At 35.0% G+C, this 72,089-nt stretch overlaps 2 protein-coding genes and 2 long non-coding RNA genes across 4 annotated transcripts; 1 reads left to right on the forward strand and 3 right to left on the reverse strand.

Annotated features, from left to right (window-relative positions):
* Positions 1–20,627: 20,627 nt before the first annotated feature.
* On the reverse strand, positions 20,628–50,174 carry LOC125655361 (beta-1,3-galactosyltransferase brn-like). The gene is made up of 2 exons (XM_048885639.2): positions 50,121–50,174; positions 20,628–25,174 (listed from the first exon to the last, which is right to left on the reverse strand). Exon 2 carries the CDS (start codon positions 25,151–25,153, stop codon positions 24,128–24,130), a length of 1,026 nt encoding a protein of 341 aa, XP_048741596.2. The 5' UTR covers positions 25,154–25,174; positions 50,121–50,174; the 3' UTR covers positions 20,628–24,127.
* On the forward strand, positions 32,587–40,926 carry LOC125652978 (apolipoprotein D-like). The gene is made up of 5 exons (XM_048882442.2): positions 32,587–33,042; positions 36,043–36,173; positions 38,946–39,034; positions 39,118–39,213; positions 39,603–40,926. The coding sequence occupies exons 1-5, from the start codon at positions 32,926–32,928 to the stop codon at positions 39,734–39,736; spliced, it is 567 nt and encodes a 188-aa protein (XP_048738399.2). The 5' UTR covers positions 32,587–32,925; the 3' UTR covers positions 39,737–40,926.
* On the reverse strand, positions 43,732–44,701 carry LOC130050254 (uncharacterized). The gene is made up of 2 exons (XR_008798701.1): positions 44,597–44,701; positions 43,732–44,462 (listed from the first exon to the last, which is right to left on the reverse strand). It is a non-coding gene; the product is annotated as an uncharacterized LOC130050254 (long non-coding RNA).
* Positions 50,175–59,751: 9,577 nt separating the features above from the next.
* Positions 59,752–61,971, reverse strand: LOC125664918 (uncharacterized). The gene is made up of 2 exons (XR_007366105.2): positions 61,742–61,971; positions 59,752–60,225 (listed from the first exon to the last, which is right to left on the reverse strand). It is a non-coding gene; the product is annotated as an uncharacterized LOC125664918 (long non-coding RNA).
* Between the last annotated feature and the right edge of the window lie 10,118 nt (positions 61,972–72,089).

Raw genomic sequence — 72,089 nt, forward strand, 5'->3', positions numbered from 1 at the left:
ATATTTCTACGAAATTGAATTGAAGAGAGCAATAATTGAATTAATGTGCGCATCAAATCTATTATTGCTATCATTAATTCAATTGATGCGCGCATCAATTAAATTGAAGAGGGCAATAATTAAATCAATGCGCGCATTAAATCAATTATTGATCTCATTAATTCAATTGATGAGACCAATAGTTGAATTGAAGCACGTATGAATTCATTTGATGAGAGCAATAATTGATTTAATGCGCGCATTAATTCAATTAAAGAGAGCAATAATTGAATTGATGATATCTTCAAATATTTGAGTTTATGTTAATTTAGCGCTCCATACATGTTTGTTTTTTTAAATTTCAATCCTATTTGAATTATCTCCCTTTCATTATATTTCTCTTCGCTACGGAAATACATACCCGTACATATATTTTTACTGCGACAACCATCTTACAGATCTGGAATCGCATTATACTGTATCAAATAGAGATACGGGTACAGAAACCAATAATTCAATACCGAAACCGCCCCACTGTACAATCAGAACGGAACATATTTAACCACAGTATTTGTAAATAACCTTAATCTATCACGCTAGCCATAGACACGTTCAGCTGTGTTGTTCCTGCTTTGTAAATGGTTTCCACTTCAAATCAAGGAGTAATAACATACCATTACATAGAAAAATAAATATAAGTAGCCTCTTTTAACCTCGGTAGCTCAGTGGTAGTGTTCGTTTCGAAACCGGGAGGTCGTGAGTTCGAGCTCCGCTCGTGCCGCGGCCGCGTCAAACCTAAGGCATGAATGTAGGTATTGATTGCTCCTTCACCCAACGATCAGCAATCCCGGGTTTTTCGGATATTACATTAAAAACAGGTCCCGTGTCACGGCAGCCGTTGGTACGTTTTAGAACCATCACTGCTGCTACGGCCCTGGGGCCCGTTTTACAAAACAACTTACGGCAAAGTCGCAAGTCTTAAATTGTAATACACAGTTATTACTTTAAGTGAATAAAGTAAAACTTTTCCGAGGCTTAATTTTCAACATTTTAAAGAAATAGTTTGCATTTGCAGTGAATGGCCTTACAATAAACCGGAAAATTCCAGTATGTAAAGTTTGTCGTAAGTTCTTTTGTAAAACGCGCCCCGGATCGCTAAACATAGGTCTAAAGTAGTACTTCAAATACAGCTGGTAACGCTAGAGTTAGTGTGTGTATATATATATATATATATATATATATATATATATATATATATATAAAACAGACATTACAAGACCATATTACTCTTTTGGAAAACGATATATCAACATTATTCATACAAAGCTAAGATACAACTGTATACTTAATTATGATCTTCATAAACGAAATATTACAAATTCTCCGTTTTGTACATGTGGACATATTAATGAAGATGTATATCATCTCTTTTTTGCTTGTAAAAATTACTCCAGGGCTAGAAATAATCTTTTTAATCGCCTTTTCATGCTTGACTTGGTTAATATTGATACAAAATTGTTATTATGCGGTAATGTCAATTTACCTCTGCAAACTAATATAAATATTTTTTCAGTTGTAATATTAATAATATCCTTTATTTAATAATAATAATAATATCCTTTATTTATACAGGATTGCACAATTAGTTGTATAAACTAGTTTACATTGTGGTCCTGTCTATAACATATATACATATCAAGAACATAATATATCACAAAGCATGGAAATATCACAATCTATATACATACAGATAAGAACTAAATGAAAAGAGACAATAAACACACGAGTATCATTGAGGGTCAAAATAATGTTTTAGATAGGCTGATTTAAAAGATGTGATAGTTGTGCATTTTCTTATAAAATCTGGTAACGAATTCCTTAAAATTGCTGCTGAAATGATAAAAGATCTTCTAAAATATTCAGTTTTGGCTCTTGTAACATAAATAAAATTTGTAGAGCTCTGTCTTGTATTTCTTGTGTTCACCTCATTCACAAATCTAAAAACATGTAAATACTCTGGAGTCATATGATGTAAAACTTTAAACATAAGAATAATTTTTCGATAAAAAAAAATAGTCAATCAAAGGCATCCATCTCAAATTTGATAGCATGCAAGAAGTTGACACTGAATGAGGTACTTTGATATGTAAAATGATCCTTGCTGCCCTCTTTTGTAATTTAAAAAGCCTATCAATATTTGTCTTGTTCTTTGTATCCTGCCATACTGTACAACAATAATTAAAATGAGGAAAAACAATAGTATTGTAAATTTTGAGTAGTGAGGCATAAAAGTACTCAATCTCCTTAAAACACCTAGTTTCTGACTAAGTTTTTTTTTTTTTACATAAGGCATCTGTGTGATAAGACCACGTAAGACATTCATCGATGTAAACACCTAAAAGTTTGGCACATTTGACATTTTCTATAAAAATTTCACCAACATTAATACAAAGGTTTCTACATTTCGATAATTTCTGTGACGTTCCTATTAAAATACACTGTGTTTTCTTTAAATTTATTGTCAATTTGTTCTTATGCATCCATTCAATAGAATTTATAAGATCATCCTTTAATTTTTTTTCAATTACATCTAAAGATTTATCAGAAACATCTTGCGTGGTATCATCTGCATATATATTGACTGTAGAGTGCTTGAGACATGTTGGGTAGTCATTTAAAAACAGAATAAAAAAACAGAGGACCCAATATAGAACCCTGAGAGACTCCGATGATAACATCTTTTTCCTTTGAGATGGCCCTTTTCCATTTGACACATTGCGATCTTTCATATAGATAAGAATGAAACCATTTAAAAGTTTTTTCACAGATACCATAAGATAAAAGTTTGTGCATCAATACATCATGATTAACTGTCAAATGCTTTGCTTCAATCAATAAAACGTACACCTGTAAGTTTCCCTTTATCAATGTTCTCAGGCCATTTGTCAATGATATTATGTAAAGCAGTTTCGCAATACATAGCGTTTTTTGGATTTATTGATGTGTAAGTTCTCGTTTAGATTTATTTTTGTGCAATCAAAACGATTGTTATAAATAAAATTGGAATTATTAAAAGGTGAACTGTTTCATGGAAGTCGCACGCACCACCAGATATTGTAGAATTGAAATTTAAAGTATTTCACGGTAGCAATTTTTCTTATGAATTCTGGTTTTAAATTGGTATATTTCTCCCCCTTTTTTGTACCATATAAAGACAGGAAATAAAAATATCTTGCATATGTTTTTGTGCAGAGTTGACAAATTAGAAAAACAATTTTGTTGAACATTGTATAACATTTTGAATTATTGCTAAAAAAAAAAAAAAAAATAGTGAAGATACTGCTTTGAATAGAATTTTTCAAGAATTATCCATGTCAACTTTTTTAAAGGAAACAAAGACATAAATGTAATTTTTGCCATTTTTTGTTTGTTTTTGTTTTTGTTTTTTTTTTGCTTGTACATTCTGGATATACCGTCAAAGAAGACAAATAATTTTAAAAACAAGTAAACAAACTTCAAGTGTTACTAGGTTATGCAAATATACTCTGATACAATATAAATCTTGTAATCAATATCCAATTATGAAAACCAAACAGTTACACCTGTCTTCATTTTTTTCTATCAAGAATTCTTTGGTGAACTTCTTTGTTTGAATAATACCTATGCTTAAAATTTCAAAAACATTGTTCGACAATTCTTTTTTTTTCTTTTTACAAGAATCCTTTGGTCAAGGAAACTCAGTGTATAATGTTATTCATCTTTTAATGAATTGTTGACGTTATCATTATGAAAAAGTCAATATTTAAATAGAGAGAAACGTTAACGTATAACCGCTGAATTGTAAATTGTAGGAATCTCTTTATTTCTCTCGTCACTAAACACTAAAAGTAAATATTTTCAATTTCAAAATGATTTTCAAAATAGCTTACTTTCCATTCATTAATGTTTTCTCTGCTTTGATTTAAACCTAGAGACCAAAGTACTCATGTTGGCTTGGAGTCAGTCAAGATCATGTAGGAGAGGTTTTAAATTGGACAGTACAGACACACATCTCCACTAATATTGTTTTTAAACAAGGTGTTATTTTCATTGCGTCATTGAAAATTCTCGTAAACTTATGAGATCCCTTGCGTTTCATATGTTATATCCCTTGAGGACTAAAACACCATGTTAATAAATTCTGTTCGGTATAGCATTTTAGTGTTCCGGTCGGAACCTTAAAATCATACTATGACTTCAATCTGTGAACCGCAAACATTTAATTTTTCATCAAAATGTTATTTCTTTACGTATTTAATACAGTTTTTAATAAAAGATTTTAGCATAAATATTTACAGAATTCTTTCCAGAAGACAAAGTTCATGCATCATTGGATTTCTTTAAGTCTTTGATCACAATAAAATGATGCCAACTTGATGATTCAATCAAAGCAGTGTATTAAATTAATATGCTGACGATTATACACTTAAGAAATATCCCATATAAACGTTTGTTACAAATTCTTCATAATTTGGGTTGAACTTTATTTCAGTCTTTACAATTATTAATACAAATCATTCAAATATGATCTATATATACATGTCAATTCTTCTTTTATTTTGTTAAACTGAGTTCTGTTTCCTCTAAAACTGCCATGTAGACCCGCAAAACAGTGGTATGTATAAGCGCTGTTTAAATTAACGTTACGGTAGATCTACTTTCGGCCTTAAATTGGCTCTATTATGAAAAATGCCAGATGCATATATATTCCAGCAATAGACAGAAATCGAACAATATACATGTTACATGCTATTTTTATTGTTATTGCCTCTCAAAAGTAAATACCCCCTTCCACGTATAATCAATATCAATGAAAAGGTACCTCTCCTTTTTTCTTAAAAATAATTATGTTTCCAAAGAAATTGGTTGAAATAAACAACAAAGATTATATAATATACTTTTTATTAAATGATATATAATCATTTATTTTGATAAATTGAAATAAATATTTTGATATTAACTGAGCCCAAACATGAAAAAAAAACCACAAGAGGCCCCCAGGCCTTATCGGTCACCTGTATACTAGTGAAAAAGTATCACTACTTCCATGGGCTATGAAATGTAGAAAAAATTCCCTGTTCTGAATATCTAAGCTAAATTCTAATGTTCAGCAACAGTATAAAACAAAGATGTGTTCTTAAAACTTCACTGCCTTCAAAAGTGCATACACTGATGAAAGGCTTTAAATAATAGGTGTATTAACATTAAAACATCAAAACATATGACTAATTTGGACTCATCCTAAAGTCATAACCCTGGGTTTTGATTGAAATTCACCATTTTTTGTACATCCTTTTCTGCTATTCCTAAGTATGCATTTAGATTTTATACAGTATCAGCAAACTTACACATGAATACTATATACTAAGTTTGGCCCCACCCTGGGATCAGAACCCTTACTCTGGGGATCATCAAATTTACAATCTTGATAAAAGACTACCTGCTCTATCCATTTAGTTTCAATTTAGTATCAACAGCACTAAAGAAGATGTTATTTAGGTGTTTTACACATAAACACTATATAACAAGTTTGGCCCCGCCCTAGGGTCAAAACTCCTACCCCGGGGATCATGAAATTGACAATTTTGGTAAAGGTTTTCCTGCTCTCCATCACCATGCATTTAGTTTTACTTACACATGTGCGGTTCTTGAGAAGAAGATTTTTGAAAATTGGTCAATTTTGGGCAGTTTTTGCCCCGCCCCGAAGGCCCCAGGGGTGCAGGAATCCTGAAATTTAGAATTTATGTTCCCTTTGTTCCAAAGATGCTTCATACCAAATATGAAAAGAATTGGAATGATAGTTATCAAGGAGTTAAAAATGTCTATTGTTCACACATTTAATAACTGACCAGTTTGGCCCCACTCTGATACCAAAACCCCTACCCCTGGGATCATCAAATTTACAATTTTGGTAAAGGACTACCTGCTCTTTCTAAATATCTATTTAGTTTCAATATAGTATCAACAGCACTAAAGAAGATGTTATTTAAAGACCCAACTTTAAGTTAACGCCCCCAAATTTTACCTGTGTCGCGATCAATGATAAGCCGCTGGTCAATCAAACTTTTAACAATAGAGCTTAGGTTGATTGACGTTTGCAGAGACCGTGGTCTACAGCTACCTGAGAAAGATGTTTTGATAACAATCATGGATAATGATGACCGGCAGTCTTCAGATCTCGAGGAAAGTCCCAGTATACCTGAGTTTTGATAGCATTGACTCGCACCTAGAATATTTTAATTTCTAACGTCCCCTATACAATGCAATTTATCATCGTATTTTCTCTCTCCATCTTTATACATGTATTATAGATTAAACAATCAGAAATCAAACAATAATAATAAAAAAACAACCAAACAAAGTTATTGGAATATTTTCTATTAATGATTTATTGTGGCTTTATATTTATAAAAACATGAACAATTCTTTATTGGCGCAGCACATCAACATGTATAATGGTTATATTGCCCATGCGTAAAACTGTTACAGTAGTTTAAAAAATGCTTCTGTTTGAGATACCACATGGATTATAAATTACACAATCAGAAATCAAACAACAGTAAAAAAGCATAAATAAGTTATTGAGATATTTCTATTCATAATTTATCACGGTTTTATATTGAGAGAGAGAGAGAGAGAGGGGGGGGGGGGGAAGGGGGGAAGACTTCGTGTCAGCTTCTGTTTGGGATACCACCATTACGCAAACACTACAGCTACAGAAACCCTACAGACGGCTCATATTGAGGGGTATCTTGACCATTCTTCATTTGGTTGTACATGTACACAGATCTACTTGGATTTATTCATTCTCTCGAAACATGGATATTTTACCTACTACACCCACGACACCGCGAACTCCCAGGACACCAGGAAGTGTCTGGAAACGCCGGGTAATATTATATTTCGGAAATTATTTATATACGATATATAACAATTTAATTTTTTTTGGTGGTCTTTAAGTGTTTTACACATAAACACTATATACCAAGTTTGGCTCCACCCTGGGGTCAGAACCCCTACCCCGGGGATCATGAAATTGACAATTTTTGTAAAGGCCTTCCTGCTCTCCATCACCATGCATTTAGTTTTTCTTACACATGTGCGGTTCTTGAGAAGAAGATTTTTGAAAATTGGTCAATTTTGGGCATTTTATGCCCCGCCCCTAAGGCCCCAGGAGTGCTGGAGACCTGAAATTTACAATTTATGTCCCCCTTGTCCCAAAGATACTTCATATCAAATTTGAGAAGAATTGGAGTGGTAGTTATCAAGAAGAAGTTAAAAATGTTCAATTGTTAACGTACGACGGACGACAACCGATTACAATAGGTCACCAGGTGACCTAAAAATATCGTTGAAAATACCGCGTTGATGTCAACATTGGTCATTTCCCCAATTTTTATGACTAAACCTTAAATAGATTATTTTTATTTTACAGATCATTATCTTAGAAAAAGGATTTGCGGAAGAGAATCATGTGTTGACGCATTATGCTAGAAGCTATAACCTCTCAACAAGTACAACCCCCCCCCCCCCCCCCCCCCCCCCCATAAAACCTTGAAAAGTTTTACATTGTCAAATGTTTATAAAACATATGAAGTTGGAGTATCAACATTTGATATAATTAAAACTATAATACACTATAACTATTAAAAAAATACATGTGGTTTGCAAAATAATGAATTCTTTTTATTCTAGAGAAGACTATTCACAATGTAAATTTAAAGTAAACCGAAAGTAACAGATTAAATGTTGATCTTGAAAGAACATTAAGCTTCTACAAAGTACATCTAGTTCACTTTATATCGAATAAACATAAAATATATTCTGCCCTAAACTGTTTATATTTCATGAAAAATTACAATTTTAGGTGTGAGAATACACAGTGTTTTCCACTTTTATTTGCTAAGAAACCCAGAGTCTCTCCCAAGTTAACTCGCTTGGACCCACTTGAAGCCATAACCCCCTTCCCACTCCCTCCTTTTGATACAGTTGATTCGAAATGCCATATTAAGGGTGTACTCTACATCGTCATAATGGCTGACTTCCTTTTAAATCATGGATGAAAATATAAATATCAGCAATATTTGCCTGTTAATTTCAAAAAGCATCGCCTACATGTAGCTGAGTAGCTCAGTAGGTTGGCACGTCGACTGGTAATAAGGCTGTCTAAAGTTAATTCTACGTTTAACGTCACCCGCGCGCGTAGGTTTCGGCGAAATTAACAAACAAATCCGGATTTGAAGTAGTCGTTCAGGTTTGGTTTTTTCATTTAGCGACTTAATTCTACATCCAGTGTAAGAGGAAAACGCACTGAAAAATTGAATCAGAGGTCCTTACATGAAGAATATGGAAGTATATGCCACTATTAAAGTAAAGAAAACGTACAAAGATGGTTTGAACCGAACTAATCTCAGCGAGATTCGTCGAGGCTGGATATTTGGACTGACGCCTCTCGAATGTCAGACCAGTGTCACACAAAGTGATTCGGGAAATCTTGCCTGAAATCCAGCCGCTTTTTGCGATTAAAATGGGTTAAACTGAATTCCTTGATCTCTTCAACTTTTCGTCTTAGACATCCTATCAACTCCCTATCACACTTCATATTTACCTTCTCAACACTGAAGAGTTCCGATATACTATTTCATGACAGTTTGTACTACGATTGGAAATACAGAACTTACTGATTGATAATTACTTTGTACAAAGCATTTAATCATAAAAATTAAAAGCACTAAAAGAAAGCTAATTATTTAATCAATTTATTTGAAGGCGTCCTAAACTATCGGAATCCTGCCTTGTATTTGGAGAGGTGAAGGTACAATCCTGATCTTTTAGTTGTGGTACACCAAATTAGCAACTTCCTTTCAAAACTGATTAATAGTACATAGAAAATTGTATAAAAAATCAACACAAAACAAAGTAAAGCATATTTTAAACCAAAGATGTGTCATTATAAAAATGTATGAAATATTGTCATCATAATTTTAATTGTAACTGTGAGTCACAAGTGTCAAGCAACTATTTCCACAAAAGGAAGTTTTCCTTTACTTTGCTATGTTTGTGGTGATGAAAATCTGTTGAATGTACCACCTGATATTATCGCAAGTCACTCCTCTGCTCACCCAATCTGCATGGTGTGTTCGCAGAAGGGATACAAACTCAGATGAAGGAAAAAGTCTGGGAAAACGCAAACATTGACTTGGACTTGAAAATCAAATCCTACAATGTGTTTAATTTGATATATTACTTTTTTGGTCACTAAATTGGGTGATGTCTATTATTTGAAATTGTTGATTTTTGGGTCACTGAATAGGTGATTTTCAATAAATACACATTTGTTTAAAATTTTTGTTCTTTATTTTTTTCCTCCCTCCCTCGTAGGTTTTGACGTTTTCATGTGACGTTAAACGTAGAATTAATTTTGAACAGCCTAAAAGAGAGAAAAGCACGTCGACTGCTAATAAAAGAGAGAAAAGCACGTCGACTGCTAATAAAAGAGAGAAAAGCACGTCGACTGCTAATAAAAGAGAGAGAAAAGCACGTCGACTGCTGAACTGTAGATTGCGGATTACAGTCCAGCAGGGGTTTTAATTTTTTCTTCTTCGTCATATTGCTTTGTACTAAAACTGGATTTCTTTTACTAAATGAAGTAAATTTGAAAGTTTTTAATTTAAAAATATTGTTGCACATATCCTCCACTTTTCAGCCATATCAAATTTTCCTTGTGTAGCATACCGTGCACAGGACCTGGATACATCATATCTTTGGAAGGGTGGGATAATCAGCCTGGGATAATGGCCTGTATCCGCACTATATGAGAATTTATTAAGAATAAACCTATCAATCCGGATCTGGTTTTAGTCTTTACAAAAACTTCACTGATAATCGTTCTAGATTGTCACCTATAAGCCAAGGCTGAGGAGAGATGTAAACTTTCATAGACCTCTTACAATGATGTACATGTACTAGTACCTCCGGTATATCAAGGGGTCCGTGTTTGTCCTCTTACAATGATGTACATATACTAGTACCTCTGGTGTGTCCAGGGGTCCGTGTTTGTCCTCTTACAATGATGTACTAGTACCTCTGGTGTGTCCAGGGGCCCGTGTTTGTCCTCTTACAATGATGTACATATACTAGTGCCTCTGGTGTGTCCAGGGGCCCGTGTTTGTCCTCTTACAATGATGTACATGTACTAGTACCTCTGGTGTGTCCAGGGGTCCGTGTTTGTCCTCTTACAATGATGTACTAGTACCTCTGGTGTGTCCAGGGGCCCGTGTTTGTCCTCTTACAATGATGTACTAGTACCTCTGGCGTGTCCAGGGGTCCGTGTTTGTCCTCTTACAATGATGTACTAGTACCTCTGGCGTGTCCAGGGGTCCGTGTTTGTCCTCTTACAATGATGTACTAGTACCTCTGGTGTGTCCAGGGGTCCGTGTTTGTCCTCTTACAATTGATCAAAGTCTCTAATAGTGTCCAACTAGTACTATCAACAACAGCATATACTTCGATAAAATTGCTAAAATATATACGTCTAGTTTAGAAATAAATTCCATTTTTGAAAACACATGACGGAATGAACTGTGACGCTTCACTCCGGCCTACTTCCGGGGTTACATTTAGTATAGATACGACAAATGTTCATTTCATTATCAAGGGAGGTCTTAGATTGTATACGTTTTTTGGATCCGGAGTCGGGGGGGGGGGGGGGGGCATAAGGTGGGAATATAGTACTTATGATTATACTTGTGTACTGTACTTGAATCTTGTTCTTCATTTTAGCCTTTATCCCCCGAGCAACAGGTCATCCACACCATTCCCTTTGTTTGTTACCACTCAGGGTATTCGTTTAACCATGATTTTATTGACAGGTATCACACCCCAAGTCAATTTGTCATCCATCATCGCTAGCCAAGGGGGAATTGGCTACTCTAGCGAATCAAAGTAAAACGATCTGACATAGACTTGATGGCTTGTTAGCGACATAAACATTTAATGTTTATTTGTCGACATGACATTGTGGTTCCATCTTTTGTCCTGTATGTCGAATTCATTCAGATGTTACATAGATTAAATTCCTGATTACCAATGTGGTACCTATTGGAAGAAATAAAAATTACGCACGGCAATGAAACGTCAATGGTACTATTTATATTGGATCATGATACATAAAGGTTCAAAAAGTTCTACCTATAACAAAGTCACGTGTTGTACCATATATTTTGTGATTGATTTAGGATCATGAATACTAATAGATGTTATCAACACTTGCTGTACTTTTGATATGAAAATCCTCATTTTCATTTTCACATACTGTCATACTATACTTATAAGACAACCTTTTAGATACATGTACTATATTCTGGACAATGTTAAGATACAATATATACAAAGGTCAATGTCAATGTTTAGGATATACTGTATACAAAGGTTGATATCAATGGGCTTTATTTAGGATACTATACAAAGGTTGATATCAATGGGCTTTATTTAGTATACTATACAAAGGTGGATATCAATGGGCATTATTTAGGATACAATACAAAGGTGGATATCAACAGGCATTATTTAGGATACTATACAAGGGTTGATATCAACAGGCGATGTTTAGGATACTATACAAAGTTTTAGATCAATAGGCATTATTTAGGATATTTTACAAAGGTGGATATCAATGGGCATTATTTATAATATACAAAAGTGGATATGAATGGGCATTATGTGGGATACTATACAAAGGTTGATATCAACTGGCATTATTTAGGATACTATACAAAGGTTTATATCAATAGGCGTTATCTAGGATAATATACAAAGGTTGATATCAATGGGCATTATTTAAGATAATATACAAAGTTTTATATCAATGGGCATTATTTAGGATACTATACAAAGGTTGATATCAATGAGTATTATTTAGGATACTATACAAAGATGGATATCAATGAGTATTATTTAGGATACTATACAAAGGTTGATATCAACAGGCATTATCTAGGATACTCTATAAAGGTTGATATCAATAGGCATTATTTAGGATACTATACAAAGGTTGATATCAACTGGCATTATTTAGGATACTATATAAATTTGATATCAACAGGCATTATCTAGGATACTCTAGAAAAGTTGATATCAATAGGCATTATTTAAGATATTATACAAAGGTTGATATGAATGGGCATTATTTGGGATACTATACAAAGGTTGATATCAACTGCCATTATTTAGGATACTATACAAAATTTTATATCAATGGACATTATTTAGGATACTATACAAAGATGGATATCAACAGGCATTATTTAGGATACTATACAAAGGTTGATATCAAAAGGCATTATTTAGGATATTAATATAAAGGTGGATATCAACATGCATTATTTATAGTATACAAAGGTGGATATGAATGGGCATTTTTTGGGATACTATATAAAAGTGGATTGGTTGATTGTATCTTGCTTAACGTCTCGCTCAAGAATTTTTCACTCATATGGAGACGTCACCAAGACCGGTGAAGGGCTTCAAATTTAGGCCTATGCTCGGCGTTTACAGCCATTGAGCAGTGAGGGTTCTTTAGCGTGCCACACCTACTGTGACACGGGTCATCCGTTTTTAAGGTCATCTCCGAGGACTCGTGACATTGACACCTGATGCCGAGCGTTTGGCGATGGGACTGTCACTACCTGTTTTAAGGACTTAGTTCTGTCGCGGTCGGGATTCGAACCCTGCCCTCCCGCATGCGGGGCGAACGCTCTAACCTCTCGGCCACCGCGGATATCAATGGGCATTATTTAGGATACTATACAAAGGTGGATATCAATGAGTATTATTTAGTATACTGTACCAAGATGGATATCAATGAGTATTATTTAGGATACTAGGCAAAGGTTGATATCAACAGGCATTATCTATGATACTATACAAAGGTAGATATCAATAGGCATTATTTAGGATACTATACAAAGGTGGATATCAATGAGTATTATTTAGGATACTATACAAAGGTGGATATCAACAGGCATTATTTAGGATACTATACAAAGGTTGATATTAACTGGCATTATTTAGGATATATCCAAAGGTTGATGTCAATAGGCATTATTTAGGATATATCCAAAGGTTGATATCAATAGGCATTATTTAGGATATATACAGAGATTGATATCAATGAGTTTTATTCAGGATACTATACACAGGTTGATATCAATGAGTAATGTTTAGGATACAGTATATACAAAGGTGGGTATCAACAGGCATTATTTATGTTATTATACAAAGGTGGATATCAATGGGCAATGTTTAAGATAGATTGGATACATAAGGATGATATCCATGGAATGTTTTGGATAGAATGTATTGATAGGATTAATATCCCTGGCCAATATTTAGAATATATAAATGGTTGAAATCCCTGAACAATGTTTAGAATATATAAATGGTTGATACCTATGGACAATATTCCGGATACAGGGGCTACATATACATATATTCTAGAGTTGATAACTATGGGGAATGTGTAGGATATAATACATGTATATACTTTGGGTTAGTTAAATTAAAGTGAAGGTTATTTTATGGAAATGGCAGCTTATACATAGTATACAATGCAAACTAAGAATAGCCTATCTCGAGTGTATATGTGAGCTTTGCTAAGTATATTCTCAACAAAATTCAACAAATATGGTTATGAAAATTCTGATTTCCTTCATCGCATTTCCTGACATGAAATAGTTTAAATCTGCCATTTTCCCAAAAATCATAATATTTTTCAGTGCTTCCCTTACAAAACTCCTTAGAAGGTTCGGTAATGTAGGGTATTTAACTAATCATACATGTAACAGCTTATAAGGTTGGTAATAGCGGTTTAGGGTATTTAACTAAATGTACATGTTGTCAATATGTAAATTGTTGAATGTTGCTTATTATTTTAAAGCTTTTAAAGAAAAGCCAACAGCTTCCTATGCTTATGGGTTTTTTATATTAAAAATATATTCTTTCTCCTGGGGAAGAGAGGGTAAGAAAAGAAAGGGGGAAGGAAACAAAAGAGAGGCCTCTACTGGTGGACTGTTAGTCCCCGAGGGTCTCTACAGCCCAGTAGCTAAGTACTTCGTTACTAGCTTGAAAATACGGATGTATATTTAATTGCTGTTATAAAATTTAGAAATTCATTTCAAAATTAAGGATTATCTCCCTCATGCATAGCTCTTATCCTTGGACGAATTTGGCTCCATTATTTGGCACGCTGTTTTTGGCTAAATTTAGCTCTAAAACTTCATAGTTATTTCGGATTTCAAACATTTCGGTTGAGCATCACTGAAGAGACATTATTTGTCGAAATGCGCATCTGGTGCATCAAAATTGGTACCGTATAAGTTTTACATTATGACCCCTGGGTCGAGGCCTCTGCTGGTGGACTGTTAGTCCCCGAGGGTCTCTACAGCCCAGTAGCTAAGTACTTCGTTACTAGCTTGAAAATACGGATGTATATTTAATTATAAGTTTTACATAGAGAAGGTGAAAACAGAATGGAATAGATTTTCTGTGTGTTTCAATCTCGGCACATCCATTCAATATAATGTTGGCATACAGTGTATGTATTACATGTAAACTGAACAAAATACCTAGTATTTGTTACTAGTCTGACTAGTAGTTGGCCAGCTGTGTTTCGTAGATACGGCGATTACTAATAAAAGTCGTAATTCTACCGAGCGTTGGGTTTCGAGTTGCACTCCCTAGGGGTTCCTAAAGATGCACGTCGGTTTATCATCGTTGAGGGAAGCAGCCAGACATTTTGGTCCTTTGAAACTGTGTATTTAAAGCGATTGATATAATCCATTAACATCAAATTTTTGAAAATTGTCATTTATTACTTACCAAATGACGAAAGAAATCCTCAACAGAAGATTCTGGGGGAAATCAGCTTAAACAATTCAACATCAAAGTACCTGCAAAGCTAAATTACTCAAAGTCTGATTTCCCCCAAAGAAGACAAAATGAAAATAATGCTAAACTATCAGATGAAAATCAAAATGCATCAAAACAAACCCAGAGCAAAAGGATGGCGAACAAAAAATATAACTTTATAAGATGACAAATAACAAAAATTATCTAAAATCATCTCTTTATCATGAGAAAGTATTAAAAAACATGTAAAATCAACAACTACACACACTGCATAGCATCACTAACCCACATTATATAGAAGATTGCATAGCACCGGAGTATTCTTTAAGACTGAAGACGGAAAGTTGGGGTGGTGGAGAGTTGAACAAATTGAAAGAACTTGGATCCACTTCTAAAAATTGTGTTAACAAAATCCCATGTATATAGAAAGGCTAACACGTGCAAAACACAAGCTATCGCGTGCCTAACCAAGCCAGTTGAACACCAAGAGGAAAAGACGTAGATTACTATGGCCATACAGTGTATGTGACGCAACTGTTTGTTGTACCATGCTGGTACATCCCTTATAAAGCGAAAGTTAAGAATAGACCAGCTGAATCCGTCAAAACAAGACAGTGTTTGTGAGTGTTCATGCACCAAATAGGAAAAGATAAAGGTCCTGAGGACAGCGACTGCAAAGTTTGACACTAAGCAGAATATCATGGTCGATTAATCACTATATTCCATCAAGCATCTCTGATAGCGACTGTTCCTAAACACGTGGCTGAGATGTGCTCAACAATGTTTGTAAATTTCTTACCACATATGAGAAAAAATTGTGGAGGAGAGTAAGGAAAAGTTTATATTTTGGTAATAAAACATATTTCTATATCATGGACGTTAGAAGGAATTTTCGAGATACCTTGCGGAGGTCCCCCTGCTGTAATAGTATTGTATTGAATGAAGGAAGAATATGAGGGAATACGTTGACATCTTGAGTGTAGATGAAGTTCTTTGAAAGTAACCATCTCGTAGATAGAATAAGAGGTGTTGTGGAGGTTATACTTGAAGAGTAAAGCGATGACATCGTGGATAAAATAGAAATGTTTGAGTTCGGGAGACTGCTTGTAAGGAAGAAGTCGGTGTAGAAATATCTTCTTGGTAAGGATTTTGATGTCCGACTCACACAACAGGCCAACAAAACTGCCTAATTCTGATGTAGAAGTTCCAAGTCCAAGAAAAGTTTTACACTTGTCGGATCAAGTGTATTTTGGCAGGTCCTTGCATGTTTGCAAATAGTTTTGAAGCGTACTTAGGACTTGGAAATCTCGTTGACGTAAATTGCACCAGAGTTCACACCCGTATTGGGTGGAAGGGTTAACAATTCTGTTGTATAACCGCGATACAGATTGTCCGTTAAGGTGTTCTTGTATTTTGATAGAAAAAGTAAGCTTTTAGACCTTTCCTGTACGCGTTGGCAATTTTCTCAGTATTAACAAGTTTGGATTGAAGAAGAATTCCTAGATGCTTTAGATAAATAAATATGTTCGGTGCCGAGAAACCATGTGGATTGTATTCAAACATATTTTAAGTTCAAGTACATATCCTGTATTTCCTACAAATATACTTCTACTGTTGCATCCAAACTTTTCAATTACAAACATACTTTGCAGTGCCTAGATATAGACCATACTTCTTCCACCTGCGTGTTCTTGTACTTCGTCTTCTTTCAACTATAGTCCAGCTGGACATGTCATTACTGGTGATGTTCATATAGTTGAAAATGAGGACCTGGAATCACTTATTTTAATAGGTCCTAAATTCAGAGAACCTCGGTCTTTCAATTGGCGATCAAACTTCATCTCTATTATGAATTATGTCAAAGATTGTGCCAGACGATGGGCTAAATATGAATAGGAACATGATACCTTGTCAGGATGGATTAAAAGTATAAGAGAAATAGTAAAATTTCGTATCAAATATATAACAAAATAAATATGTACATCTATCTTTCTGTGTGTAGTAAACCAGAAGTGATAAAACAATTAAATAGGTTACATGAGGAATATGTTTTCGTTCCAGCTAACAAAGCTTGTGACAGCATTGACTTTCTTTGCAAGCCTCATTTTCACAACTGTATTTCAAACGAACTTGGCATTGATTCCACATTTAGTAATCGTAATTATACTTCAAATGCCCTTTCAAAGTATGAGATTCTTCAAAACCATGCTTCAGGTTTAGATACATCTAGTATGGAATGGATGAATATGAGTTACCGTACCTACAATGTATCTGAACTCATAAACTTCACAAAAACCCTTACAAAGATACATTGCTGGATCAAGTAAATGTTCCATCAAGTCCCTATCATTGCTTCCCACGAAAATATTAATAGCTGTGAAGGAGAAACTTTAAACGTACGGTGCACAACATATGCCAAAACTGATGAAAATCAAATGTGGATTCTAAAAAACTTTTCTCAAATCAACAATATCAAAACCAATACCAATTGTTATGCCGTTCTTCGAACGCTGATACTTGCTACGGATTACTCCGTTTACCTGATCAAGATATAGGGCTCACAGTGAATGTGACCGGTCGACAGGGGATGCTTACTCCTCCTAGGCACCGACCCCACCTCTAGTATATCCAGGGATCCATGTTTGCCGAACTCTCTGATTTGTATTCCTTATAGGAGTTATGAGATTTCTCACTGTTCGTTATCTTTACCATTTCATTTGTATAGATATTGTTAAAATACACAAATTAACAAAAGCTAGAACAGATTACTAGTATTTAATCATGATTATGGCCCTGAAGCTCCCAGTCTTTATCAGCGTAGACTGCATCGCCGGAGCGTGCGATTTCTTCTGCCATTGTCGCTTAGCCAGGGCCTGCACAACATGCCTCTTGGTCAGAATCCGATCGACTCTTATGTACATGCATCGCACAAAGCCATATTAATTTTAGCGTTACGTCAAGCACCTTCCCGTTTATTGTTTGACAAATACAAATAGAGAAACGGATATCCCTCTGTCTTTAAGGACGTTTGTCATAGCGAGCTGTGTAGACCACGGGCCTATTACGGATATATGAAAGAGTGCGTTCCGTTGATAGGTAACGCCCTCAAAAATGTTCTCGTCCATTTGAACGTCCGTGTATCTGGAGGAGGCGTTGTTTCATCGAACACGGTAAAAGGGGGCGTTGTTGAGGTGTGAGTATCATGGGACTGTTTGGATGACTGTAGGTTTTGCGTATCGAATGGGGCATCTATAGATCCGTTTCTTCGAGGTATTGGTTAGTAAAGGTGTTGAATGGGAATTTATTTTTCGACTCTGCATCTGCTGATGCTGCAACTACTAGCAGAATCATTAAAATGGGCATGTTTTTTTTATCTGCGGCACATGTACCAAATTAGATTGTTTTTGTAGATTCACCTTCAGACGAGTCACGGTCATTCAGCTGAGACGAACTGTTACAGGTTGATTGCCCAAGATATGCCAGTAGTTGGAGAGGCACGCGAAGGGGTTCTAGATTTGTTGTTCTTGATATCATTAATTTGTTTCTGAACACTGTTGCAGAGTTTTGTGATCTTAGAGATGAAAATTGAAGATAACGAACAGTGATCAATCTCATAACTCCTATGAGCAATACAGAATAGAGAGCTGGGCAAACACAGACCCCTGGATATACCAGAGGTGGGATCAAGTGCCTAGGAGGGGTAAACTTCCCTTGTCGACCGGTCACACCCGCCGTGAGCTCTATATCTTGATCAGGTAAACGGAGTTATCCGTAGTCAAAATTAGTGTGCCAAGAACAATATCGGATAAAACCTGACTCAGATGCACGGACTTTTTCATGGTTAGTGAACACATGTTGTTTATTGAAGTGTTCGTATGCACGAGTTTTACTGGCCAATACTGTTTGGAGTAAGAAGTGTAAAAGGTTTGTTTGGACACTATTCTCTAAGGAAAGCACTTTAGTTTAGACAAAATTTACCCTTCTGTCATGCCACGACTCAGCGAAAACCAACTCAGCGAAAACCAACGTAATCGTGCTGGTGGGATGCTTCAAGCTGGAATGGCACAAAATATCGTAGCAAAACACTTTGGAGTTCATCGGAACACCATCCAGTCGTTATGGAGACGTTTCCAACAATATGGTAACACTTGGGATCGACCACGTTCTGGGCGTCCTTGTGTGACGTCGAGTCGACAGGACAACCACATTAGACTTGTGCACCTGAGAAATTGTTTCCAGACAGCAAGTTTGACTACTCGTAGCATTCCTGGACTTCGACCAATCAGTCCAAGAACTGTGCGTAATCGTCTGCGCGAGCACAAGACGTCCAGCGGTGCGCCCAACACTGCTTCAACGTCATCGTATCGCTAGACTAGCGTGGTGCAGACGACATCTGCGATTCAGAATACAGGACTGGGCCAATATTCTGTTCACTGATGAATCCGGATTTCATTTGGATAGCAGTGACGACCGTTGTAGAGTGTATCGTCGCGTTGGGGAGCGGTACCAGGACGCCTGTGTTGTGCAACGTCGACAATTCGGTGGAGGTAGCGTTATGGTGTGAGGTGGAATAACAGCACGTGGAAGGACCCCTCTACAATCTCACCGGCGTACGCTATCGAGATGAAATTATTCAGCGCCATATGATACCCTTCATACAGAGACAGCAAAATCACATCACTCTGCAGCAATACAACGCAAGGCCTCATGTTGCATGTGTAGTCAGGGACTTTTTTGTTCAACAGAATGTCGGTGTCTTGCCTTGGCCAGCTGTTTCCCCCGATTTATCGCCGATCGAGCATGTCTGGGATGAAATGGAACGACGTTTACGCCGTTTACCAAATCGGCCAGTAACATTGGCTGATTTAGGCCAGGCCAGTGTCTTTCGAGTTGCTGAAATTGACGTCATTCGACGTTAACATTAATGGATTATGAAATGTTGTAACAAATACATTTGTTAACAGCATTACAAAAAGTAAAAAATGTTCATTGTTATTTTTTTTTAAATTATTTTTTCATATATTAAGTAATGCACAGTTTCTCTTTTCCGCTAGTATATATCCTATATTTTATTTTATTTTTATTTAAAGAAACTCGTACATCTATTTAGTTAGATTACTGATTTTGTATTTGATGATTTGCTAAAAACTGCTACAAAAATAATTATACTATTCATTTTGAACAAATCGAATATTTAAATTACAAACTGCACGTCAGAGTCTTGTATTTTCGGCAATCTAAATCAAAACACGAATACCTGTTGAAGCAATTAATGAATAAAAAAAAGTTCATATGCCCATATGGATCACGAAAATTTCAATGAACGTATGTAGAGATGGTCTCTTCTCCTTTTGCTGATATTGACTTGTTCCTTTTACATACGTGTTTACCTTTAGAGCCCTGGACCCGTCCGAGCTTCGCTCGGTACATGTATAATTATTCAAGCCAACGTCGGGGCATTGATCATTTGTATACTTTAAAAACTTACTACATGAACGTGCACATTTATTTCACTTCAATCAGGAGTATAAAATCCAGAACCTAGTATAATACACACTCCTCTGATTTGAATAAGCCGATATCAATTTACGAATGAATACGCTGTCATAGAATACATGTAGGTGTCGCAGTTCAATAAAATAGATTTAATATTACGGTATGGTGTTTAATTTATTACTAGGCTATTAATCAAGATTGTAAAATATTATGGTACAGATTTATTTACAAAATTCAACATGCAATACAGAATTGACAATACAATGTTTCGATCGGCACGTGCTGTCTACCTGATACACCATCAGGTGTTGACGGTACAGGTAATCGCTTCCATCAGACAGTGTGGCTTACGTTTTCTTTATAATTTACGCCTTGCTAAAATTGTCTGAGACAGACCCCCACCCCCAAATATTTCATTGCATTTTAAGGTAGCTCATTACACTAAAATTTTATTTAATAACTCGTTAAAGCACCTTATGAAGTATGATTTCACCATGGAAAGAGTGAGACAAGCTCTCAATTATTTTAATTTTTTGTGATTTTTCCTGGAATGATAAAAATGGTGTTTTGCTTGCAAATAAGGGATTCTAGAGTAAATAAAGCATGCCTAAAATATTCAGATATAAACGTTCTAATTTTTAAAAAAAATATTTATGAAAATCGAAAACGTTATTTGTTAATATTATTAGATTTATAGATAAAATCTTCAAAAAGATGTCGGTTAGAAAAGAGATATATTGAAGAAATATATTATAAAAAGAAATTGAAACGATATGACCAAATTTCAGATATAATCACTATATTCAAACAAGAGAAAAAAGTACCGATCCCGATTAAAATTGATAGAAATTACTAAATGAATCATATTGTTGCTAATTGTACGCAATGTTCATCATGAAATTAGTTTCCTTTATAAATTTGGTTAATTTGTGAACCATTTTACATCAAGGGAATGTAGTTTTCTGATTACAATGTTTTCTATGACTACTTTTTTATAATTCCGATTGGGCTTGGTTCAAATTTGAAAAATCGTTATATTTCTGAATTACGGCCATTTCATTTCAATTTCTTTATAAAAAATATTTCTCTGGTATTTCTTTTTTCTAACTGACATGTGTTTTTATCCGTAGATTTAAAAAATATTATCAAATAACGTTTTCAATATTCATAAATATATTTTTGATTAAAATATTAGGACATCTATCTGAGTTGTGTAGGTAGGTTTTCTTAGATATTCATAATATGCATCAAATCACAGCGAAATTTGTACTCTAGAGTATCTTAATTGCAAACAAAGTACCTTTTTTTATCATTCCGAGATAAATCACCAAAAAAAAATCATATAAAATAATTGAGAGCTTGGAAATCATACTTCATGAGGTGCTTTAACGAGCCATTAAATAAAAATTTAGATTAATGAGCTACCTTAAGGTTTGTAGTAAATAGTTACCATTCGGATGCGAATTTCTGGATTAACGATGCAAAATTACGTGCAAAAGTTTCGTTCCCCAGTAAAATCGTCCGTGGATTAACTAGGCTCCACTGCATATTTTTGATATTTGGGTGCATCACATTTCGGGGGGAAATTCGTTTCTAACGCATGTGATGTTAAGAAAGATTTTTGGCGTTTCGTGAACATATACCCCGACTTATTAAATATAGGGCTTTAGCTCTTCAACTTTCAGATCAAAAGTAATGATTGCCAGTTCTGAAATGTTTTATTGATCATAGGGATTCTATGGGTACTAATTATAAGGTATTATTCCTTATCAAATTTATTCATTAAGCTTTTATACTACATCATACATCACATTGTTATCACAGTTAATTACACGTAAAGTAGACCGCCAAAAATAGACGGGTGAGATTCACGACGCCCGCTTTGTTGTTATCCACAAAAAATAGAGAAACATGTCCTGCTCTTATTTATCCGGAAACGGTAGAGATTTCCAAGAGATATGGATAGAAAACTAAATATTTAAAAATTAGAATGAACACAAGAAATATCACAATTTCAACAAATTCATATAATTCTGGCATCAGGTTTAGACATAGTTTTAGAATATAAAACGTGAATATTTTTATTAAGTAAAAATATGCTATTTTTATGAAACAAAGTGTTCGCATGATTAAAATTGTATAGAGCTTAATACGGAATTCATATATATATATATATATATATATATATATATATATATATATATGAACAATAATAGCTGCCGTATTTGAATCATCTCGGACGCCTTTTTAGACGCATACTATCCTAGACATCATACCAACTCTCAGAACTAAGAAGTCATCAGAGATACATGTATTTCCACCACGCAAAAATTTCCACATTTACAATATCCATTGTCAACAACGCCCGAATCGACCGGACACAAGTGTCGATTTGATCATTCGTGTATTCTTGCGATAACAGGTATGCATCCCTCATCCCTGCTCTTTTAAAATTATGTTAATTTCTTGCTTAAAGAGGTTCGAACCTGAGATTTGGAGTAATGTCAATTTTTTGGAAAGTGTATTTTTGATTTCTACATTGAAGGAGAATTAGAAAATTAAAAAGGAAAACTGGGGGGGGGGGGGTAGCAGTTGAGCTACGGTGTTCTAAACATGACCTTTTTGCACTTAACATTAACTCAAGGTTGTTTCAACGCAACATAAGCAACACAAATCAATCATTACATGTACATAAAATAGACACATAATCATGTCTTCTAACAATATAGATAAAAAAAATTAAGTAACATACAAGTATAAAAGCAAACATCCACTGTGAACTTGCTCGATCAATAGCGGTCGAGTATGTTAGTTTTGTAACACGTTACTGAACATCATAGAATGTTACCAAATACTGAGTCTTCGTGTTGTCTCGAAAATGTTTGCCTATTGGTAATACGCAATTTCCTAGATGTCATAGTTGTTTCCCTTTGTTGAGCTTTTACGTATGTTCGTAAAGCAAGACATTAAACGTGAGTACAAATACTTATCGCTGTATTCACACATTGCCTAAAGGATGATTATGTAAAGTGCAGGAAAGTTTAGTAAGTTTTTGAGTATTTGAGAATTTACCATCTTTCTTAATTAAAAGTATCGGTCGTGTCAAAGAGAAAACAGATGATAATTAATTTACATATTTGATTTAACTATTTCTTCTTGATATGGTCAGTTTAATATATACCACCTACTAATATAAATAAAATGCACGCTTTCTTAACTTTTATTGTCATCTAAATAACCAGTCTATATTATATGTATAATCCCTATACCCATGCACCTAAGCGTTTAATAGAATACTGAATGTATCTCTATCACAGAAGAGTTTATCTTGGAAATTGTGTATTAGGCATACTTTCATTATGATTTTTAATTGGTGTACATAAAGCTGCGAGGTTTGCTTACATTGTTATATAACTGTGTTGATATTGCACGTTTAGGGTAAATTGAAGAAATAAAAATCACTGGTTATGTCCCTTTCATGCTAATTTCACTTTTACAGTGTGTATCACTCACCAGTGAACAATATATCTATTAATCCTAAGATATGTAGCCTTGGACTATATCATGTAAGTGGAGCATTGGACAAACATTATACAGAATGTACTTCTTAGTACATGTACATATATACCTGTAAATATCTATTGCACTGATATGAAAAAATATCTACAGTAGTTTTTGAATTGCAATAATATGATTCAAGATAGGTTCAAGTCCTTGTTTGTTGAAGGTCATCGACAGTGACGGCCCTCCATGCTTCCAGCACCTCTTGAGGTCTTGAAAACTCTCGACACGCCATAATGGTGGAAAACTTATCACAGTTTTTAAATGCAAATAACTTTGAATGAGTTAAATTAACACCCACTTTTTGTGCAACAAGTCCGATATAAACATCATCTATGGGTAACCATTTCACTAGATGAAAATTCGAAGACAAATTTCTAGCGATACTTGTGCTCACCAAATAAGCGCCACCTGGGAAATATGGTGGAAGAACACTTTTAGGATAGTCTGTTTTGGATAGGTACCATTTATGCTTCGGGTCACGATAAATCGTTCGACCTTTATTGATGAGAAGTCCCATAAACATGGACTGTGGGTTTTTATGACTCTTGATCTGCTGTATGAGGTTAACAAAATTGACTTTAAAATCGTCATCTCTAAACACAACAAATTCGGAGTCTGCGCAGTGCTCGCTTAACCATCTGTATCCCATTACTGTTTTGTAAGTAAGATTTCTGTAAGCATCAATAAAACTTCCTTGAATAATATCTCCGTTCTTTTCACATTCTTTGAGTATGTCCTCGTCCCACTTGTCAGATTTCCCTAGTAGAAAAATCGTTTTAACAGAGTCTTTGAAATCCTTGTAACTTTTTGTTTTGTAGCGAATCCATTTCCGCAGATGGAAATTTCCTGGAGACGACTTCACCAACATCAGGATTTTGGTTCCGTTGTATGTTTTGAAAGAATCACAAATTGTGGTAGGATTTGATATGTAAGTGATATGTGAAAAGAATGGCACAGGTGTTGACACTTGTAACGATGTTTGGTTTGCTGTGTTATTCTGTGGAGGATAATGCCTTTCAGTAATAGCTAACACAGAGCTGGGCTGATTTTCAGTGTTCGGAGACTGGACGAGTAGTGGGTTGTTTTTCACTGTATTTGTAATAACGATGATGGTCATACATGTTAGAAACATGCACGTAAGGAACACGTTCAGAAGAAAACGCTGCATTGTTAGTACCCAAGAAACAGTCTGAAAAAAAAATATAAAAATGCATGTTAATTGTTGCAAATCAAATTCAACAGGTATGTCGTTTGAGTAAACGTAGGCTACAAAATACATGTTTGTAAAAATGGAATTGCTTTTCAGATTTATCATACCTTGGCTAATTTTTCACAGTATAGCTACTTATTAAATACCATAACAAAATACTAATTCTCAGTTAAGCTACCTTGTACATTTTACTTCAAATACATTCCAAGTCACGTGATGATTAATCTCATCATGATTTTACCAATGAAAACGTTCAAATTTGTGGAGCATTCCATGTTTTTGCTCATTTACCACTCCCTAAGAGGTTGGTCATGTTATACAAAAGAAAGGGGTTACACTGCCTACGTAATATTTGGAAACATGGATGTTGTTTTCACGCCTCAATCGAAAATTTCTCATTTTTGAGCAATGCATGACGCTTACAGTCGTAGCCGTGAGAGTTCTTTTTCACCTACGGTGATACAGAGCCACCGTTCTTAAGGTCATATCCGGAAGACCAGTGATTTTCACTTCCAATATCGCGGGCGCTAATACAAACATTTAATATGGATAATAACATACCTGTATATTTTGATGAATATTAAAAGCAATTTGTTTCGGTATAATAGATTTATGATATGTGTAGTCGGAAAATTAGTTGTACTGTTGATAGAAATAAAATTGTAATTTTTCGGGTTCAAACCAAGAAAAATCACATAGAAACTTGTAGACCAATTTAAAGACGAAGGACTAACGATATTTTCATTTACATCTTATTTTATTTTGGTACTTCAAACTCGGATAAATTCCACAATTCCGAGTCTGTACAAATTCCACTATTCTGAACCCATAAAAATGCATGAACCCATACAAATTCCTGAAACCATTCCACTACTTAGAACCCATATAACAACCACTATTCTGAACCCACATATACATATTTCTATCTAAATAAGATTCGTACTTCCTATTCATGTAAATGTTAGAAGAGAAACAGTGATTTGATTCTATATGTATGCTGATTTTATTCGAAATCGTCCAGAAATAGGTATAATACTCTTCCCTGGAGGAAGCGAACAAATACATAAACTGTGGTTCATATTGATTCATATATAAAAATTCTATCAACATATGGAAATGTTCGCCAAATATATGTCAGAATTAGCATTTTTCAAAACCTAGAGTATCATGGGGACCCGGGTTAGAATAGGTCCTCCGTACCCCCTTGCTTGTCGTAAGAGGCGATTAAATAGGGCAATCCTTCGGATGAGACCGCAAAACCGAGGTCCCGTGTCACAGCAGGTGTGGTATGATAAAGATCCCTCCCTGCTCAAAGGCCGTAAGCGGCGAGCATAGGCCTAAATTTTGCAGGCCTTCACCGACAATGGTGACGTCTCAATATGAGTGAAAAATTATCGAGAGGAACGATAAACAACATACAATCAACCAACAATTAAAGAAATCATTTCTGAAATGCCCCATAACTAAAGGAGTGATAAATTATTTCCACGGCTTTCTTCCTCATTATTTAACTTTAACTGGTCAGATGCAATTTAGCTCTTGTCAAAATTATATTTGCATGTCCAGCTTAGATCAGTACTCCCAAGGGGCAAATGGAATTCCAAAGACAAAATTTTGCATTGCTTCTGATCAAAACGTCCCGCTGAACTCCTTGAAACACAATGCCTTAGTTAGATTATTGCCCCCATGAGACAATTCCTTTGTCTGTTGTGCTTTGTAAGTCTTTACAAAATTTCTAGTAAAATACTGCATATATTTCTATCATTAATGTTAGAAACAAAATGATTATTCACATTAGTTGTTGTGTACAGTGTAGCTACAATTTAAAAACAAATATATGTATTCTTGATGTAATAATCATTGAATAGGGTTGCAGCATTACTCTCTTGCATATGTAGGGATTACCTCCCATAAAACAGTTTTTTTTTTAAATACTTACCATTTTAAAAGTTTTAATGACTTGATTTTAAGCTGAAATTTACATTTTTCAACAGAAGCACAAATTGACAAAGTTTGTTGATTATAGGACTTAACTCTACTGTCTACATGAGCCCAAAAGGGATTATTCCATATATGGCCATATCATCAAAATTATAGGTCACAGTGACCTTCATTTAGAGTGCGACACACCCTCTACTTACGATGCATTACCTGACCAAGATTGATGATTCTAGACCAAATAATTGTCCAGTTACGAGTCGGACAGGACTTTGTCATACGTGGCCTTATCGTCTTAATCAATGGTCACAGTCACCTAACTTTAAAGTGCGACCCACCCTCTACCCAAGATCTATCAGTTGACAAATTTTGGTGATTCTAAGGTCTCATACTAGTATTTAAGTTATGATGTAGACACGAAACGGGACAGACGGAATCACCATACCATAATAAGCCCCATCTTGGACTGGCGTATAGAAATCTTATTTATTATGCATTAGTTATTGGTTCGTTGTTTATTGTAGACATTAGTCTGTTGTTTATTGTAGACTGGAACCGGTCCAACACTATCTCTATTCCTATCGTACACAATAGACTTGTCTGCGTTTACTATCCCCTATCAGACCGTGGGCCAATTTAGTAAACAATTAGTTACTAGGAATTAAAAGCAGATAATTCACTCTGTTGAATGTAAGCGAGCACGTATTGTATCAATATTTGAATTAATGAAGAGTTATTATAATGGTACAATTTCATGAAGGAGAATATTTTAAGCATTATTCATATTATCTATATAAACAAAGTATAATGATAATCCCGTTTTCTTTGTAACCATACCGTGAGCTTCAATGAGAGAGAGAGAGAGAGAGAGAGAGAGAGAGAGAGAGAGAGTTTACACATTTACTTTTTAAATGTAGAGGAATTCGGCTACTGGCTTTCAAACAGTTCCATTGAGAATTTTATCAATACAAAAAAAACCCACATGTTTTATACATAATAAATCAGCACACACACGATAAGAATTAGTTATGTAGGTTATATCAGAGAAATTAGAGAAACATATCCCATGCAAAAAGTGATTTTATTAAACACTTGAGGTAGTGTAATAATAAAGCCAATTAATTTTAGATATTTTTATTGGCACCTATTCTATCTGTATCATGTAATATATGATTTTTGTCTAATATAGTCAGTATATTATTTACAATTGTACAATTACAAGAATACAGACCTGTATATCAAACTAAGGAACCTGGCAAGAAACAAACACGTATATTTTATTTTTCTTACCTAATGGCAGATGCATGTATGAAATTTAATTATTTCATCTGAGAGATTAATATTACTCGGAATTTACAATCATAATATGATAAATTGATTTACGAAGATTAAACAGCTCCAAAACTTGGAAATATTTGAGATAATATGAAAAGAACATGAGATAAATGAAAATCAAGATTTTGAAATATTTAAGATGTAAGATCATGAAACATACGGGGCGTATTTGAGAATCATTTTGAAAGAACTTGAGATAACATACCTATAATAATTGTGATGCTCTTGACAGACATGTGAGATAATTTGAAAGCCAATAATTTGAGATATAAACAAAAGCAAAAGTCTCTTGATGTGTAAGAACTTGAGGTATACTTGTAATATTTAAAGACATTATAGATACAAGGGAACTGAGATAGAATTGTAAACAATAACAAATCATATCAACTGGTTAGGACTTATATAAACTTGATATCTATACAAAAAAGTCGTTCATGAGCGCTATACATGATTAGTGATTATTTGATTTTAGAAAGTAGCAGTGAATTGGAAATACTCTATATATTCAGATCTCAGAGATATGCACTTTTCGAAATTTCTGAAGCATTAGAGGCTACTAAAATACACCTCTTAATACAGACTGGAATCCCGTAATACTGGTATCAGATTCATTATTTAAAATACATGTAGAAAAATACATTTGAAGTTTTCTTGAGAAAGTGAAAAAGCATTGTGAGATTAACTGCTTGCTTTTGAAATTTATTTCCATATGGATCGATATTTTATTTAGCTTTGAAGATTGAAATTTGAACATAAATGTGACAATGACGAATATGAACAAGCTTCGTCTCTTCCACTTGCGAGATATCGCGATAACAAGCATGGTGAAGCAGACAAAAGAATTGGGGCATGTTGTACATGATACACATTAAAATACACCTTTTTCTTAGAGATCTCCAAGTATCTGCACCATTACGAAGACCCTAAGGAGTTGTTATAACCCTCTCCTAAAAATGATCACAGAGGCTTACATTATTAAAAAAAAGAATAATTTCAAGTTCATTTTATTTGCTCAAACCACATTAGATATTTCAAGTAATTACGGATTTACTAACAAAGATAAGTGACGACAAACAGTATTTAAAATGATTCCAATTTAAATGTTCTAATGTACCTGAAAATATATATAAATGATAAATTGTAAACCTAAAACATTAATATTATGAACAAAGAATACAAAATCATTCATTTCGGACTGTACATCCGCCTCCCGAACATTGTAAATTCACACAAGTATGGCGTAGCTGAAACGCGCTAGAAAATCCGTTGTTAATCATGTATTAGCACCTTTATTTACATGTGAAGTATGAAATTTTAAAACTCGTGGCCTTGTAGCTGCATACCCGACATCCTTTAAATTATTTGCTCACGTATTATACATGGTATTTCGGTGACGTTAATTGTGTCGTATTGCTTCGTCTAAAGAAGACAGCATATTTGATGAAAATTAACCTGGCTTCATGACCATAAACTGAGACTAGACTTAAGTCGAAACTAAGATTGCATGCTAATATATCCTTAAAAAGGGAAATTGCATAATGTAACATAATAGACCCCCTCGTTAAAAAGTTATCTACACTGATCATATCACATGAAGCTCTTGAATAACACATAAATAATACCACTTTACAAACGGGGAAAATCCCTTAATGTACCTGCAGTGTACAATAAACAACTTCCTAGTGAAAATTTCCTTGTTTCATTATTTCAAAAGAAGAAATACTCGTACATCATAAATAAATGTAACCAACCTTTATTTCATACCCCTTGTATTGTTAAAATCACACACACACACACACACACACACACAAATATCTGGGTATCGATAATTATCAGACAAGACGCACATTCACACAATTTTCCTCCACAGTGTACAGGCATAAGAACGTCATCAAAATGTTTTTGTTTTTGTTTTTTGCTATGGGCAGATGAAATGTAAACAATGACATACCAATAAAGTGTAATTCTGCACACCTCTTAGTTATCAGTTATCTTCAGATCTATCTTTACCACTTCACAAACGGGGAAACATCTATGTGGTGATACTTTTGAAAAATAAAATATCTCATGGTCATAACTTTTTTGTTTGATTATTTCAACAAGGAATAATCGTGCCTAATAGGTAAATGTAACTAACCTTTCTTTCATACATGGATGTTTGAAGTATTGTGTAAATCCCAACTTAACTAAAACGACAACTGGACAACATGTCACAACAAACAATGTGCTTATTTACAGATCAACCACGTCAGGAATACCGAGCTGTCGGTTTAAAACTACTAGAAGAGCGTACGGCAAGTTATTTAAACAAACGTTGTAAAAACTGGCCTGTCGGATTTTGTATATGCAGTGCTTTGTAATGTATGACTGTACATTTCTGAGAATAAAGTATTGATTGATTGATGGATACCGACAATAGCTGGTAATTTAAGTAGATTGTATTTTCCTCTTGGTCGCAAACTGAAGTGTCTTTTGTTACATTGCTCATTCTTTTTGTGATGTGTTGTGATGTATCACGCGCTAAACTTCGGCTTGGTGTAGAATGATGACTCTGGACCCTCCACATTGGAGCTCAAGCCCAAAACTTCACCTCTTGGTACTGAGTGTGACAAGTGGCGTGGTGCCTGGGGTTGTTTGCTTCGGGTACGCGCGCGAAAATATTTCGGACTATGAAATACGGATAATCATGTTAGCATTATGTTAACAGATTTGATTATATAATAAGGAAATATACAATTAATAATGATAACAAAATCATTTCTAAATACATTGAAATCCCGTAACTTTTTTCACATACCACTTGGCCTAGTTTACATGGGTCCATATAGTGCACTTGGTCTTAGCCCTTGATCTACTTTGTTAACTAATTTATAAGAACTAAATAAAATACTTTGCATCATTTAACGTTACATGTATGTTAGTATGGAGACGTTAAAAATAATCCAGGAAAAAATAAATGCATCAGATTCCTTTTAATTTTTATTAAATTGTTTGAGGGTTATTCATCTTGCCAACGCCTAACGTGACACGGGAAGTCCATTTTCAAGGTCATATCCGTGGCTTTCACTTTTAATGCCTGGCGCTGGGCGAGGGAACATACAGTATCCATTTTAAACGCCTTAGGTTTCACGCGACCTGGATCTCCCAGTTATGAAGTGAATGCCCTAGCCGCTAGTCTACCGCAACCATTTGATATGATAAATGAAGGTTCTGCAAAACGGATATCACCTCGCAACGTTGCATATCATAAGATGGTATTCCTTCAAGTGCTTTTCAAATCAGTAACTGAAGGTAGTTTAAGAATTTCTATTCTTGGCATTTTATTCAAACTTGAAAATCACTTGAAAACGTGAAAACTGTATAACATCAAGACTGTTATTTGACATTGTACAATCTGCCATGTTGAGAAGGGATACATGCATGCACCTCAGTTCAAGCTTTTCCAACCATACGTACGCCAAGTGTCGTAGTTGCTACCCACCCTTTTTTGTGGGCAGGCAATATTTTTATGCTAGTCTTTTTACATATGTGTATGCAATAGGGGGTCATCTTGTTAGACCCCCTATCGGATGTTTTTATTTTGTATATATATGTTCTCTTTCTCAATGTTAATTTTATAGATGTATGTAACAGGGGACCATCTAGTCATTTGCAGCATATGATCTTAATTTTTACTTGGTTTTAATGACCCCCTGTACTGTATATATTTTTCGTCATTTACTAAATAAATGACATTTTCTATTTTCAAACTTGTTCTGATTTGCCTGCTTTGAGCAAAAAACGAGTGCAGTCCACTTGGCTGGTGCTTTTGAGCAGAGGATCATAAATTAGCAAATGTGATGGTTCGTGTTGTTTATGTATGTGACAAATAGATAATTACAATTATGATTATTTTTGTTCACATCCTTTGCGGAAAGGGCTAGTCTTGTTCACAATGACTACGCTAAAAAAAATACTTTAATGGGGGGAAAAGAAACATCTTATGAGGTTTTCAAACTATTCGTGGGAAATCCATGAATAATCGTCCATTGTTTATCACCAATCGTCCCAATTTTTGACACCATACATATGCACGTGTCCCTGCATGTGTGTTGAATTAACAATATATTATGATATCAAATAGCCAATGAACGCTTTTGAGTCATCTAATCAAAGCACGATATAGTATCGTTTTATAATGAAGTTTTCTGTTTCTTGATGTTCGTTAGAACCGGTGAATTAATTACGCCGCAGTTTTCAGTTATATAAGTAATATATATATATATATATATATATATATATATATATATATATATATATGGGATGATAAGTAAGTAAATAAATTAGCATAACCGCATAACCTACGTAGGGTATCAGCATGATTGGACTATGCACAGACAAAACTACATGTATATATTAAGGGAGCCCAGGCCTCAGTTCTGTCATAAACCGTGATCTTTTCATTAAGTTCGTTCATCATGAAGACAGGACAATTTGTTTGCCTTCTTTTCTGCCTAGGATATGTATCTGCCCAGGTATTTAAGTTTGGAAGCTGCCCGAATGTACCAGTACAAAGTGACTTTGACTTAGACCGGGTAAGTAACATACGTATGTGCTAGACACTTGCACTAAGCTCGTATATCATGTTTATGGGTACAGCACATGTACTCAAGCGTTCGATGTTGAAATAGGACGATAGAGTTACTCGTCACGATTTTCTTCCTATTTAGTTTATCAAATTACATATCAAATAAAACACATTACGTAAAGTTAAACACACTGGAAACAAATGGACCAGGTGGGTGGAGAAAATAAAAACGATCGATTTTATAATCTTCGATCTTTACTCTATAACATGGTTTCATAGAGAAGTCATGTTCTACGAAGAAATAGACGAAGGATGGTTCTTGTAAAAACAAAACAAAAAAGAATTCAAAGATTTGTCATATAAAAGTATATTCCAATAGAATTATCAAAATCCTAAACCCTTTGTTGTGCCCCAATCCTGACCCCGTGTCAGGTGTTTGAAGATTTGAAGAAACCCAATCTTAATTGTGAATGGAAGCTTTCTAGCTTTGTAACATTTTGGATGGACTTGAATCTTTATTGATAAAGGGAGTTTCGGCTTATCTGTTTGAGCGACCGTTAGGAAACAATTTAAAGATGATTGTTTTCATATTTTTCACAGCTGCCAAAATAAAACCAGGAATAAAGTCTTTGATATACATGCACAAATCCTGACTGTTTATCTTAGTAGATTGAGGTGTCAGGTTGGCTAGCCATAGATCATGCGTTCAACTCATGCAAGGGTTTTATTTTTTCTTAAGGATTTTACACCGAAATTTGCAATTTCTGCTACATGTGGCAATTCTCTAAAATTTCCGAATCCTTATCACTATTACAAATATCCTGTATTTATTTCCCTTTTGTGACGACTCTGATCAATGTGCTATACCTCATTCACGGCCCTCTAGAATGACCTTTGAATTACACAAATCTTGAAACAAATTTTAATCGCATATTTCCGATAATACGTTGAGTCACATTCTCCCAAGTGGTTGTTGAGAAGTAGAAAGTTGATATATTTTTGTTAACAAAAGAAGGACGGAAAAACTTCGAGGAGTTTCAGCTCAGATAAGCTAAAAAGAAAAAAAAATGGGTAGAAAAAAAAAGAGATTGTATCTGAGTAATGGTAAAATCTCTGGCCCGCTTCCTTGTGATCCACTGAATCAGTTATTGTATCTCTATCATCTACAACACATGAACTGTACTTACACAGTTTAAATTTCAAGAGATGTTGAAGTTTTGTTTATACATAAAAGGATTGGGGATGGGGTGGGTGGGTGAATGGACAGGCGGAATGACGCCACAGAAGTTAGATCTGTTCCGCGAGGGCATAGGACGACCCCCCCCCCCCCCCCCCCCCCCCCACTCACTAGTAGGAGAATCAGGTCACTGCACACATTTACTTACCGAAAATACTTCATTCTGCAAAGAGTCGTTGATGGCCTGAAGTGTTTTTTTTAATTGAATTGTTTGCGAACACTTTGATTTTTATAGATCTATTCACGAGAAATTATCGACATTATACTGTTTAAACAGCTCATTTTAAAAAATTGTAATTCAAAAGTACAGTAATCTCTTTTAAAAACTCTACTCGTCATTGGTTTACATGAAATCTACTTGAGTGTGTACTTTTAATGAAAAAAAGTACACGCTACACTGGAATGCTGTCAATAACAGCCCAAACTGTACTTGCGGTAGTCCCGAAACAGCTCAACACTTCCTTTTAGATTGTCCTGACTACGTCACTCCTCGTAGATTGATTTTTGAGCAACTTACCCTTCAAATTTACTTCACGGTGATAAAAAAATTCATCCAATTTGGATAACGAAACCATTTTTCAAGCTGTTCATAAAGTCATTGACGCATCCAAAAGGTTCAAAATCTAACAATCCTCGCACATTCTTCCTTTTCACAATTATTTCACTTAATACTGCTATGACATTTACGTTTATTTCTTATGATACCGTTATTATCATTACTATCTCTACCATTAGTATTACTACCATTAGCAGTTCATTATCATTATCATATTCTTCTTTTGCATTAGATTCTTTCACCATTATTACTCATCTTAATCACAAATATGCACGTACATAATTACTGGCAAAACAATATCTTATACCACCAATTTGGGCAGATCACAATCTACATAAAGGAAACGGATTAATATAAGTTAGTTTCCGAGTCCTGTCGCAATTTATTATACCTCTGTTGTAAATCATCGTCATTGTTCAATGTACTGCATGTACCTGTTTATAATGCAATAAAATAATGTTTACACACATCCACAGTGAACAAAAATACCGAAACAGTAAGAATTTTAACTAAAATTTTCAAGCAAAATGTTTTTTTCCCTTCAAACTATTCATTTACAACCCACCTTATATGAAATATAAATGAACAAACTCTGCATTTTCAGGGTTTTTGTACAATTTATTTCAATGATAACTTTTTAACGCTGCTTGAGTTAATATTAAGTTTATTTCCTTTGATATTTCTAAAGTGTAATAATAGTCATTTCCTCATGAACGCGCTGTAGCTGTAAACAATGCGCGTATGGATCTTGATAAATATAGTATGGCTATTTTAACCTAAGGGAATTCTGGGAAATAAATGATAATAAAATGTATAAGCTCATCATTTTTTAAATGAGGGTATGACCTGGGTACAACGCTTTCATGAAGCTTGTATTCTTGTTGGTTTTGGAAAAAGCATGATATACTAACAGACATTGAAGGGGGGGGTGTTATTTAACTAAACAATACGTAATAATGAGATGATAACCCCCGTAGAAGGGACATTTCCCTCAGACTGCTAATGCCTTTTTTTTTTTTTTTTGTATTTCCGCTGTTCAGTTCTCCTCTGATGTGAAAAATCACAACTAAACGAATTCAAAACAGAATAACAAAGTATACAGTGGTTTTAGTAAAGTTTTATAATCAGACAATTCGTTATACATTTGTATTGTAAAGGTTTACGCAATAATAAAAAAAAAGCTTATCAAAACTTTATTTGTACTTCTGTTTTAGTATTATGGTACATGGTATGAGTTTGAGCGTTATTTCTTCATTGCCGAATCCCTGTTAAAATGTTCGTCAGCTACTTACTCTTCCAAGCCAGATGGAACAATCCAAGTAGTTAACTCCGGGGTCAATTTTATGTGAGTACAACGAAGATGGTAGTGAACAATGCGAGAGTTAGAATTCGTCACATAGTTTTAAAGTAGGTATATTTTCCATAGGTTGTAAATGAACAAATGAACAATTAAATCATTTGAAATATTGGGATTGATTGATTGATGTTTTCCGCCACACTCAACAATTTTCTGGTGGCGCCCAGTTTTTATTGGTGGAAGAGAGAACCCAGATACAATGTACTTGGGAAGAGACCACCGACCTTCCGAAAGTAAACTGGGAAATATTAGGACGTGAAAATGAGGACACAGTGAAAATTGTCAAAGACCATTTTATAGTCAACATGTATGGGTGGACTCTCCAATTCTATTATTATTAATTTTTGGTAATCAAATACTTATAGGAAAACTAAAAATGTACATCTCTGGGTCTTCAAAAAGATGAAGCAATGACCCACTATAGATGAAAGATGTTAGATACAAAATAAAATCGTGTTGGTTTTTTTATATTCCAAGTCCCTTTCATCATGCATGATTTAAATCCTTATGAATATTGTAAGCGTGTGAAATTAGAAGCGCAGTAAATTTACTTAAAAAGATATTTAAAACTAAATTGAAAAACTTTTAAAAGGACATCTTTGCAAAAGAATACTGGCACGTAATAAACCTTACAAATATAAGGAAATCAAATACAAAAAATTCAGTTGAGCAATTATATGAGTTTTTCAAAGAATCAAATACAGAGCAATGACGTACCAGATTATATTTTGTCTTTTGAGCAATTAAACGAAATAAAAAACCGCACTCATTTCACAGGAAGAAGTTAGGAAATCCATTAAATCTCTCAAACGCAATCAATCAAGTGGTGGTGATAATATCATTAACGAATATATTAAAGGATCATTTGCACATATGCTACACTATATAATACATTTTTAAACAAGTTATTTGATTCAGGTATATTTCCTCAAAATTGGCTATGCGGATGGATATTTCCACTGTACAAAACAAAGGAAATATGACCCCTAAAATTACAGAGCTTATGTTATTAATTTGTATTGGAACAAAATTACCTCTAGACATGAAATGAAATATTAAACGAATATGCAAATTCTTGTAATCTAATACTAGAAAACCAGGCGGGATTCTGCAAAGAACATTCTACTACTGATCAAAAATTGATATTCATAGGTTGACCGATATGTGTGTTCAAAGTTTAGTTGAATAAATTGATTGTTCTTCAAAGTGTATTATTTACAAACATGTTATTGGTCTCTTATCTTTACAGTATTACCTTTGTAAACCTATACCTAGTATGTATAAAAGGCACATTTGTCGAATAAAACCATCTTCTCACAATCTTGAAATTGAAACAGGCCGCCATAACAATATAATTAGAGAAAATAGACTATGTAATTTTGTAAAAAAAAAATACATAGAGGACGAATACCACTTTGTATTAATTTGCCCTCATTACAAGGATTATATATTGTTTAACGTCCCTCTCGAGAATATTTCACTCAGATGGAGACGTCACCACTGCCGGTGAAGGGCTGCAAAATTTAGGCATTAATGAGAGTAAAGCATTAATTGATTGATTGATTATGGTCTGAAATTCTGGAGACAGGTGGTTTGTTAGAAGATCATTTTGAATAATGGTTTAGAACCCCCAATATCTCTTTTATTTTTAATTTTTGGTGGCTAATACGTATTAACGTTCTATTTTATCATCGATATTTTAAAAATATATTGTTAAACAATACATTGTCAAATATAAGTTTATCACAAAAAATATATGACAAAAATATGTTTATAGTATATATTTCGACGACGAATAGGCATTTTCTTCGCCTTGTTCACCCATCTTCTTTGGTTAGATTGCAACTTTCAAATTCTGAGATGGTTTTTCAAATTTCCTTTTGTGGGAAAGTTGAGTTATTATTATGATTTTGATTTATAAATACTTACAGCATGGCAAATGTTAATATATTTACAACCCGATAAAAAACTTTTTAAAAAAAATAAACAGGAAAATATGAGTATAAACAGAAATTTACACGTAACTCTCCGACATTCAAATGCATCATATATTTGAAATACAATATCATTGTAACTATAAATTCCCTTTCTGTTGAATAACTTGATATTTTTAAAAATATTCCAGCTATTGCCACCTGTACATGTACCTGTTAGTTTAAAGCACAGGCAATTGCATCGCTTGGGGTCGAATTTACTATTAAAGAGTAAAGGTATAGAACTCGATATATAGGGTACCCAAGTTAGCCGATGTAAAAACAATAAACCAATTGATATAAAATACTACTTTGTATTCTAATATATTCATACATAATCAATCTACATTACTACCAGGGCCGTAAATTAACCTTCAATTTGGAGGAGACAGGAAATTAGGCGGGGGTCTGGGGGCCGCCCAGGCCCCCAGACGCTGAGCACATTTTGTGCACACTGAACACGTTTCGTGCAAAATCCTTGATTCTAGGGCCTTCTAAGATGTTACTTGACTAACTCATTCTAAAAGAAAGATTTGGAATGCTTTTTAAGGGAGGTATCATGTTCTTAGTTATTGGAAACAACATAAATTCTAACGAACTTTAAATTTTATTTTTTTTTTTTGGCTCAAAAGTTGGAGGAGGCAGCTGCCTCCTCCGCCTCCATGTAATTTACGGCCCTGACTACCAAAGTTCATCCCGAAATTCCGTATACTCTTTATATAGTAAATTCGCCCCCAAGCGATGTAATTGCCTGTGGTTTAAAGTAATTCTATTAATGTTATTTCAGTACGGGCCGGGATTCCTCGGTGACGGGCACCGCCTCAGTTGATCCTAAATTCAATAACACAGCCAAACTGACAGTCGGTTTTGGAGGATGTACGTAGATTTAACTTAAACAAATATTGTAAAAGATCATCCATTGTAAACTGGTGATATATGTACTGTATGTTTTATTACAGTTTCCAATGGCCCATACTGGGTTCTGAAAACGGACTACGACCAGTATGTAATAGTATTTTCCTGTACTAATATACTGTTTGGAAGGGCGCACACTGGTAAGATATCCCCCACATTTTAAGATTGGGTTATTCTGTCAACTACCGTACTATATTCATCTAAGTTTTAGAAATTTTTATCCTAATAGAAAATGCATTCCGCTGACAAAAGCTATTTAAATCATTTCAAAACAGAATTCAACCTTTCTATTTGATTAAAAAATTGGTATTTGATTTCATGCAGACGGAATGAACCCCATTTCGAAATAACGATGGTCACACTTAACAAATGATTTAGATTTGACAAGAAAAATTCACATTAATCCAAAATTGCTATATTTCTAGTACCATTTTAATCAATATGTGTCATGATAGTAAAATAAGTCTTTCATGAAGTTTGGGAGAATGTACAGATACAAGATATATTTTTTTAATATATATTTTTCCAGAAATTATGTGGATTCTTACACGTGAAAGAACCGGAATAACTGAAGAAATGAAAAATGACCTCCATCGATACATTAGACAAGTTGGCCTTGACCCCAGTAAACTTTCTCCCACTCAACAGACGAACTGTTCCTAGATGACAATCTACGAAGAATAATCGTAATAATTATTGGTGTGGAAGCAAAATTGACCCCATAAAAATTAATGAATAAATGTAATGATGTATAATGTGATGAAATTATTTGATATGATACTATGTGAATTGGCCAAGTTGTGTATCTTTCTATCAGGTCCATTGGTTGTTATACACTCGTAAGGAATTCACGCGAATTTTAAACAAATGAACACTGTAGCCACCATTCTGTGGAACAAATATGATCTAGAACATCAAACTAAACGCTGTGTCAAATGGGTTTTCCTACCGTACAGACATGTTAGTCGTGTTACATTTTTATACATAATAATAACCCTATGGTACATGACCTACAAAAGGAATAAAAGGTCAATGAACAATTTCCTCACACGCATGTGTATAAAATCCAAAATGATCACATAATAATCATAGTTGAAACATTCAAGACAAACTGCCCGAAGTACTAACAGGAACTGATCGTTGATTATTATGTGATCATTTTGGATTTTATTCTTTTAAATTATTTAACAACTGTGCCGATTTCTTCTTTCATTTATATCTATATCTATATATATATCTATATATATATATATGGACTGTCGGGATTGTATTATTATATCTGCGGGAGTTTAATGTACACACATGCACACGAAAGTATGTACACGCTAATTGAGTTATGACACCGCTTACTGCAACAGAGTTTATAAAAAAAAAATAGATGTATGTACATTTTCAATGGTTTTGCCTTCGATATCTTCAATATGATATCCATTTCCTCATGAATGTAAACGATGGGCGTATGAATCTTAATAAATATAGTGCGACTATTTTAAAGGTTGTGAATATTCCGAGAAAAATGAATGTAAAAATTAAATCTAAAAAATAATTTTTTATTTTTGAAAATACATCAGTACATGAACTGCAACGCTTCACGTTGATATACGCGATACCGTGCTTCATGAAGTATGCTGGCGTAAAACGCCGCAGTTCATGTCCGCATGTATTTTCAAATATGAAATTTATTTCTTAAGTATATCTATCTACCTATTAAGTTTCACAACAGTCAAATTTACTTTTATGTTCCGACACTGTGTCCATAATAAGCATTGATCAAAAATAGTTAACTCATCAATTTCTTAAAACTCATATTGTTTTATGTTTATGGTCAAAAATAAAACTAAAAAACATTTCTAGTGCTGTATCATTCTTATTCTTTGTTGAACCGTGGGCTTTGGTCCAGCAGCACTTTCTGAGGATAGTCTGGATAGTTTGAATATGCTACAATCATCATCTTCTTGCCTACCTTTACCCGATTTGAAGATTGATTGATTGTTTTGATGTTTCCCGCCACACTCAACAATTTTTCAGTTATCTGGTGGCGCCCAGTTTTTATTGGTAGAAGAGAGAACCCAGATACAATGTACCTGGGAAGAGACCACCGACCTTCCGAAAGTAAACTGGGAAACTTTCTCACTTACCGGCGCGAGCGGGATTCGAACCCGCGTTGACCAGAGGTGAGAAGCCATGTGGTTTTGAGCGCGATGCTCTAACCACTCGACCACGGAGGCCCCTTGACCCGATTTGAAGATGCCTCATGTCAGGCTCGTATCCAGTATTTTCATATAAGATGCGGATATAAAGGATTCTTAAGAGGGTTGTGGTATTGGTCTAATTAGAGAGCGCTGATCATTGGATTAGATGTTGGACCAAAGCATCAGAGCAAAACTAAGTACAACATACATGTACTGTAATGGTTAAAATCTTTACTCAAAATTCGACATGGTGTGGCAATTTTAATAAACAAATCATAATATAAATCGTGTGTTTACATCTGGAAATTTCCGTTATGTACTCGTAAATAATTTTTTTTAAGTTCTTAGTTAAGGTTAAATGATTATTATCTTCCATTATTATTGGTAAAGAGTTTTTTAAACTCCATACGGCTGGGGTTTTTTTTTTTAATGAAAGTCGATTAGCATCAAAGAAAACTAAATCTCTTACATTATGTATTTCGGAGATAATTGTTTCGTTATTTCGAGATGTGACCTCATACTTACGATTTATCATATTCTTTGAGGGGGGGGGGTGATTATGAGATAATATTACCCACAAAAGGTGACGTATCGAAATGAGAGAAATTTTTTCGAAGGGACGTAAAACCACGTAGACACACGCACACAAAAAAAACCCCACATTACAGTATAGTACAAATGTATGTCTTCTTTTAGATATAGCGCATTCATTCATTCAGTTCCCATATAATGGCATTCATAACGTTAATTAATTATCTAAAGATATCTTTTTTCATATTCTAGTGGTATGATATGCTTTTTATATTATAGAATGTTTTAAACACGGTTAGGTAATTTTGTCTTGTCCTTTTTCATGATGCATACAATAGTTTCACAAAGTCTCATCCGCGCAGGAACATGGAGAAAAACAATAGATTAACATAAAGCTATGTAATGTATAGATTTATTAATTTACCAGTCATTTGGATTAACTCAAAGTTCTCTTTTAATTTCGAGATAATTATCTCTTTATTTCGAGATTTTGTCCGGTAGATTCGAGATATCTCGTACTATCAAACTCTTCGCTCGTATTTAGGAGATAATATTATGATACATTGTCTTGAAATAATTGATAATTATTACGAAAAATCCTTGCTATAGTGCATAGGATTTGATAATTTTACAACACCAAAATTACCTTGGAATTATTACATGTAACGAACGAAATTAGAGGTTAAAAAAAAAGGTTAATTTTAAAAAAATATATTCAATTACTTCATAAAAATGTATCTATATATATATAGCTAATTACATTTTAATTACCCATCCCTGGTATCATTTGTGTTGGAGATCTCGTTCATTTCTATAACTAAATTTAATCATTAATGGGACCCCTCCCTTCCTGTTGGTGATTTTATGTATAGGATTAGGTAGCAGGGTGTCTTCATTGTGTGGAGTTGTGTTTATTGACAATACAATTATACAATTACCATTGTCCGACTATTTCATCTGTAGAAAATCCAGTTTACTGTTAAAACCCCTTGTACAACTTAACGTTTTGAACAATGATACAATTACCAAGCAGAGAGCTGTCCTCAATTGTATCATCGATAGTAATACAATTAGTGGTTTACTGTTCCAAGTAATTGTTTGTTTTGTTTTTTTAATTTATATTTTCTTCTAACTTGGACGGATGCCGTTATCTGACTACTACATTTATAGGAATTTAACTAATTTTAGTTTTTAAAATAGTGTACAATTTTAACTTTTTAAACATATTTAAACAAATCAAGAGCTCCAAGACTGAACACGAGATATTCTCATCTTTTCTCGTAATTACGAGATAGTGGAATGTGAATTTATTATTTTTTTTATACATGTTACAAAGAGGTTTTCGTACAAGTGTAATCATTGAGTGAAATGCCCATTCAAAAGCTAAATATTGCCACCATTTTATTTTAGATATGGAGATATGTGCTTAATTACCATTCATACCACACATCGTTTTAATTGCATTGTGAACTGAATAATGGTCTTTATAGATGGAAATATTATCGCAAGTCCATTAAAGTAAACGATGCCACCATTATTTTTTCTCCCTTCCAAAATTCGCAGAGGCTAGGAAAGATTTCTTTGATCAGTTTTCAAAACTTGTTAAAATCCATACTGTTAATTACGGGGCGATGATTCACTGACTTGCTGAAAATGAAATACATGCAACTATTTCGTATTGTTCAAAAATATATTTAAAAATCTGTTAGACTCAGCTAAGTTTTAAATTGAAAATGCACTTGAGTAGCAAATAATATGATGATACTGTAATATTTTAAGATAATCTGAATATTGTAACCCATGATGTTTGTATAAAATATATGAAGACAGCGATCTACCTTTTAATCTTGGTCTAAAAGTAGACCTTTGTATGAAGACACGTGAACAGAGTATTGTGTTACAATGATTTCTTGCTGCCATGTCCCCCTTTCTTCCTTTATTTGTGAGTTCTTGCTGTATGGATAGTTTTAGGTTACATACTTTTAAAATACCCCAATATCCTCTGGTTTGGTTGAAATGCAGGGGAATGTAAAAATCTTAACCAAATAAATATCAATATACAACATTTCTGACAATAACAAAAAAAGGTTTTCAGAACTTGTGATAACTTTTTATAGCTCGACTGCTTGTGTTGTTGATTCAAACATAACTTACACATTTAATTAGATCTAACCTTACAAAGATATGTAAAGAAACATGACAAATGTTAGTGTTGGCTTTGGAAACCTGAAATCTCTTTAGGGTTATTTCTCAATATTGTATAATTAAACCATAATCATATCCTAGATTTAGGGTATACACTTTATAAGATCGACTCTAAAGGAATATCTATTTGTTAAACCATTTTGTTTGACAAATATGTTGACTTTGGAACCATTCTTGTACTTCCATTTACCTGTGTACTGTCTGCAGTCAGGAGATCGATTTGATTGGCGAGTAACCCTAATCTGAATGGCATAGAATAAAGAAGGATCTTCAAAACATACAATTCAGCAAACTTACCTTCTATATAACGGAGAGTCTCCTCAAAAGTGCTGAAATCTCTACATAACTCCCAAAATGTGATGAAGTCCGAAGAATAATATCTGGTTTAAAATCAATACGTACAACTGTTCGAGTTCATAGGAGGCGTGAATCTGTCAACCGTGTCAAGCTTCCGTTCAGTTCTGAAACGACCATATGATCATACACTCTGATCGATTTTCACCTTCTGTACTGCCCTTATATACCTCTATAAAGCTCAATTCCTGCAACTGGTGGAAGTAGACATATGCATTATTTACATCAACTTCTAATTTACATGTATTTGGCCTAAAACAGGATGCGGTTAGATGAACACAAGGTATAATAACCTCCGGCAGGCGCGAGCTTTGTTCTATTTTGTCCGTACTAACGTTATTCTCTTTAAATTTACACCGCGTGCGTGGTGTTATCTGTCAGAGCTAAATATAGTCTTAATTTATCACCAAGGTACTATATAATGTAATATTACGTAGAAAATTCAATTGATTGCTGACTTTACAGGAGATGATTGTGAAATAATGAAAATTTCAGCAAGTTAAAGTCTCATTTAATATGGAGGGGTATCAGTGCCACAATTCTACTTTAATACTTGTATTTGTCTTTCTTAATTTCAATTCTAACTTCTTGTTTCTTATTTTGATAAACTTATCATTATTTCTTATTTTCCCAATTTCATTTCAATATTTTTATTTTCATTTCTTGATTTGATTCTACTTCCTGTTATCTCAATTTCATTATAATACTTTTATTTCTAAACGGTACAGTTATGAATAGAATACGAAAGTTAGAAATTTAAAATCAGAATTTTAGAAGATCCCAAGATAGAAGTGGAATACGAAAGCGCCTTCTGACGTCTTAATTTGTTAAAATCTAACTTTTCATTTTAATCTAATGTAGGAGATCCGTGTACTCATTCATAAGGGTAAAGACAGATATTATTTGGTTATTGCACTAAGCCTTGTTTTCATGATTAATGAGGTGCATCCCATGTTTGCGAAAGTGTTCCTTTTTAAAGATTTTGTGGGGGACAAAAATTCTTCTTTCGATGCCCAAAGGCACCAAGACGGCAACCCAAAAAATTTACATGATAAATGATAGGCTTAATTATATGATAAAAATTTGTCATACTATTCTGTTGATATACGGCCTAGATAAGCTTCAGTACTAATTTGAAAACGTTAAAAATTAAAATTCCTGCCATCTATAGAGGCTGCCCTGATGTGGAAATCTTTTGTATTCAAGACCACAAAAATAAATAATTTTGACGTCACGCCGTCTGTTCCGATTTTGATGAGACTCTAAGATCATTAAATATGTGCATGTGGTAGATTTTACGAATACATGTACATGTATATATGTTGATGCCTTCATGTCAAGCTGTTAATTGCACTAATGCGAAGGGGAGATGTGAAAAAAAGATTTTTTTTCTCTCGAAATTCCTGACCCAACCAAGTCATCTAGAAAGAAAAGACTATGTAAACTGTAGATACATCATTTGCGTAATGACAAGTTGAGGTTCGAAACATTTGTATGAAGAAACGTGTACCGTCTCCCTGGTCTGCGACTCGACTGAGCGTCTTCTTTTCTCAATTTCTTCTTGCAAAAGATCGGGCTCAAATCTATACGGCTCCAAAATTAACTGTGTCATGACTTGTCATGTTTACAGTGCTGCTGATGAAATAAACTGGAACCGACGGTGTGACGTCATAATTTGATAAATCAAACTTCAATGGTTGCTCTCTTAGCGGCGGGTAATTTAAAATATATGATAGATTAATATTACACACACACTGTAATAAAAATAGTGCATAGCTACTGCACTAAGAACATTATAAACCAGGGAGAGGATTTGGTCTTTATGTGGTGTGAAATCTGAATTTGTGGTTACCCATATATTGCAGAGGTGTTTGGTGTGAACATGCTTATATAGTGTGAAAAAATCTGTAGATACGAAAAAGGCCATTTCCGATAGCTTATATTTTCTAAACCATGTCTTCACAAAATGAGCACACATCACGCAAGTTACGAAATAATAAACATGTCTATGAAAGAATCGAGTCAGTATCGGTGGTGCAGATCGTTATTCATGTATGTCTACTATTCAAGATAAACGTTTAAAGACAATAACAGGAAAATTAGACGGTATTACTGAACTTCAAAAAATCAATTGACAATATCAATGAGGATTTGTGGGACGAAGATGACATTGATGAACACAGGCCAATAACACGAAGATGGCACGTCAGAACTGGAGAGTCTAAGTCAGGAAAACTAAGTTCTGAAATCCGTTAAGATCGACTAACCCATCAGGAAAAGGAAGTGGTGAATCTAAGAGACAGATCGATGAGGAATAATATTTTACTCCATAACTTACCAGAGGAAGAAAATGAAGATTTATCAAATAAAATTCGCGGAATCATCAAGAGACACTTTCAGTTAGACGTAGCTTTGATACGTATACAGAGAAACGCACCAACAATCCGGGGGAGTACAAGACCCAGAACTATCACAGTGAAACCCTAAAACTCTAGCCATAAGGATCGTATCCTTAGCGCTATCCGGCAGAAGAGAGAGAGAGAGAGAGAGAGAGAGAGAGAGAGAGAGAGAGAGAGAGAGAGAGAGAGCCATTTGGAATAACCCATATGTCCTTCTACATCAAGCCCCAAACGCCGCTGCAGGTCAATGAAAATAATACAAAACTGAAGGAGATGAATAATAAATACAGAGAGGAAAACGTTAAAACAAAGATCATTGGCAACAAGCTTGTGTTTCCTAACGGGAATGTTTACCGGGATCAAGTGCAACTAATCAGAGCGAAAGCCATCTTGAAGATGGACAACACAGAGGTTGAAATGTTGGAAGAAACCAATGGTGTTTTTTATTGAAATGTTTAAGTTTAATTTTCAGAGTTATGGATTAGGATGGACCAGAAATATGTCATAAAGGAGTTTAACATTCTTGGGGGGGGGGGGGGGGGGGGGGGGGGGTTTCCTGTCCTCAATCACATGTGGAAAATACCACGGTAATCAAGGGCGACGAATTCTCACAGGAAGAAAACACCTTCACGGCTTTGACCTCTATGGCAGAAACATATGCGCAAGTACAAAATGTGTGCAAGAATTACAGAATTTTCATTGCGAAAGAAGAATGACAGTCAGCTGGGGAAAAAGACTTTACAAGAATGAATATCGAAAAATAATCCATTCTTCGTAGGCACGCTATCATGAAGGCCTACATACCCACGCTGCTAAACAAATATATTCATACACACGTATAGAATTAAAAAAAAAATCAGGGAAAATTCACAGCTTGGTGTAGCTGCAGAACTGTAGCTCTCTGAAAAAATATTTTGACATAACAGAGAGCTACAGAGCCACCCCTTATAAAAACCTTCGATTTACGGCGCACAAAAAGCTGCGCACGGTTGAGGCCTTATATCGTTGTATTCTTGAGTTACTGTCTCATAAATTTAATATCAAAAAATTCTTAACATATTTTCCTACTATACTTGTGTCTAAACATACCTTCAAATATTCATTAAAGCCCCACACGACCTGAAAACTCCCAGCTTCAAATGATTTCGTTTGTTGACGTAGCCATGTTAGGTAGCCGGGTCAGTTCGTACCCTGTTGTTGTTGGTATATATTCATAAAATTCGTTATATGGTATGTATTCGCTCTTCATTTATTATCAATACGAATAATTTATAGAAATTAAAAAAATAAAGTTTTTCTAAAGGTAAAATAAGCTCTTGATTCATGAAAATGCTACTAAAGTCCTTAACACTCGTGTGGCAGGGACAGAGACCGGACCAGACTAATGAAAGCCGCATTGCCGTGAGTTTAGCTATTTGAATAATTATTATTTAAAGGCACTGGGATGATATATTATTTAAAATATTTAGCTAAAATACTTGTGGGGATATTAGTTCACATCTAGACGTTATTGTGCAAGTATGGAAATTAACCAGGATTCGAATTGACCGGCTACCTAACATGGCTACGTCAACAAACGAAATCATTTGAAGCTGGGAGTTTTCAGGTCGTGTGGGGCTTTAATGAATATTTGAAGGTATGTTTAGACACAAGTTTAGTAGGAAAATATGTTAAGAATTTTTTGATATTAAATTTATGAGACAGTAACTCAAGAATACAACGATATAAGGCCTCAACCGTGCGCAGCTTTTTGTGCGCCGTAAATCGAAGGTTTTTATAAGGGGTGGCTCTGTAGCTCTCTGTTATGTCAAAATATTTTTTCAGAGAGCTACAGTTCTGCAGCTAAGCTTGGTGAAGATGCTTATGAGTTTACTTCTTACCAACACTTATACAGTTTCTTTATATATATATATATATATATATATAAAGCACAAACAAACAATTATAACACCCAACCTTACGTTTACTCATAGGATCTAAACGATACATGTCAAAATCAATTAATTAATATATAAAGCACTAAATAATCACAACTAAGTACTGAAAATTTTCGCCCCAGCCCGGGGTCGAACCAGCGACGTACGGCACCCACCGCCTAGCAAGATTGTCAAACCAGTGCGTAAGTCCACTCGGCCACAACAACTTCCCTAAAAAGGAAGCTTTGTTATGATCCTAAAGCGCTACTTATACACACTGATGCAATCCCACACAGTCGTTGTGTCATTCAGTGGCCGAGTGGACTTACGCACTGGTTTGACAATCTTGCTAGGCGGTGAGTGCCGTACGTCGCTGGTTCGACCCCGGGCTGGGGCGAAAATTTTCAGTACCTAGTTGTGATTATTTAGTGCTTTTAATATATATATATATATATATATATATATAATTCAATAAAAAAGCAGGAAAATCTACAGTTCCAAAATATATTTAAATCACTAGCGCTTTCTGGATTTTAACATCCATCCTCAGGTGAATACAAATTTTAAATTTTGATTTAAAATTTGTATTCACCTGAGGATGGATGTTAAAATCCAGAAAGCGCTAGTGATTTAAATATATTTTGGAACTGTAGATTTTCCTGCTTTTTTTATTGAATTATTTTGACTGTGTGATATCAACTCTTTCTATTTGGATTATATATATATATATATATATATATATATATATATATATATATATATACACACACAGGCAGTACAGTTGATATAAAGATATAATACATACAGGAACAGTATTTGGAGAGTGCATAAAGTGCTTCGACATCAAGATTTCGCCAGTGCTAACCATAATATATTGGCACACCGATTTAAAGATGCGGGGTAAAATTCACGACGGTTACTGTGACAATGGTGGATTTTGGACCGGTCGACGTACATGTATTTTGAAAGCTCTGTCGGACCAAGGGATTCTAAATATCGCAGTTATCTTCTCCAGGAAACTCGGTAAACATTAAGGTCATCTTATAGGTTCAACATCATGAACAAACTGGCATTAAAGTTCCCCAGCTAAACTGTGAATATTACGAATGTGTCTTTGTTGGCACAAGACATTAACCAAAACTCATTGAATTTAATTAAGAACGGATAATTGGATTAATATAATTGATTCCGCATTGTCAACATATACGTTCACAGAAAGTTTGCAAAACACTTGTTAATCATGTACATAATGTTTTTGTACTTGAATATTTTGTATATAATTCGGATTTGTTTTCTCCTTTTCGGGACGCACATGCAGTAATTTTTGTACTTCCGTTTACTGTCTGTAGTCACTATCAATCCTTGAGATCGATTTGATTTGCGAGTAACCCTAATCTAAATGGCATTGAATAAAGAAGTATCTTCAACCAATAAATTTCAGCAAACTTACCTTCCATTCAAAAAAGAGTCTCCTCTCAAAAGTGCTGAAATCTCTCAATAACCCCCGAAATGTGATGAAGTCCGAAGAATAGTGTTTGGTTTAAAATCAATACGTGCAACTGCTGATGAGTTCATATGAGGCGTGGATTTGTCATCCGTGTGCATGTGTTAACGTTCTGTTCAGCTCTGAAACGATCATGCACTCTGATCGATTTTCACCTTCTTTCCTTCCCTTATATACCCTTATAAAGCTCAATTCCTACAACTGGTGGAAAGCAGAAATCTGAATTATTTACATCAACTTCTAACTTATTTGGCCTAAAACAGGATGAGGTCAGATATATCCCCCGGCCTGTGCGAGCATTGTTCCTTTTTGTTTACCATATACTACGTCAGATTTAAAATGTTCGGACGTTTACGGTTACAGTAGCGTGAATGGACAATGCGATGACCCTAATCTTCCTTTATCAACTACACGATATCAAAAGAACTGTTTGGAAATATGATTATTAGCATAAGATACTTTCATTCGGACAACAGCTTGACAGTTCGCTTTACTGAACGTGTGAGATGTTCATACTATGATTACCGTATTAATCATCGATTGGCTGTTTGGTTTCAATGAAATGAATGCTATTTTGCATATCAAATACAGTACCCAAAAATACCACCGGTAGCACTGACCAATTGGATTGAATGACTATTTACGAGAAACAATACGTGCTCCGTAGATGGCTAATTAAATCATAGTAAAATCTTGAATACAAGAAGAAAATATCTGAAGTTTTATATTCATTACAATAATTTGATTTACATTTCTTAAACGGGAGATGGCGAACATCAACTGAAAAAGTGTAAAATACTGCATCGATAAAATCTTAACGTGAATGTCTAAAATTCTGCACAGTTACAGGTATATAACATAGTAGTGATGGCGGGGGCGCAGAGCCCCGTGATTACCGGAACTCTACAACTCAGAAACCCAAAGATTCTGAATTCTGAAATGAGATGTTGATTCTGTAGTAGTTGTTGTTGATTCTGTAGTTGTTGTTGATGATGATGAAGATGATGGTGTTTTGTTGGTTGTGGCTGCACAATAGGGTGACTTGAAGTCCCACGGAAAGCGAACAAGCTCGCCTGAATTTGACCTGCTGTTCATTTTGTATAACATGCATACAGGAACATCAGGGAATGGTAGTGGACAATCGGGACTAACATTAACCACCCTGTGTTTATGGTTGTAGTCGCACCACATGATGATACCAGGTGTTGGGAGCATGTTTTCTGTCCCTCGCACCAGTCTTTCATTGGGCCTGGATGTACCGAGTAGAACTGTAAAAACATCACACTTAAAAAATGGCGGGAAGGCCAGAAGCTTGTATAAACAAGATTGCTACACGTAGCCATGTCCCCCACCGCCGCAAAAAAAAAAAAAAAGAAGAAAAAAAGAAGCACAAAAGTCCCATAACTCCTGTACTAAAATTTGTCGAATCAAAATGACGGCACAATATGATCAACTACATATGGTGACTAACAATCCTACAAAATTTGAACAAAAACCGGTGAGTGTTTTCTGAGGAGTTGCGTCCACAAAGTGTTTCTATAGTGTAGCATGTACAAATTCAACGAAGTTCCATAACTCCTGTAAAATTTATCGAATCAAAATGACGGCGCCATATGATCAACTACATATGGTGACTAACAATCCTACAAAATTTGAATGAAATCCGATGAGCGGTTTCGTCGGAGTTGCGTCCATAAAGTGTTCCTATAGTGTAGCACATATAAATTCAACAAAGTCCCATAACTCCTGTAAAAATTGTCGAATCAAAATGGCGGCATAAGATAATCAACTACACATGGTGACTAACAATCCTACAAAATATGAACAAAATCCGTTGAGCGGTTTCTGAGATGCAAGTTGCGTCCACAAAGTGAAGTGGGACGGACGCACGGACACCAGTAGTTCTATGTCCCCTTCCGCGTTGCGGTGGGGGACAAAAAAATTCACAACTTTTATACCATATGACAAAGCTATTGAGAAGGAAGAATTTATTTCAACTTTAAAGTGCCCATGAATCTATCATCATGGTAAGGTAAAAGACGACCGGGATATCATTTCTAACCTGCAATATGGGATTGTAGTGGTAAGATGTTGTAATGCTCGGAGTTGAGTTCATGTTTCCTGTCCCTCACACTAGTCCTTCCTCGGGTCATTACATGTAATAAATGATCGGTTGTGTAGGGAATTCTCGCAAAAAACAGAGCATACCTGCAGGGGGGAGTGTGTGTGGACTCAAAACCGTGGTTTACGATGATGAAATAGGGTTAATATGTTGTAAACTTCAAACTAAACAGGTTTTTTTTCCAGTATCTAGTGCAACTTCCGGTCAAACGAATAACAAACTCTAGGCGTCTTCCTAAACCTCTGATTTAACGTTGAATTTGACATTGTGGTAGAGCTTGCCACTCCTGATGCAGTGCCTATATCAGTTCATCATCCAATATTTGAATAGGTTGATTGATTGAATATTGTTTAACGTCCCTCTCGAGAATATTTCACTCCTATGGAGACGTCACCATTATCGGTGAAGGCCTGCAAAATTTAGGCCTATGCTCGCCGCTTACGGCCTTTGAGCAGGGAGGGATCTTTATCGTACCACACCTGTTGTGACACGGGGCCTCGGTGTTGTCCCATTTAGTCGCCTCTTACAACAAGCCAGGGAAACTGAGAACCTATTCTAACCCGGATTCCTACGGGAATTGGAAGTGTCCTCTGACAAACTCGGTGACTAATGATATCCCAAATGTGCTCACTAGGGTTAAAATCTGGACTTCGAGCAGGTCATGGTAGTGTCGTACCTGAAATCCTGCACAGCACGAACACGATGTGGTCTGGCATTGTCATCAAAGGACACTGGGTTTGGTCGAAGACGGTGATTGTCAAAATGAGGCAAAACACTTGCAGCAAGAATGTCACTTTGGTATTTTTGTGCATAACTGTGATTGGAGCCAGCTTATAGTTATGGAAACACACCTCCATACCATATCCCATCCACCACCAAACGGAATCGTCTCCACAATTTTGCGTTCAGCATAAGCAAATCTAGGGTGTTGTCTTTTACTCACTCTTCCATCTATGATATGGAGGAAAACGCAGTCCAATGGACTTTCCTCAAAGAGGTTAGGTTCCAAACTTGACACCTCATAGCATATGCGCTGCTTTTGGTGGGTGTAGACAAAGGTCTCTTTATGGGTATCCTTACTCTTATTCTGTATCTATGACGTCCGCTTTAATACATTGACACCTGAAACGTAATGTCTTAATATACGTAAAGTTTGTTTTTATATCTAATAGTTACATGTATTTTACTGATAATATCTGTTCGTCAAACACTGTCCAGAACTTATGTTTTCTCATGCTGTGTACTATCCGCCGACTAGAAATAAAGCCTAGAACAGCCGATAAGCTCCCCGCCAAGATCCAGGGTCCCCTATCTTGCCCTCTTTTGTCAACACTACAAAGACAGAAGGGGATATTCCTTCCAAATAGTCTTCTTTATTCATTCTATATTGCATACAAGATGTATGTCTTGATGACTAGAATCGTCTTCGTTTTATAAAAACTTATCATTCATTATCATTCTTTATCTGTGTATTCTTAGTAGTTTGATTTATGTTTCAGTCGTAGATAATATGTAGATAAATATTCTGATATCGGATAAGGTGAAAATAACATTAGCAGTTATCAATTCCCAATGGAATTTTCTTACGGTTGTCAAAAGCAGTTACTGTCAACTATTCTGCAGAAATATGATATTTCATTTTAAAACGAAAGCTAAAAAGGAATGTTGTGGACAAACGAATAGTTTCACATGAGCGTGTTTAATTTCCCATATTCCTGGTCAAATGCTCAATCTGATTTACATATATATTTGTTTTAAAAAAAGATATTTTTGTCTCTAATAATGGATACGGGTATTTATGGGAGTTTTACCGGTATTTTAAAAATAAAAACCACTAGCATCAATGCATGGAATATACACCATTTGTCAACATGTATAGAAGATGAAGTATTTAAACCATGACAGTTAATGATTTCAAAAAGGCTTCAAAATTGTTAACCAAAGGGTGTTTATTATGCTAAGAAACTTAGATCCGAATTATGTTAATACCATTTTCCGTAATCAAGCGTCACATGACAGTATAATATGTCACAGTTCAGAGGATCAAGGATTCGGTGAAACTAAATCAGAATTTGTACACTGGTAGAAATCGCGCCTGGTGGTTATATAACGTTTTGAATACTCCGTACTCAACGCCATAAACCGTGCTTCGAAACTATACTCATACTCGAAAGTTATACATGAATTTGAGTGGAATATGAGTATGGGTTGGGTCACGGATTCTGGGCTTGAGTAAGGAATACGTTCTCAGAACATTCATTATTGTGGGCTTGAGTAAGGAATACGTTCTCAGAACATTCATTATTGTGGGCTTGAGTAAGGAATACGTTCTCAGAACATTCATTATTTAAAAATCCACTAAAAACTGAAATTTCGATTTCTACTTGGACAAACTGAGTTTAACAGATATACAAAAAACATTTTCTAATTTGTATGAAGAAATAATTGGCTTTGCAATAGCATGGTATTTTATTGATAGAGATCAAAAAGATGTCACCGCTGATATTAAAATGAATGAATACCATCTTTTATATACTTTATTGCAAAATTCTGTAAATCGAAGTTATGAGGATTGTATTTTGAATAAGCATTGTAGGTTTACAACAGCTTGTTTCCCGAGTCTAAGGTGACCCCTTCTAATTAATTTTATTCATGGCCAATGATTGATTTCATCGTGTTAACGTGTGAAGTTAAATCATAAAAGTATATCTTTCTAATGAAATGATAATTTTCTTTTTGAGAAGTTCTGCTTACTATGATTTACAGATCATCAATAAACAAATATGGTATGCATCTATTCTTCACCAATAATTACAAATAGCCAGCGAAGAAACTGTACACCAAAAGGCAAACTTGAAATATAATACAAACTATGACAAAAACCCCAAACAGTGCGTACAAAGAACTGAGGACCCGAGAACATTAGAAAGTTCTGAGTATCACTGTGGTGATGCAATGGATCAGAAGAGGTTACAGAAGATTGGGAATTCTTGAAGAAAAAGACGAAATGCAGAAGATTATGTGTCATCTAAAAGTCAAAATGCTTCTAGAGAAAGAATGAAACCGATTTCTTGCAAATGTAAGTTTAAATGTTCTCAACATTTTAATGTAGAGGATCGAAGATTGATTTTCAAAAAAGATTTGGCAGTTAGATTGTAAGAAGCAGTGACGTTACATTAAGGAAAACGTAACCAACCAAGACAGATAAACGTCGGAAAACTGATACAGTCAAGGAGAAATAAAACCTTACAACACTTCTTAACAGATCGAGGTAGCAGTCGAGTGCAAGTATGTTAAAAACCCATTCGTGTACGCTTGAAATTGAAGAACGCATTGTTCAGTATACCTTGGGACGACATTGGAATATGACAGATAGAAGAGGAAGTTTTCTCAGGAAGGCAAAGATTACATTCGCGAACACGCACATTGTTTTCCAACTGTAAGCTCACATTACTGTAGAAAAAAACCTCAAAGATAGCTCTCCAAAGATTTATCTATTGCAAAAATGTATGAACTTAATCAAGTAAAATGTTCAAAAGACGGAAGAGAACCAAAGAAATTTTGGTAGTATGACTAAATCTTTGTTGATTAATTTAATGTTGGCTTTCATAAGCCCAAAAAGAATTTGTACATCGTCTGTGAAGCTTACAAACTGAACCAGATACAGACATGGCGGTATCAGATGAAGGATACAAGGAAAACGTTAGAGCTCAGAAACAGTCTGACAAATTGAGAGGAAATGACCATGCAGATAATGGTTTTGAACTTTGACCTTCAGAAGGTTCTTAGTTCGCTGCAAACAAATTTTCTGATGCTTAGTACTCTAAAACGTTGACCACTTACAATTTCACAACACTACGAAAAGAGGAAGTTGTGAAATTACTACATGTTTGTTTCTTTTCAATAAGTCTTTTGGGCGACAGAAGGAAATTATATATACTTCTTTGACAGTTGTACCGAACATGGCATGTGTAGGAGTTGTATATTGCAAATGTTATTACATGTTTATTTTGTTGCTGCAAAACATATATATTTGTTAAAACAAATAGATATCATGATCAAGTAACCTGTTTCTGTATGTCCTTGATACATGTAGATTTACATTACCATGTGAAATACTTTTTACAATTATTCCATTTCCGGTTTTAACTGATTAATGCCCGGGTAATATATAAATTCTAATAATGTGGAACATGCCTTAAATCATTGATCTTAAATTTTGAAATTTTTATGAATCTTGTAAGGTAGATCTAATTATTTTTGCCTTATTCTCCCTAGAACGGGTTAAAAACTAAAGAAAATCGTTTGCTTCATTTTCTTCAATAATGGCATTTATCTGTTATATCAAAAGTACAAACAATATAATTTTATTCTTCTCCATAAATAGTTTTTCCCATTTTGTTCAAAGTTTGAAATTCCAAACATGTCCACGTACGACCTTGTGATATACAAAGTGGACGAAAAACAAGAGCTCCGCAAGGTGGAGCATATCTCCTCGCAATGAGTGTCTATAAGCCATTTCTATGAAGTCTCATTGCGACATTGACCTTTAGCCCTTTGACCCGAACTCAATATGGTTCGTCTTCTCTTGATAACAAAGCTATATGTTGAGTATCATATCAATCGTGTTTGTAGGAGTTATGAGATTGATCACTGTTCGTTATCTTCTCCTTACATGTAAAATGTCTACAAGCTTTTTTTATGAAGCCCCGTAGCGACTTGAACTTTGACCCCAAAATCAATAGGGTTCTTTTTCTCTTGTTAAAAAGCTACTGTGAAGTATCAAATCAATCAAGCAAAAATTGTGGCCTGTAGAATGTCTAATAGCTTTCTCTATGACGTGTCGTAGTGACCTTGACCTTTGAACCCCAAAATTAATTAGAGTTCTCTCTTGATAACAACGCTACCTACGAGGTATCAAATCCACCGAGCAAAATATGTGGCTTTTATATTATCTACAAACTCCCCAGGAATTTAATACGTGTACGTCAAAGTATTTAAATGATCATGAATTAAAGAATGTCTGGGCGAAGTAGAGAGTTCGACAACGAATGTACTTTGCCGTTTTCACTATCCTCAACAAATGGCCCTGTTACTATAACCCCTCTCAAAATGAATGACGGGAGATAATAAATATTTTCAAAGGTATCTGTATTAGGTAAATTAATTACCTGCCTCTTAAAAATTGTGTGTTTTTCAATATATCACAAGTTAACTTTTATAAATTGATCATAAAAACATGAAAAACACCTTCACATTGTTTCTGCTCACCTAATACACAACCGTTTGAATAACTTACATGCTAAATGAATTTCTTTTACGAGCGTCCAATTCAAGATGGCTTCTCCGCCGATTTTCTTGATAATTACTACTCTTCCAACTCATTTCCCACCGGGTAATGAAAGACAATTTCATTTTACTGAGATCTGATTTAGGATCCCCCCCCCCCCCCTGTTAATTTTCAGAATGCGATAGAAAATTGCCGATTATTCATTTTTTTTTTTACTTTTATCCATGAGCGCTAAAAATAGCGTTCATGGGGAAATGTAATCGTTTCTTCCGAAAATAGATGTTTCCTAACTAAGAGAAAAACCTCAGGGTTTTTTCAACATTGTGGTTTTTTTTTTAAAATAGCTATTCTATACAATAATAAAAAATGAGTTACATTATATATGTAATGAAGGTATTCATTCGATAGCTAGTAACAACACGTGTTTGTTTATTGTCGACATATATCTCAAAGAGGATGCTGATCCCGCTCTACCGTCAGGATTGATTGTATCTTGTTTAACGTCCCTCTCGAGAATTTTTCACTCATATGGAGACGTCACCAAGACCGGTGAAGGGCTTCAAATTTAGGTCTATGCTCGGCGCTTACGGCCATATTGAGCAGTGAGGGATCTTTAGCGTGCCACACCTACTGTGACACAGGACATCCGTTTTTAAGGTAATCTCCGAGGACCCGACATTCACACCTAATGCTGAGCGTTTGGCGATGAAACTGTCACTACATGTTATACGACTAAGGTCTGTCCCGGCCGGGATTCGAACCCCGACCTTCCACATGCGGGGTGAACGCTCTATCTCTAGACCACCGTGGCGGTTTTTCCGTCAGGAAGTTATGTTGGTATTACAAACGTAGTGCACGCTATAAGTCACGGAAAGTTCAAGAAATATTTCGATAAAGTTATCGTCATTTTAGAGGATATTTAACTTTCCTTTCGATTATCCAATAAGTAAGTAAAAAAAAAGTTTGTATATGTTTACCATGGGCGTGCGTTAAAAAAGCTTACTTATTAGAATTAGAAATACAATATTGCATCATTACTCTCGCTATTACATTTTGTCTCGAATTCAATACATTGTACTATTTCATGTATAGCAGATATAAGTATAAACCCTACAAACTGACCTTTATTCACTCTACAACGTTTGCTCTACTAAAGTGAATCCCACAGGACGTTCAAATGTCGACCCCCCCCCCCCCCCTCCAAAAAAAACCCCACCCATTACTATTTAATTTCTTAACAAGATGTATTAGTGAAACACAAATGCACCCGATAATGACCTATTCCAAAGATGGCCATGATCACAAGGACAAAGATCTTTTCACAAGAAATACTCATGTGAAATATCAAAACTCTTGCACTCACTGTTCAAAAGTTATTAGCGAGGTTAGTTTTTAAAAAGTAGGTCAAACTCCAAGGTCAAGGTCAAACATTTTGGTACCCACGGAAAGATCTTGTCAAAAGGAATATTCATGTGAAATATTAAAGTTCTAGCACTTACTGTTCAAAAGTTATTAACAAGGTTAAATTTTCAGACAGAATGACAGTGACAGACAGGACAAACAATGTCCCCCCACCCCCACCCCCTCGATCTCGGGGGCATAAAAAATCTACTTTCTGGAGGGCCTATATATATATATATATAATAATAAACCTTTTTGATATTCTTTTTAAAGCTGTGTTCATAAAAAGTCAGTAAAAGTAATATGAGCGCGCACCCACGTGGCTTTGAACAATAAATGTCATAACGTAATAGATATGCAACTCAAATAACCTGGATCAATCGAAAGGAAAAGTATACGGACGTTAGCCACTTAAAATTTCTACGTTCAATATTTTTTCCAATTATCTTTTTAAAGCGGTGTTCATAAAAATAAATAGATAAAGTACAAGTAGCTCAGCACCCACGTCGCTATGAACAACCAATGCCATTACGTAATAGATATGCAACTAAAATAACCTAGATTAATCGATAGGACTATAAAGAAGTGGCCCACACGCCAATACAACATCAAATGACCTCAATACGATATGCATGTTTTGAAAGAGTTGATGAAAAATGATTTGCAGGATTTGATTAATTCGGAAGTTTGACATGTTTTTTGTTTTGCAAGAGATGAACAAATGCGAGAATATTGACACAATCTACGCAAATAAGAGATGACAATTTGCAATTCAAAGAGTAATCTTAAACTCTAAAGAGATGATACATGTAATTCTAAAACATTTTCAGCTGTATAGGTATTGACAACATGTAGTTAATTTTTAGATGGCCTGTTGGTATTTGCCTGCATCAGTCGTGCGTTAGCAGTTAAACATTATTAACTTCTTGTTGAGTATTGCTTGCTGGTTTCAATGGCGGGCAACTATTCTGGGTGAGAATGCAGTATTGCCTAAATCTACGAATGTTGTAGGTTGATCCAGAATCAACTTGAAGATTTTCCACCACAGTATTTACATTTGGAATCTACATTGCTTGGGTATTTTGGTGTCTGTGTTGATTTTTTTCCTATTGCTTTGTATCTTCTTTCCTCTTGCTGCATTGTTGACTTGAGCTATGTTATTAATGGTTTCACCTTGTCCTTGTAGTTTCTTAAGCTGACAGGTAGTTCTCTCACTGGTTCTACACATGTCTACGGCACTGTCAAGAGTAAGTTTCGATTCTCTCAGTATTAAATCGTCCACAAGCACGGCCTGCTATGTTAAAGATATAACGTTCGTAGATAACATTTGTTTTCGGTAGTAAGTGACTATCTAGTGCCTCTAAAATTTTGTCAAATCCTCTCTATCCTGAATACTGAGTAGCAAATTAGCAGTTTTTGCCCGTTACCGTCAGTAATGTTGCTATACGGATAGGTTTGTCCGTACAAGACTTGTGGCATGTTGATAGTTCGACCACTGAGATTTGAAAAATTTCCAGTTGCCCCTAATGTGGCCTTTGCCTACATAGTGGCAGGTACCGGTAAGATTTTAGAAGTCATTACGCATTTACTTTCGAACAATTCTGTACCTTTGCTTAGGAAAATGACAATTTACAATTCATCCATATGCAGGTACATGTAATACTGAAGAAATGTTTCTTAATGTTATTGTTGCACAAGTTCATTCAACACCACCTCAAAAATATGCGCATGAATGGATATTATTACGGGTTAAGGAAAAATGGCGGCGTGTCACGCACGTGGTGTGATGCTGGGACGATGAACTCCTTCAAAGGTTAGGAAATATTACAGGATTATCGGGGCTGCGCTACTATACCCGAGATCTTGGCTTTGTTTTAAACGAACGACAGTCTGTTAAAGCTGTAGTCACATTCTGTTAAATCATGAGGCTAGCATTCTGTTAAACTGTGAGACTAACATTATGTTACACCGTGAGACAAATATTCTGTTAAAATGTGATACTAACATTATGTTAAACTGAGAGAAACATTCTGTTAAACGGTGACACTAACATTCTGTTAACTGTGACATTAACACTGTTAAACTGTGGCACTAACACTGTAAACATACTGTGACACTAACATTCTGTTAACTGTGACATTAACACTGTTAAACTGTGGCACTAACACTGTAAACATACTGTGACACTAACATTCTGTTAACTGTGACATTAACACTGTTAAACTGTGGCACTAACACTGTAAACATACTGTGACACTAACATTCTGTTAAAGCTGTGAAAGTCACATTCTGTTAAACTCTGAGACCAACATTCTGTTAAAGTAAGGTTCTTTGCAGCTGTGAAAGAGTTCCATGCGTGACTGGTCGTGAGGGGTATTTCTATTTACAGAGAACACATTACATTGCTACCCATTAATCCATTACACGGGTTTTCACCTATTCATTGCTCGTTGGCATTCACAATTTCTTCAATGACAAACCAGTCGTTGCGATGACAACATGCTGTCTCTCTCGCGTTAATTGGTGTAATCGATTTCTTATTATCCAAAGCAAAATGTATCCATTCTTTTGAAAGAAAATTGTGTTGAAGGCATTTTAGTCACTCCGTGAGCCTTTATATCACAAAATCAGACGAGCTTGTGTTAATAGTTTTCTACATTATTCATATAATCAATAATAAGTGAAGAATATCGAGACAAGCAATTTGTTTTCCGTTGTGTATTATAAGAACCTTCAGATTCATATGAAGTTTACCTGAACATGTAACGGTCTTCCAAAAGTGCCATTGAAATAAAACTTCCATTCAGTGAGCTTGACATTTAAATCTAAACTTTGAAACCATTGGAACCTTGATCTTTGTGTAAGGTTGCACTGTCCAACGTCAGATTGAAATCAAATGCAAAATTCACTACCAAAACTGATATACAATGACGTTAAGAATCCCGTAGTGATCCGGGATAGAATAGGTCCTCACTACCCCATGCTTGTCGTAAGAGGCGACTAGATGAGGCTTGTCACAGCATGGGTGGCACAATAAATATCCCTCTCTGCTCAAAGGCCGTAAGTTGATTGTATAGCTGTACTATGGTCCGAATTACAACATTTTTTTCCCATCTCCTAAAAACGCTATTAAATCATCGCATGTATGTAGTTATGAGGCTGTATGACATGTTATACATTATTTCACCTGTTGTAACCAAAATTATTTGATTTTAAATCGGTGTTTACAAACAAGGTTCCGCTGCCATTTCAAGTTACCAGTTCAAACTTTCAGATCATAGGTGGTCTTATCTGTGTAAATCTGTGTATTTTATAACAGTACCGTGCCATAAGTTTAATAGAAATAAAATTATCAAATACCTCTAAGTAATTCGTTATTTTACGCTCTTCTTTCAGTCTTAAAACTAGACAATTGCGTCTGAGTTTAAAAATACATCATGTTGGGATTCCCCTGACGCGCGTGAGGCTATTTATAGACGTCTAATTAACACTTCGGGCCATACACCGTGCTGTGGGTGAAAGGCCCGAGGTTTTCTGGATGACTTATAATGTAACACACTATATTTACTTTCTAAATGATATTCTCACTGGGTTTTTTTTGTACATACAGATGTTTTCAAGCATGTAATTAAGGGAACGTTATTAACTTGGTAAAGTAATTAAGGTGGGTCCTTAGTCCTGGATTTTTGGGGTTTAGGTAGCATTTTTTTGTTTGGAATCAATAAATTAACATTCAGAGTAATGAAAAAGGCAAAACAGTTAAGGGTTTCCATATTAATTTTCATTACATACACCACTAAAGTCATATACCCCGATGTAGATTTTTATGAAATTCATTGGAAAGTTATTTGTTGTTATTTTAATATAAAAACAACAAAATATTTTTAGAATTGCATTTATTTATCGGGAAACATGTCAATAACTAAACACATGTCATTTTCAATATGTTCATCAAGTTTTAAAATAATATGTGCAAAGTTATTGAATTAGCGTTATTCCCCAAAATGTTAAAACACAAACAAATGTGGACGCATTTTCCTTATAGTATGGTTTACATATCATTTTTAAACGCCCGTCGAAGACGGGACGTATTATGGTATGGCGTCGTCCGTCTGTTGTGGGCAGGATACAGACTGAACCATAAGCCCTAGGACTTTACAACTTGGTACATTTGATGACCATGATAAGAGGAAGATGCCTATTGTTTTTCAAGGTCAGAGGTCAAAGTATCACTTATTAGGAAAACCTTGTGGGCAGGATACAAACCGAACCGTAAGCTCCAGGATATTATAACTTGGTATATTTGATCACCATGATGAGAGGAAGATGCCTATTGTTTTTCAAGGTCAAGGTCGTAGTATCACTTTTTAGGAAAACCTTGTGGGCAGGATACAAACCAAACCGTAAGCTCCAGGATATTATAACTTGGTATATTTGATCATCATGATGAGAGGAAGATGCCTATTGTTTTTCAAGGTCAAGGTCGTAGTATCACTTTTTAGGAAAACCTTGTGGGCAGGATACAAACCAAACCGTAAGCTCCAGGATATTATAACTTGGTATATTTGATCATCATGATGAGAGGAAGATGCCTATTGTTTTTCAAGGTCAAAGGTCAAGGTCGTAGTATCACTTATTAGGAAAACCTTGTGGGCAGAATACAAACCGAACCGTAAGCTCCAGGATATTATAACTTGGTATATTTGATCATCATGATGAGAGGAAGGTGCCTATTGTTTTTCAAGGTCAAGGTCATAGTATCACTTATTAGGAAAACCTTGTGGGCAGGATACAAACCGAACCGTTAGCATATTTATGAAGTAGCGCATTCTAAGGCTATCCCTCTTTATATCTTGATATCCATTTCTACAAGCATAATAATGAATTAGCTCACAGAGGACAGTGCTAACTTCACTAAAATATGAATCCCACTAAAATATGTTTTCCTTGAGCAAAATCTATACAGTTGAGCTATTAAAATCACTTGGGATTAAAATTTTATGTAATTTCATGAAAAGACACATATAATGATTCCTTATCTACTTGGTAAAATGTTTGTCAAAAATATAGGAAATATATCGCATTATGGACTTGATAAATAATTGAATGAAAACAGAGTTATTGTCCTTGGATTAAATATTTTGAAACATATCATTGACTATTCAAATATAACTAAGAATTTTGAAATATTTTATGGCTAACAAGATTTTTTTACAATAACTGTTGAAAAAGATTCCAACAAAATTTATGTTCCTATCATTAAATCATTGACTTTGCAAAATCCTATGACGTCACATGAGTGTGGAACTACGTTAATCTGCTTTAAAGTAATTATGTGCAAAAATAATACATGAACATCGGGCCATACAGCTTTAACGTCCCTTTTGAGAGAATCTTTCACTCAATCATTCATTCATATGCCGATGAAGAGCTGCAAAATTCGGGTACCTTCATGACCTCTATATGACCTTGAACTTTGACCTCAAGGTCAAAATTAATTATAGGGTTTTGACAGCCATACCATAAGACATGGGAGTATCACCATGAGACTGTGTCATGTACATTCATGACCTCTTTATGACCTTTGATCTCAAGGTCAAAATTATAGGTTTTTGCCATGGATTTGTGTTCGGACTATATCTTCCATTTTCTTCTACAAAAGCATACCATATTTTTACACTCAGGAAAGAGGTAATTTATACCTATTAACAACACCCTTTGGGAGATTGGGGTAAGCGGGGGTATTCTTAGTGAGCATTGCTCACAGTACCTCTTGTTGGACGTAACACGCAATTGCATTGGTTCTTGGAACTAGTAGTGTATTGTTTAACCAATCGTTGGTAGTTTAACTGAGAATGTTGGTCACGGTAAAAATCCGTAATGGATGACAAAATTCTATGACCTGGATTGGAGAATAAAAGTGTTCAAGAAGTCGATAAAGGTATCAAAACCCCATGGAGATGGGAGTGGTTGGAGAAAAGGTGAACGATGATTAATGTTAGAGGGAATTTAAGGGCTTTTGCCAATTATGCCATGAAGAAATCAATTACTCGTCACGTAGATGGATTGCACTGGAACAGTACATCAACAAGAAAATTGCATGAAATCTGGTAGAGCCAATCAAAGTAACTACAAAATAATATAAATCCATTGATTTACGATAATAATAAACAGGGATTTATCAGTACCTTCTCGCGGGAACCGAAATTCGTCTCCCTAATATTTTTTTATAGTCTTACCTCCGATAAATGTACAATACCTTTCATGAGAAAACAAAGCAAAACGGTCATATCATCCGTAATCCCCCCTTATTCACATCATTTAGCAATACTTCATGATTTATGTTATAAAGGCACTACATGTATGTAAAAATCTCTCAACTTTTATAACCCGAATTTTCTCTGTTGTAGTTGGACATTCTGCCACTACTATTGATATGTTCTTTTTACTTCGCGTTGTGGTTTTTTTCAATGACGATACATGTTATGTAAAGTATTCAACCCTTTAGATATTTCCAGGTAAGTTTGAGTCCGCCTAGAGTGAGGCTAGTAATAAAATAATAAATAAAGTTTTAAACCTTTAATAAAGTTCAACAATTGTATGATAAATACCAAAATAATAATCCCGAGGAATGAATGTGGCTTGTGAGAAAAATATAAGTGAATAGGAAAAATAAAGAAACAATAATCAAAAATACAGGGTGAGGCAACTCCTGATATTTACCTTGTTGCAAGGTTTGGCTCAGAAGAAGCCCCGAGCACGGTTGTGCTCGGGTTTAAATACTATTCTTAACAAAAGAATGAAAGTAAGTTACCTGTAATATGATTTGATAATAAATCTAGAAGTAACCAATGAGAAGTTTTGTAATAAAATACGTTTGAAAATAAAAGATAACTCTCTTCCTGTTTCATGAAATAAACAACTCGAATACGAAGATAGGAATTTACATAGACAAGTATATAGAAAATAATGAAATGGAGATAATATAGACCGATACTACCACACTGTAATGGTAATGGCTATGAAGATAGCTCATGATATCATTTCTACTTTCTCAGTTAACTTAGGAGTTATCTAAACCAAGGGAAGGCTAAGAAACTATGACAAATCTTCAAAAAGGGCTAGACTGACTCACATCAAACATGTCAGATCAGTGTACTGACAGTAGCTGAAATAAGGAAACAAAATAGAAAGTGAATTGAGAATACGCCGGTTTCGAGATACGTCCGAGTTATTTCCCTTTGGAGAACTCTCGTACATAGTAAGGCGCTAAAGAATTTGTTTACACGCGGGAGTGGGACAGATATTCATCACAGCGTAAGTGAATGTACTCAGTAAGTTTCTCATACGCTGTTTGATAACCCAAATTCGACTGATACACAAACTAAGTAAGTGATAAGTATTTAGGAAGTAATTAAATACATAGAATTATTATTCCATCACGTTATATTTCGTTCGTCATAAGTACCATATCTAATATATTTCTTGCAAATATGACATTGTATGTTTCCACTTCGGTAAAACATTTCTTTCGATAGTATTTGGTATTTCCCACATTTACATATTTAAAGAGAAGCCGCTTTTAATACATTTCATCGTCTTGGGCATTCAAAGTTCCACTAAATGCACCTCCTATACAGAAGAGTTCGTATCTCGAAACTGGCGTATTGGAATGCTGCAAGAATTAATACAGTCACGCATATTAGTAAATGCATGTAAATTGTTGTGTCTATGTAATAAGGTATGTTGATTAAAATCCCCTTTTACATTGATATATGAATTCATATTAATTATTATTGCTGTAATAATCTAGGGATAAAGATTGCTTAGTTTTTGCAGAGTAAGTCTTAATAGAAATATTAAGCAAGCGCCTGTTAGTATCATCCTTTTCCCCGGCTTTGTCACCCCCCCCCCCCCCCACCCCCATCCCCTCAGATTGTGACAGTATGTTTTTTCACAAATGAAGAAGAAAATAAGATAAACATACTGAATAAGACGTGAATTATAATACGCAATTTCCGAGTTGCCCAATAGTTCTTTCCCTTTGTAGAACTCTTACGAACAGTGAGACGCAAAACATACTATCGTCCACACGCGGTGGGTACAAATGCTTATCGCTGCCTTCATATAAAGGCCGATTATTAGACATCATGCAACCAACCTAACTGCAGGGACACACAATATTAGTAAGTTTATTAGTATCTAATAATAAAATAGTTCAAACGAAAATCGATAATCACCATTTTTCTTTGATTAAAATATCACTCGTGCAGAAGAGGAAATAAAAAATATTTTCATATTTAATTTAATGGCCTAATTCAATCAAATAGTATTCTCCATATGGTCTGTTTAATGTATACCAACGGCTGATATCAACAAAATATACACTTTCATCCGTATTTACATAGCTAGTCTGTAGTATATGTATACGCCTTGTACTCACCCAAGCGTTCAACAGAACACTGAACGTACCTCTATCACAGAAGAGCTGATATCTCGGAAGTTGAGTATTGAACCCCATTACATTTCTATTACTTTATTCTGGCTGCTACCTTAAGAAAAGATTTTATGAGCCTATCCAATGAATAAAACGTAACACCACCACCCCTCGTAAACAACATTGCAAAAGATAAAATAATTTTTGACGCTTTTCCCCAACCATAGTCTTTTTAAATCGAACGTGCTTTTCATCGAACTAGATATGTTCAGTATAATTGAATTTGAATTTAGTTCTACATACATTTATGTATCACATCAAATCTTAAAGCGAACGAGTCCGATGAGGAAAAAAGGTTTGCCTCATCTGGGATGAATCTATGTGAAAGTTCGTACATTTACCGATATCCTGCGGATTAGTGTTGAAACTGAAGAGATACAGCGGTAATGAAAGATTGAAACAGAACCAATGCAAACTAGGTACAGTTTACGACCCATAGTAAGATGAATTACCAGATTTATTTCATAATATATGAAATAGCTAAACGGCTAACACAGAATTTATGCTTGATTGATTGTATCTCACTTGAGAATTTTTCACTCATGTGGAGACGTCACCAAGACCGGTGAAGGGCTTCAAATTTAGGCCTATCTCGGCGCTTACGGCCATTGAGCAGTGAGGGTTCTTTAGCGGCCGGTGTACTGTGACACGGGTCATCCGTTTTTAAGGTCATCTCCGAGGACCACACCTGATGCCGAACGTTTGGCGATGGAACTGTCACTACCTGTTTTAACGACTTAGGTGTGTCACGGACCGGGATTCGAACCCCGGGCCTTCCGCATGCGGGGCGAACGCTCTAACCTCTCGGCCACCGCGGCGAATCTAAATGTTAAGCCATGCAAGTACATACTGTATAATTAGTTTAGAAATGAACTGCCAGAAGTCCTCCCTATTTAGGATTTGAGTGTTGCGGTCACTAATTCTCTGTTAGTTAAAAAAAATGATAAATCAAACACAAGACGTTTAAGTTGTTGACTGAATAAGATCATTTTTTACATATCACACTCCCTATTGTAAGTACACACATGCACGGTATTACGTGTAAATACATGTACATGTACGTTAATGACGTTTTGCCAAGGGGGGGGGGGGGGCATATGAACCATGGGTGTTATTTTCATTCTCTGCCCATAGGTGTCACTGCTCAATAACACACCTCTGTCAATGCCGAAATTTCAAAATTCTTGTAAAACGCTTTGTAAATTCTTATACTAACGTTTAACTTGATTCGCTTTTAGAAATCAATTTATGATGCCAAAATTTAAGATAAAGTTGTTTTCTCCCTTGTAAACAATTCCCAAATTGTTGACATTAATCAAAATGAATCATCCCCCCCCCCTATTTTTTGGTGTTATCTTATCTACATTAATCATTCTAATTCTTAAATTCTGTTCTTTTCCGTTCCGCGTTTTAGCAACACCCAGTAACCTTGATATATATGAACATATTTGTTGAACACACTCATTTAGTAACGCAAACCCAATATTGAATTAAATTATGTAACAAGAGGCATGGGCCACAACACTCACCCGAGTCACCCTCCTCATATATAGATACTCATATTTTCACTAGTAACTTAAAACCATTTCTGCAGTTGGACTGATGATCTGAACAAACTTAGATTTAAATCGAGGCAAGCTACTGACAAACAAGTTGATGGTACAGGGGTTTCAACAGTCTCGATTGAAGTCAGCATTTCGCAAATTCTATGGTCGTTATAACGATCTAGTTCGTCAATACAATCTATCATTGGGTCAAATGCTGACTGACATGTTTCATACCGATTGTTAGGCCGTTCTTGGCACACTGATTTTTACTACGGATACCTCCCGTTTACCTGATCAGGATATAGGGTTCACAGCGGGTGTGACCGGTCGACAGGGGATGCTTACTCCTCCTAGGCACCTGATCCCACCTCTGGTGTGTCCAGGGGTCCGTGTTTGCCCAGCTATTTTGTATTGTTTGTAGGAGTTATGAGATTGATCACTGTTCGTTATCTTCACCTTTCATTTACACTACACCAACATGATGTTGTAAGAGGCAACTAAATCCAAATTCGGATGCATGAGATTGTAAAAACCGAGGCTCCGTGTCATCAGATGTGTGGCACTATAAAGATCCCTCCCTGCTCAAGGACCGCAAACGTCGAGCATAGGCCTGAATTTTGCAGCCCTTCACCAGCAATGGCAACATCTCCACAATGACATGAGTGAAAAATTCTCGAGCGTCCTGCAATATTCAACTAACTACACAAGCATGATTGCATTATAATTTGACCAAATGTAGCCTTGTGGAACTTGAGAAGCAGATTTTTTTTTTTAAAGATCTTGCATGTTTAAAAAACAAAACTCAACATCACGTGAATATTGATTTGCCCAAATTGTACACTTATGCTTATCGAAAAGTAAGATTTTGATATATCCTAATAAATATATATTCCTATGTAAAAGTCTTCACTACTCAACCGTGGCCCATTTTTCACCACGGGTCATGATTTGAACATACTTGTACGGACGCTGGCATATTGATTGGGCAAACTACAGATTTTGTAGTTCATCAGAAGAGAAGATTTAATAACATTCCCTCCATGTATTCTTTAAAAAAAACTTTATATTCCCCTAGTGGTCCCGCCCTGACCTCGATTAAAACAAACTTGAATCTACAAGATGCTTTCATACTAATTTGACAAATTCTAGACTCGTGGTTTAAGAGAGGATGATAGATTTTCTATAATTACATCTGTACATATATCATATTCCATTATGTAGAATTATAAACCCCATTTATTATTTACATTCACTGTTTATACTCTGCTTCTTTTCAATTGAAATCCATCCACGAGGCTATAATTTGTCAAACTCCTTATGTACTGTAGATTTAAGTTTGTTCAAACCATAATGGAATCAGGGCGGACCATGATTTGTCATTTGCAACTATTAAGGCACATTTTATTTCCATCTGGGTTGGAATATATTTTCTGGTGTTTTCTTGTTTTTTGTTTTTTTTGGGTTTTTTTTTTACATTTTGTTTGAATTTAGAATAATAGAGAACGCATGCCTATACTGTGCGATGGTTTGTTTTACGAGTTTTTAAGTTTGTCCTTCTTGGACTATTTCCCATTATCATCCAAATGTGGTTCTTCCAAATCGTTACCAAATACGGAGACACGTAAAGGTCAGGTGGTCTTCAGCTGTTACGTTTAAATAGCTAGTTGTATTCGACGCGCCCGCGCGTCAATCGTGGTCAATGTTTTCCAGTAGAATTTGCTGTGGTAATAAACACCTCAAATGAGTTTGATTTTCTTTACATTTTAGCTTTATCGCTTGGGTTTTATTTTCACAGAAATTTGAGCCCAATCAAAGATTTTTTCGGACAACAAATTAATGATACTTAGTGTCTTTTAGCTATCGATATATGTTTTGCCCAACACTGTTTATATGAGAATTCACAATTTTAGGAGCTAGGATACAACACAAGGTTTTCACTTTTTTGACAAATAATTATTTACTAAATGAATAAGAGTCCCTCCCCAGTGTCTAAATATTAATCAGCCGTCAGACTTACAATTATCAGTTGTTATGTACACAATTCCTACTCAAATTGTTAATAATATATTTACCTTGCCTGGGCCCATTTGAAACTTAAGCCCCCCCCCCCCCCCCCCCCCTGCGAAACCGCGCCGAAAAGACCCTAACTGGTACTTGATATATTTGGAAGGAAGTGATAAAAATTCAGATAAACTGACCAGTATTTGCAAATATATGAGTATGTATTTAATTCATACAGTGACGCACAGTTCTTTACTTTAGAATATATCTTTGTTGAACCACATACCTTCGGGCATGGATTATCCACACACACACACCCTAATTTTTCTCTCATCTGGGATCAACACGTTTATATTTTTTTTTATACATGTACTTATGTTTTGTAAATTAAAGATTATCGAAATTTATGTTAGTATAAGTAAAAATCTCGTTATCAGTGATGATATTTCTTCTTTCAATCGCTGAAAACGTGATTTATTACATTTTTAGATGATATTTAATGTATATTAACAATGCATAAGTTAAAAAGGTGTGTAGAAGGTTAGGGGGTGGGGTGACGTGTTGTGTGATCCATCATGCCTCAAGTACCTGTGCATATATATATATATATATATATATATATATATCAAAACTACCTCTATTATGACCTCACCACGTGCGACTTCTGATATAATATCGAGCCCGAAACGGACAATTAAAAATAAGCGATTCATTTTCTTTAGAATACAACTAGCCTTTAAATAACTTAAAGGACAATAATATCTAGTTTTACGTATTTTAAAGTATTTATATTTTAGAAAAATAAATCAAAATATAGATTATAAATTGTTTTGTTTGTTGTTTGATAAACGGAGGAGGAAGTTCGCTAACGAGGGTTATGTATTTTTTCTGCTATGTTTATCATCTTCATCTCCCGTTTAACAAACATAACAAAGCGCTATTATCTAAATATTTTGACCTTAGATGTGGCCACACTCTGACCCCATAGCCTAGAGCAAACCTGAAACTTCAGTAAATAACGCAACGTTCATGCAAACTTTGGCTTTTCGGGTTATAT

The sequence above is a fragment of the Ostrea edulis genome, chromosome 1, assembly GCF_947568905.1.
Source record: "Ostrea edulis chromosome 1, xbOstEdul1.1, whole genome shotgun sequence".
NCBI lineage: Eukaryota > Metazoa > Mollusca > Bivalvia > Ostreida > Ostreidae > Ostrea > Ostrea edulis.

What these genes read in the sequence shown, in the direction of transcription:
- LOC125655361 (XM_048885639.2), bottom strand. Translation starts at nt 25,153, where the DNA reads ATGCAGCGTTTTCTTCTGAACGTGTTCCTTACGTGCATGTTTCTAACA.
- LOC125652978 (XM_048882442.2), top strand. Translation starts at nt 32,926, where the DNA reads ATGAAGACAGGACAATTTGTTTGCCTTCTTTTCTGCCTAGGATATGTA. An exon ending in GACAGTCGGTTTTGGAGGAT is followed by an intron (nt 39,035 to 39,117) that starts GTACGTAGATTT and finishes GTTTTATTACAG; the next exon opens with TTTCCAATGGCCCATACTGG. An exon ending in GTTTGGAAGGGCGCACACTG is followed by an intron (nt 39,214 to 39,602) that starts GTAAGATATCCC and finishes ATATTTTTCCAG; the next exon opens with AAATTATGTGGATTCTTACA.